Source organism: Aquarana catesbeiana, linkage group LG07 (assembly GCF_042186555.1).
Source record: "Aquarana catesbeiana isolate 2022-GZ linkage group LG07, ASM4218655v1, whole genome shotgun sequence".
Classification (NCBI taxonomy): Eukaryota; Metazoa; Chordata; class Amphibia; order Anura; family Ranidae; genus Aquarana; species Aquarana catesbeiana.
Genome location: NC_133330.1, coordinates 329,784,405 through 329,856,493, shown reverse-complemented (window position 1 = coordinate 329,856,493; position 72,089 = coordinate 329,784,405). Strand labels below are relative to the sequence as shown.

General features: G+C 43.4%; 1 protein-coding gene across 1 annotated transcript; it reads right to left on the bottom strand.

Annotated features, from left to right (window-relative positions):
- Positions 1–29,149: 29,149 nt before the first annotated feature.
- On the bottom strand, positions 29,150–60,600 carry TM2D1 (TM2 domain containing 1). Its single transcript, XM_073593835.1, has 7 exons — positions 60,411–60,600; positions 57,562–57,635; positions 55,383–55,491; positions 53,040–53,131; positions 48,491–48,564; positions 33,514–33,631; positions 29,150–29,983 (listed from the first exon to the last, which is right to left on the bottom strand). Exons 1-6 carry the CDS (start codon positions 60,530–60,532, stop codon positions 33,521–33,523), a joined length of 582 nt encoding a protein of 193 aa, XP_073449936.1. The 5' UTR covers positions 60,533–60,600; the 3' UTR covers positions 29,150–29,983; positions 33,514–33,520.
- Between the last annotated feature and the right edge of the window lie 11,489 nt (positions 60,601–72,089).

Sequence of the window (72,089 nt, the reverse complement as noted above, 5' to 3'; positions counted from 1 at the left end):
CACCTGCTGGCTGAAAATGAGAATGCAAAATATTACAAAAGATTATAACTTAAAGCATAACACTTAAGAAAAAAAAACATTCCCCTCTGGGTGATCTCTGTACATTGCAGGGATTTTAACAAACTTTGTTGCAGATTCCTACCTTTTGTTAGTATTAAAAAATCCCTGTGTGTTTGTCTGTATCCATGTGGGAAAGTGAATCTAATGGGAGTGGTTTCATATTTATCAACCAGCTGTGCATCTGCAGGGTTCTAATGAGGAAAGTGGCAATGTCTGCATCCTATTGTGAGTATCTCACCAAAAACTCACTATCTCACCAGTATCTCACCAAAAACAACATTTTTGCTGCAGGGGATGCCTGAAATCTGACTTGTATCTCAGTGCAGACTTCTGGGAAAATCGGCGAGCCAGTCACACAAGCAGGAAATTATGTTTCTGGAGGCGGTCCTGTGCACATTCATACAGAACACCTCCAGGTGGCCATATTGCATCGTATTTTCAGAAAATTACAGCGGCTGCAGATTGTAAAAGAAAGGTAAATTTAAATAACATTCAATCACAATATGACTTTTGTGTTGCATTTGTATACGCTATATTATTTTTTCTTTATTTGCTACTTTTTACGTGATTTCAGAGGGGGGCGGGGTCTCCCGTTTACGTCACCGGGTGGCCCCGCCCTTTGCTATATAACAGCTGTCACCGCAAAAGGATGCAGTCGGTGGGACTCCTCCCATGGAGGTGACGTTTTTTAGAGTTTTTTTTGGGGGGGGGACTTTCGGCGCCGTGATTGACGATGGATGTCATTTTTACTTGTACCCCATACCCATTCACATAGGGGGGGGGAAGGATCTGGGGGCCCCCTTGTTAAAGGGGGCTTCCAGATTTCGATAAGCCCCCCGCCTGCAGATCCCCACAACCACCGGGCAAGGGTTGTGGGGATGAGGCCCTTGTCCCCATCAACATGGTTGTAACATGACAAAATGTGGAAAATGTCAAGGGGTATGAATACTTTTTCAAGGCACTGTATAAACACAGATCTGAGTATCCAAATACGGGTATCTTGAATTTCCAACAGAAATTTCTGAACTGACACAGTGTAGGGTCTCTCCTTTCATCCAGCCCTCCCTTTACCAGACATATGGAAAATGACTAATTGCAAATTGGTAATTTTGTAGCAAAATCAGTTTTGACTGATATAAAAATGTGCTCATCCTTATTCACAACCCTTATAGCTAATGGATGCAACAGTCTCCAATGAAGACTAGACATGTACGGTATGTTTTGTTCTGAAACAAAATTTGGTTATTCGGAAATTCGGATGTATCTGAATTTCCGGATTACAATAGTAACGAATTTAAATTATTCCGAAATAACAAAATGAAAATTTCAGACAAAAGTTTTTGAATCAAATTTGAATAGTTTTCTAACTGAATTCGAATTTAGCAGCCAATCCCCAGATGACGTCCCATCATGACAAAACGCATAGGGTGGGGCCTGTGAAACTGACATCATCACGTTTTCCTTTTCGGAGGTTGATAGTTACAGCAAGCAGCGACCAGAGGAAGTTTGTGGAGACGCCGCTATTTGATCTACTGTGGTACACTGCGCATAAAGTTCTTTTATCCTGTAAGTGCAATCTGTTTAAGTATATTAAATTCATCTACTTAAATACCACACTATGGGAGCCTATTTCGTTTTTGTTTTTGAGTGACACAGATCTAGCAGCTCCAGACATCTATACAGGTTTTTGGGAGACCGAGTTCCCTGTGCTTGGTGAGACCGCCTTGGTGGTCAATTAAGTCGGTAAGGAGATTACATACTCACTTTGGTGTAAAGCAACCCGGAGAAGGGATCTCTCTTCACGACTTTTCCTTGACATCTTGTTTTTACACCTGTATGAAAATCTATCGGTTAACCCTTCATCACATGAATATTCATTTGGGACTGTGCTTCAGTTTCTCAATTTCCATTCTTGGGACTCTGCCTTAGTCTTTTTTTTATCAGACTTTTTTTTACCAATGTGTTTGAGAATTCTAATTTTTATATGGTGTTAAGATATTTTTAATGCACTCATGAATACTTTTTACAGGTTTTTCATTATTGATTGCATATTATAATTCTCACCGTTCTGATCACGTTATTAATTTACTACTTGTTATTTCATTAGAGCACGCTATTGGTTAACGCATTTGATATGTTTCCCATCTTATTTGGTTGTAGTTTCCCACTTCCACGTATTGGAATTCTACTTTAGTTTTTTATTTTTTCAGATTTTTTTCACCATTATCTAAATTTTATTTTTTTCCTTTTTCAAGGTATTGGGAATATATTTTGCACAAGCGTTGCACCCACATTTTTTCCAGAATAGAGCAAAACAGAACAGAAAATGAAATAAAAGAATAGGAAAAAATAGAATGAAAAATAAAGGGACTGAATAGATAATAAAGGAATAGAACAGAACAAAAAAATAATAGAATATAATAGAGTAAAACAGAACAGAAAACTAAATAAAAGAATAGGAAAAAACAGAATGGAAAAAGGGGGATTGAATAGATAATAAAGGAATAGAATAGAAAATAAAATAATAGAATAGAAAAGAGTAAAATAGAACAAAATTGAATTCAAAATAAAAACAAAATAAAACAGAATAGAAAATAAAGGAATAGGATTAAAAAAAATAATAGAATATAATAAAATAAAAAGACTATACCTATCTTATGAAATTCAAATTTCAAATAGAATAGAAAAGAACAGAATAGAAAAATAGGAAAAATAATATAAACTTCTTCCGAAAATTCAAATTTCGAATAGAATTAATTCAAATAGAGTAAAAAAGAATAGAATAGAAAATAAAAGAATAGAATTCAAAAAAACAATAGAATAGAAAGAATATAACCATTTCCCAAAATTTGAATAGAATACATTTAAATTAGAATAGAAAAGAAAAGATTATAATAGAATAGAAAATAAAAGAATAGAATTAAAACAAAACAATAGAAGAGAAAGAATATACACATTTCCCAAGATTTTAAGAGAATACATTCGAATTAGAATAGAATAGAAAATATTAGATTAGAATAGAATAGAAAATAAAAGAATAGAATAGAGTAGAATAGGAAAAAACTATAGAATAAAATAGAAAGATTATAACCATCTTCCTGAATTTGACTATCGAATAGAATAAATATGAATTTGAATAGAATAGAAAGAATATAATAGAAAATAATAGTAAAAAAAATAGAATCGAAAAAAGAATAGAATAGAAAAGAATAGAAATTAAAAAACAAAAGAAGAGAAAGAATATAACCATTTCCCAAAATGTTAACAGAATACATTTGAATTAGAATAGAATAGAAAATAAAAGAATAGAATAGGAAAAAACAATCGAATAGAATAAAACCATAACCATCTTCCTGAATTTGAATATTGAATTGAATAAATATGAATTTGAATATAATAGAAAGAATATAATAGGAAATAAAATAATAGAAAAAAAATAGAATAGAAAAAAGCATAGAAAAGAATAGAAAATAAAAGAATAGAATTTAAAAAACAATGGAAGAGAAAGAATAAAACCATTTCCCAAAATTTTAACAGAATACAGCCCAATTAGAATAGAATAGAAAATAAAAGAATAGAATAGAGTAGAATAGGAAAAAACAATAGAATAGAATAAAATAGACTATAACCATCTTCCTGAATTTGAATTTCGAATAGAAGAAATATGAATAGAATAGAAATAATATAATAGAAAATAAAATAGAAAAAAATAGAATAGAAAAAATAATAGAATAGAAAGAATATAACAATATAACCATGTTCTGAAATTCGAACTTCGAAAAAAATAATTTGGAATTCAAATAGAAAAGAAAAGAATATAATAGAAAAGAAAAGAATAGAATTGAAAATAAAAGAATAGAATACAAAAGAAGAGAATAGAATGAAATCGAATATAGCCATCTTCCGAAATTCGAATTTCGAACAGAATAAATTTGATTTCAAATGGAATTCAAATCGATTAGCATTGAACTCGGAAGATTCAAAACGATTCGAAAACTCGTAGTGCTTTCTGTCATCACTCTACATTAAATTGAAGAATACAGTTTCCTTTTCTTATAACAACTCTCTTTTTAACAGGAAATAAAGTGCACTAATAGTAATAAAAAAAAAAAAAAGATAAAAAAAAAAAAAAAAAGACATTCACTTCTGCAAGTCCATCACTCACTGTGCACCTCTTCTACATGGAACCACAAACAGAGCCATCCGCCGCCTCGGACGTACGGTAATGGCCATCGTCTCTCATGACAAACGATGTTTGCAATCATTACTCTAAGCCCTCGTAAGATGATTACAGTTTTCTAAATCCAGGGCTGTGAATAAATGTGAGGGACAATGATGTAAGTGTTCCCAGGGACCAATATTTATCCTTCATATCTCGAGGTGAGCCAAGATGCTCATAAGCTCCTTTAAACCTTTAACATAGGAAGCGATCTATCACAGCCGGGGCCCACATGCTACGTCCCATACTGAACCAATTAGGCCCGGCCGGTTTCGTCATCTTTCATAAAGGCAAGATACGTTTTCCAAGCGTGGTACAGTGCAGCGATTGAATTTTGATCAAACACACATGCTCCCATAACCTAGTATGGATATTTAAAAGCTGTGAAATGTTCTGAAAACTTCAGACTCGAGCAGCCGGCCAAGAGGACAGGATGTACTCCGAGGGAGCGGGGAAAAGAGGCGTCTTTTTTTGTAACTCCATACATCTGCAAAACAAATATTTTTGTACTTTTTTTTTTTTAAATTTGTTATTTTAACATCTTTGAAAACGGCAGTCAGTGGCCCAGATTTTTTAAATGATAATGTGCGGTAGCCTAATATTCTACATGTGGGCACAAGGCGGCAGTGACTTTAATATGGAGAGAAACAAAACAATTTTTGCAGCCATTCTTAACCCTACGTTCACACCTGTGCGTTTTTTAGTGTGATTTGCAGAAACCTCACGTACAAAATCCCAATGGACTGAGTTGGGTATAATCAGCCTGCCCATACGTGGATCGAATCTCGACCAGTCCCTGCTGAACTGGCCGAAATTTCCATCCATGTATGGCTGGCTTAAAGTACTGTATATACTCGAGTATAAGCTGACCCGAATATAAGCCGAGGCACCTAATTTTACCACAAAAAACTGGGAAAACATAGTGAATCAAGTATAAGCCTAGGATGGGAAATGCAGCAGCTACTGGGTAAACAATGCCTATTTGCAGCCTCACTGTGCCCAGCTCCAGCCTCACTGTGCCCACCTGTATCATCAGTGCCCATCTGCAACCTCACTGTGCCCACCTGTATCATCAGTGCCCATCTGCAACCTCACTGTGCCCATCTGCAGCCTCATTGTGCCCATCTGCAGCCTCACTGTGCCCATATGCAGCCTCACTGTGCCCATTTGCAGCATCACTGTGCCCATCTGCAGCCTGAATCTGCCCATTTGCAGCCTTATTGTGCCCATCTGCAGCCTCACTGTGCCCATCTGCAGCCTCACTGTGCCAACCTGTATCAGTGCCCATCTGCAGCCTCACTGTGCCCACCTGTATAATCAGTGCCCATCTGCAACCTCACCGTGCCCATCTGCAGCCTCACTGTGCCCATTTGCAGCTACTGGGTAAACAATGCCCATTTGCAGCCTCACTGTGCCCATCTGCAGCCTCACTGTGCCCACCTGTATCATCAGTTCCCATCTGCAGCCTCACTGTGCCCACCTGTATCATCAGTGCCCATCTGCAACCTCACTGTGCCCATCTGCAGCCTCATTGTGCCCCTCTGCAGCCTCACTGTGCCCATCTGCAGCCTCACTGTGCCCATTTGCAGCCTCACTGTGCCCATCTGCAGCCTGAATCTGCCCATTTGCAGCCTCATTGTGCCCATCTGCAGCCTCACTGCGCCAACCTGTATTAGTGCCCATCTGCAGCATCAGTGCCCATCTGCAACCTCACTGTGCTCATTTGCAGCCTCACTGTGCCCACCTGTACCCGTGATAACCAAAACAGCGGGTATCTCCTGATGTGTCATGCAGTCTTAACCGTTCAGCGCCCGTCCACTGTAACAAAGCCCCGCCTCCTTCTCGTCCGTGATAGACGGAACACCGATTCCGTTTCCCAGCATTGTATCAGTGTTCTGTCTATCACGGACAAGGAGGAGGCGGGGCTTTGTTACAGCGGACGGCCGCCAAACAGTTGAGACTGCATGACACAGCGGGAGACCCTCACTCGAGTATAAGCCGAGGGGGGCTTTTATAGCATAAAAAATGTGCTGAAAAAGTCGGCTTATAGTCGAGTATATACGGGTAAGTGTAAAGTCTTGTTTTTATTTTATAAAAAAATAACAAACATGTTATACTTACCTGCTCTGTATAATGGTTTTGCATGGAGCAGCCCAGATCCTCCTTCTTCTCGGGTGCCTCGCCGGCGCTCCTGGCCCCTCCCTCCTGGTGAGTGCCCCCCACAGCAAGCAGCTTGCTATGGGGGCACCTGAGCTGAGCCGCAGCTCCGTGTGTCCATTCAGACACGGAGTCGGGATTCGGCCTCTCTCCTGGACAGCCGAGTCTCTCCAGCAACATCGCTGGATAGAGAGGGGCTCAGGTAAGTATTAGGGGGGCTGAGGGGGGCTGCTGCACACAGAAGGTTTTTTTATCTTAAGGCATAGAATACGCTAAGATTAAAAAAAAAACCTTCTGACTCAGAAGAGACACAGAGACATGAGAGACATGAGTGGATGGGGGAGTTTACTTTGAATAGTAAAAGAGAGTTAAAAAGCGTTTTCAGTTTGTGGTGCTCGGATTCAGTTTAGTTCCGTTTTAAAGGGGCAGTATACCCGACGTTCGGTCACATCGATTGTGCTTTACGGTTAAAGCCTATGTCAGAAAGGAGCTCTTCTCATTGCCACACTGGCAGCTCGGGGCATCGCGGCCACTATGTGCAGTGGGGTTTTGAGGATTGGCCAGGATATTTGGAGTTTTCATTTTTCATGAAAAGGTGAACTTACCCTTTTAGGGACCCATATACCTTTCTGGGGTGCGTTAAAGAGTAACTCCACTTTTGTTTTGTCTGTGTCCATGTGCTCAGCTAGTCTGTATAGGAGTGGTTTTATAATTATCAATCAGCTGCTGGACTTGCAGGGTTCTAATGATGAAAGTTGCAGGGTCTGCCTTCCTTTTGGGGAGTATCTCACCAACAATTACATTTTTGTTGCAGGGGATGCCAAAAATCTGACTTAAAGTGTTACTAAACCCACAACAGTAAAATCGGTCTGTATTGCAGGGGTAGGCAACCTCGGGCCTCCAGCTGTTTTGAAACTACAAGTCCCATGAGACATTGCAAGACCCTGACAATCACAGGCGTGACTCCTAGGGGGAGAGGCATGATGGGATTTGTAGTTTCATCACAGGCGGCGGGCCGAGGTTGCCTACCCCTGCAGTAAAGCATGGGTGCTTGACCTATGGCCTTCCAGCTGTTGCAGAACTACAACTCCTATAAAGCATTGCACAGCTAAGTGGTACAAGCATGACTTGTAGTTTTGCAACAGCTGGAGGGCCACAGGTTGAGCACCCATGCAGTAAAGCAGGCTTGTTATACTAACTGTGTAACCTAAGAGGGTTAATCTTCCGCATTGTGTTTGATTCTGTCTTCTCTGATCCTCCCCTTCTTCCACTAATCCCAACCCATCTCCTGATAAGACAGAGCCTTTGGAGTCACTCTGCACATGCTCAGTTTGGTATGTTTTACTAGAGAGTTTTTTGTTTTGTTTTCTTGGGAGGGTACATGTGATCAGCACAGGGCCAACCAGCACTGTTCAGACAGAGGGTCAGGGGTCATGCAGCCTCATAGAACAGTTAGAGTAAAATCTGTGCACAAAATGCCTCCAGGTAGCCATATTGCATTTTACAAAAAAGATTGCAGATTGAAAAGGAAAGGTAATTTTTAATAGCATTCAATTACAATATGACTTGAATTTAAAGTGTATGTGCTATATATTTTTTTTAAAATTTGCTATTTTTTCCCCCCCATGAAAGTGGAGTTACCCTTTAAAGCATTTGTTACCCCCCCCCCCAACACTTCATATTCCCGATATGCACCTGCTGTACCATGTAATTGTCTGAGAAAGTCTCCCGTTCTCTTTGTATTGTTTACTTTGTGTGAAATCCCTGGTGTTCCTGCCAGCCCTTCTGCTTTCCCAATAAAAACTGACCACATTACGCAGGGGAGCACAGCATGGTCAGCTCTAGCTAGGCTGGGAACTCAGTGTGCTCTCCTCCAATGATCAGACTTGTCCTGACCCCCTCCCCCACTGCACAGCCATTCACTGGGAAGCTCAGTGTCCTGCTGTTTCTCTTCCCCACAGCTCTTATGCAGCTGAGAACAGAGGGAATGGGATCACTTAGGCTTCATTCTCACAAGGCGGATCCACTGCCACGGAGTCCGCCTCTGTCCGCCAGCTCAGTGGGAGATCTCTCTGTTGATCTCCGCTGAGCCGGCGGATGACAGGTCCCTCTCTGCTGAGCGGGGAGGGGCTTGTCGAGCGCCGCTGGTTACTATGGAGGGATCGGACGAAAACGGACAGCATGTCCGTTTTCATCAGATCTCAGCCGATCCGATCTGCCAGGGATGGATGCGAAGGTAGGGCCATCCGTCTGATTTTAGCGGATCGGGTCGGATGTCAGCGGACATGTAGACTAACATGGAGCGCCCGTTCAGGTCCGCCGACAAAACTGACAGGCGGACCTGAACGGTAGAAATGAAAAGCAAAACATTTTCGTTCCCTTTTTTTAAAATATATTTTAAACTGAATGGGTTATTTTACAAGGTGATGGCTTTACGATCACTTTAAAGTTGCGCGGTCATGTACGTTGCATTGAGGCAACCCATTGAAATCAACAGGCTGCCAAAAGAATACAAACATCCCGAAAACTGGACTTGCCACAAAATTTGTACTGCAATGCACTATATTTAGTGAATGTCATAATGCAGCTACGTGTGTTGCATTCATACAGGCATTATCACAATGCACTGGTCCAAATAAGTCCTAAGACAGTTCCTAGCAAAAGTCAGTCATGTATCATAACAAGTGGGGGATGAGAACTTAAAAAAAAATCAAAGAATAAATAAATAATATAATAATATATATAAAAAAAAAATCAGACTGTATATAATGACAGTCTATGTATAGAAGGATGCAGATGATGAACCCCAGCGCTCCCGGACTGAGCAGTCCTGTTGTATCATCGAGTCCTAGACAATTATTTCTACAGATCAAAGGGTGACCATCTGCATTACCCAACTTCAATTACAATGTATCCACTGTCACTGTGTAACCTTATTATCTGAAAGGATTACATGCGAGGTAGTTAGTGGATTCATTTATAGCTATTTGCGAGATATCTGAAAACGCAAGGACACCGCCTATCAGTACAAGTTAGAATGCAGAGCCAAGGACCAAAGAAGAGATGTCTCAGCTCAAAGAGACAGTAAAGAGGAGCAGATGTTGTGTGAAGGACAAAATTAACATCTGCACAAATTGAAAAAAAAAAAAAAAAAAGATAAAAAAAAAAAGAAAAAAAGAAATTTTATTTTGACGTTAAAGTGATATTAACCACTTGAGCTCTGGAATATTTACCCCCCTCCTCCCCCGCCCTTCATGACCAGGCCATTTCTTGCGATACGGCACTGCGTTATTTTAACTGACAATCGCGCGGTCGTGCAATGCTGTATACAAATACAATTTATGCCCCCCCCCCCCAACAAATAGAGCTTTCAGGTGGCAAAACACAAGTACAAGTGCAACTCGACAGCTTCTTCATTGGAGCACTTTTATTTAACCACTTAAGGACCGAGCCTCTTTTTGACACTTGTTTACAAGTTAAAATAATTATATATATATATATATATATATATATATATATATACATACATATATATATATACAGTGGGGACGGAAAGTATTCAGACCCCCTTACATTTTTCACTCCTTGTTATATTGCAGCCATTTGCTAAAATCATTTAAGTTCATTTTTTGTCCTCATGAATGTACACACAGCACCCCATATTGACAGAAAAACACAGAATTGCTGACATTTTTTGCAGATTTATTAAAAAAGAGAAACTGAAATATCACATGGTCCTAAGTATTCAGACCCTTTGCTGTGACACTCATATATTTAACTCAGGTGGTGTCCATTTCTTCTGATCATCCTTGAGATGGTTCTACGCCTTCATTTGAGTCCAGCTGTGTTTGATTATACTGATTGGACTTGCTTAGGAAAGCCACACACCTGTCTATATAAGACCTTACAGCTCACAGTGCATGTCAGAGCAAATGAGAATCATGAGGTCAAAGGAACTGCCTGAAGAGCTCAGAGACAGAATTGTGGCAAGGCACAGATTTTTTATTTTCTGCATAAAACATTTCCAGTAAAAAAAAAAAATGTCTTCATAAATTTAAGCCGATATGTATTCTGCTATATTTTTTGTTAGAAAAAATCCCAATAAGCGTATATTATTTGGATTGCGCAAAAGTTATAGCGTCTACAAACTATGGGATATATACTGGAATTTTTATTTATACTACTTTATACTAGTATTTATACTAGTAATGGCGGTGATCAGAGACTTATAGTGGGACTGCGATATTATGGCGGACAATCAAACGCTGACACTTTGCGGGAACCAGTGACACTAATACAGTGATCAGTGCTAAAAATATGCACGGTCGCTGCACTAATGACACTGGCTGAGAAGGGGTTAAACATCTAGGGCAAACAAAGGGTTAACTGTGTGCCTAACCAGTGTTTTTGTATACACAGTGTGCTGCTTTTAATAAGTGAAGTGACTGATTTTATTCCCTGTTTTGCAGGGACACAAAATCCAATCACTTTCGCCCTGTCCGAACCAAGCTCTGCCTTGTTTACATAGGCAGAGCTCCATCCTGTGTCTATTCCCAATGATCAGCAAGTGCCGGTGGACATCCATTGGCTGGCACCCACTGATGGCCTTCTGCTGTGAGTAATCACACATATATACGCGATTCTGCACAGAACAGCCGCCCTGTAGCAATATATTTGCTATGGGGCGGTTGGGAAGTGGTTAAAGGGTTCTTTTTTTTTTTTTTTTCTTCTACAAAATGAAAATAATAAACATGTTATACTTATCTGCTCTGTGTAATGGTTTTGCACAGAGCAGCCCTGATCCTCTTCTCGGATCCCCCGTCAGGGTGTTCCTGGCCCCCCCCCCCCCCACCAGTGCCCCATAGCATGGGGGCACTCGTATGTGCTCGCTCCTGTGTCTATAAGATATACAGAGTGGGGCTCGGCCCCTCCCCCCCTCCTCACTGGCTGTGATTGACAGCAGCAGGAGCCAATGGCCCTCACTGCTGTCTCATCAGTCAATGAGGAAGGAATAGAGTCTCTGCTCTTGTGCACATAACTGGATTGAGATCAGGCTCAGGTTAGTATTTAAAGTGGTTGTAAAGGCCGAATGTTTTTTTATCTTATTGCATTAAGATTAAAAAAAACCTTCTATGTGCAGCAGCCCCCCCCCCCAATACTTATCTGAGCTCCATCTCGATCCAGCGATGTGTACGAGTGCCTCGGCTGTCTGGGACTCACCCTCCTGATTGTCTAAAGACACAGCAGTGGCACCATTGGCTCCCGTTGCTGTCAAAGTCAGTTAGCCAATGAGGAGAAAGGGGGGGCGGGGCATAGATCAGAAGGTGGTCAACTGCAGCGGCCAATAACACTGAATGAATCAGAAGCAGCTCAAATTGACCTCAAAAGCATGTTGGCTTTGCCCATTGTCCACCACTGGCCCTTACTCCCCATCGCTCTGACCTTTGATCTAATGCCCCGTACACACGGTCGGACTTTGTTCGGACACTCCGACAACAAAATCCTAGGATTTTTTCCGACGGATGTTGGCTCAAACTTGTCTTGCATACACACGGTCACACAAAGTTGTCGGAAAATCCGATCGTTCTGAATGCGGTGACGTAAAAGACGTACGTCGGGACTATAAATGGGGCAGTGGGCAATAGCTTTCATCTCTTTATTTATTCTGAGCATGCGTGGCACTTTGTCCGTCGGATTTGTGTACACACGATCGGAAATTCCGACAACAGATTTTGTTGTCGGAAAATTTTATAGCCTGCTCTCAAACTTTGTGTGTCGGAAAATCCGATGGAAAATGTGTGATGGAGCCCACACACGGTCGGAATTTCCGACAACAAGGTCCTATCACACATTTTCCGTCAGAAAATCCGACCGCGTGTACGGGGCATTATACTTACCTGAGCCCCATCTCAATCCAGCGATGTGCACGAGTGCCTCGGCTGTCTGAGACTCACCCTCCTGATTGTCTAAAGACACAGCAGTGGCACCATTGGCTCCCGTTGCTGTCAAAGTCAGTTAGCCAATGAGGAGAAAGGGGGGGCGGGGCATAGATCAGAAGGTGGTCAACTGCAGCGGCCGGTAACACTGAATGAATCAGAAGCAGCTCAAATTGACCTCAAAAGCATGTTGGCTTTGGCCAATGTCCACCACTGGCCCTTACTCCCCATCACTCTGACCTTTGATCTACCTGTGTAATTTGCAGGGGAGGACTGGGAATATTTATCTCTAGAGGCAAACATATCTAAATGGCCTTTTTTATAGCAAGGAGTTTCCTGTGTACAACAGGTGGCCATGGTAAAAGACCATCACTGGTTTCCTGCCTAGGCAAATGATGTCATACATCCCACTAGTCTTCAGGAGGGGAGGAGGGTTTTTTTCAGCTAAGCACACTGTCCTGCATCCATACTTGAGCTAAGGGCAGGAAGTAAATGCTACATGAATCATTAAAAAAAAAAACAAAATGGGAAATTCCCCCAAGGGTTTTTTTTTTAGCAGCAAAATAATGAAATATTACTGGAATTTTAAAATCTTTTATTGTATCAAAAAGGTAAAAGGCAAATTCATTGAGTTTAAAAAAAAAATGAGCTCTGGTATATGACATATAAATAACATAATCCATCATTCTCCCACACCCCCCTTTTTTTTTTTCCTTGAGAGGTCCAGGAGCGTGGCTTCTTGTAAGTTCTCTGGAGGCGGGGCTCGCCTGAAGGGTGTAGAGACAACATAAGGAGACTTCAGAATCACTGAAATCAAAAAATGAGCTCTGGTATGCGACATATAAATAACATAATCCATCATCCTCCCCCCCCCCCCCCCCTTTTTTTTCCTTGAGAGGTCCAGGAGCGTGGCTTCTTGTAAGTTTTCTGGAGGTGGGGCTCGCCTGAAGGGTGTAGAGACAGCAAAAGGAGACTTCAGGATCACTAAAATAAAAAAATGAGCTCTGGTATATGACCTATAAATAAAATAATCCATCATTCCCCCCCCCCCTTTTTTTCCTTGAGAGGTCCAGGAGCGTGGCTTCTTGTAAGTTCTCTGGAGGCAGGGCTCGCCTGAAGGGTGTAGAGACAGCATAAGGAGACTTCAGGATCACTGAAATCAACTTTTTAAAGTATACTCTGGTTGTAGGACAGGCTCTTTTCTCTCTTCCATCATCCAAAAACAGGAAATGTATCATCACACTTTTGGAGAGATGTAATGCATAATACAAAATGTTGAAGAATTACGAAATGTATCTTTATTTCTCCTTGTTCCATATTCCGTTTAGAATATAAATCACCCCCCGAAGAAGACCACAACATTAGGGGTCGAAACGCTTTGGGGTAACCATGTGGATGTCCATGTTGTGATGTTTGTAAACAACGGGCTCCACATTGTGTGTTGGTGTAACAAATAATTCAGCGCTGCCCCTAAAGATAGCAGCTAACACAGCAAATTAGAGAAATAGCAAAACAAAGGGAAACAAATAGTGTATCGCTTAGAAAATAACGCGACACATAGGCCAAATAGGGGCAGTGAACCCAAATAACAAGGGAAATAAAATTGAACAAAAGATTATATATAAGTGATAAACAAAAACATATAGTGAATGTCCAAAAGAACACAAAGCTGACGATTTTCAGCAAATAGTTCATAAGCTTCCTGTGGAGAATTAAAACTTTCTTGTGACAAGCTTCATTATAGATATCCCAACAGTGAACCAGGATGTGTAGCTGAAGTGAAGGGAACCACCACTATAAATATAGGAGGCTTACCGGAACGTTTGAACACACAAGAACATATGTTCTGTGAGTCAAACAGGCTTGTGTTGTATAAACAACCAATGGAGATGGACACTGGAACCTTCAATTGCCTAGAATGGAAACTCCCGGCTCTCATCAAGATGAAGATGTCTGTATGGGTTTGTCTCATAAGGGACAGTAATCAGATGTCCATGGATGTGTAATAAGGATGATTTAAAGGAGGAAAAACAAAAAGGGCCACATAGCGTAACTCCGTAGAGTACAAAGAATAATGTTTAATGAAAGTAGGAAAACTCACATTTAGCAGATAAAATCAGCGCTTTTAAAATCGAATGGCGGCAGTGGAGAAGGTCTTTGGGTTCACTGCCCCTATTTGGCCTATGTGTCACGTTATTTTCTAAGCGACACACTATTTGTTTCCCTCTCCACGTTGTGTGTTGTTTATTACCAAGAATGATGGATTATGTTATCTATAGTAGCAAGTCCTAGTTGCAATCTCGGAACACCCAATAAGAGGATAATATGCGACCGGTCTAAACTACGTGGCATGTTCACCAGTGCCAGGAGCCTGGCGGACAAGACGGGTGAACTAGAGATACTGTTGTACGAGGAGGATTTGGACTTTGTGGGAATTTCAGAGACCTGGTTCAACAGCTCTCATGATTGGCTGGTAACCATTCAAGGGTATACCCTTTATCGCAAGGATAGAAAGGGTAAAAAAGGGGGAGGGGTATGCCTATATATCAAGAATAATGTACAAGTGAATGTGAGAGATGACATCACTAAGGGAGCTAGGGAGGAGGTGGAATCCTTATGGGCAGAGCTCCAAAGGGATGAAGCTAAGGGGAAAATAATACTGGGAGTATGCTATAGGCCACCTAACCTGAGGGAGGAAGGGGAGACCGATCTCCTATCACAATTTGGATTAGCAGCAAGGATGGGAAGTGTTATAATGGGGGCTTTTAATTATCCAGACATAGACTGGGTGGAAGGAACCACGCATTCGTCTAAGGCTTGCCGGTTCCTAAATGTCTTACAGGACAATTTTATGGGTCAGATGGTAGACGCATCAACTAGAAATAAAGCATCACTGGATCTACTGATTACCAACAATACAGACCTGATCACGGATGTGGAAATACGGGGCAATTTAGGTAACAGCGATCACAGGTCAATTGGCTTCAGTATAAACCACACAAATAGGAAACATAAGGGCAATACAAAGACACTGAATTTCAAAAGAGCCAACTTCCCTAAACTACGAACCTTGCTAGAAGGCATACATTGGGATATAATCTTAGGAACAAAGAACACAGAGGAGAGATGGGTTTGCTTTAAGAGCATATTATATAAGGGCATTAGCTAATGCATCCCATTGGGTAATAAATTTAAAAGAGCGAACAAAAGTCCTGGGTGGCTTAACGAAAGGAGAAGGCCTTCAAAAAATACAAGGTTGAGGGATCATCATCAGCATTCAGACTTTATAAAGTATGCAACAAGAAATGTAAGGGTGCAATAAGGACGACTAAGATAGAACATGAAAGACATAGCGGGAGGAGAGAAAAAAAAATCCCAAGAAATTCTTTAAGTATGTAAACAGTAAAAAAAGGGAGGACAGACCATAGTGGCCCCATAAAGAACGAGGAAGGACATCTGGTTACAAAGGATGGGGAGATGGCAAAGGTATTGAATTTATTCTTCTCCTCAGTCTTCACGAGTGAATCGGGGGGCTTCAGCAGCCAAAACTGCAGTGTTTATCCTCATGACACATCACAGGAAGCACCTCCATGGTTAACTGAGGACAGAATTAAAATTAGACTTGGGAAACTTAATATTAATAAATCACCGGGACTGGATGGCTTGCACCCGCGGGTACTTTGGGGACTCAGTCAAGTATTTGCCAGAAAATTGTTCATAATTTTTACTAACAGTCTACTGACTGGAATGGTACCAGCTGATTGAAGAAAAGCCAATGTAGCACCAATATTTAACCGGTTCAATACCGGGCAATTTCACCCCCTTCCTTCCCAGGCCAATTTTTAGTTTTCAGCACTGTCGCACTTCAAACGTCAATTGTGCGGTCGTGCGACGTTGTACCCAAAAGAAATTAACGTCCTTTTTTTCACCACAAATAGAGCTTTTTTTTGGTGGTATTTGATCGCCTCTGCGGTTTTTATTGTTTGCGCTATAAACAAAAGAAGAGCGATAATTTTGAAAAAAACACAATATTTTTTACTTTTTGCTATAATAAATATCCCAATTTTTTTTTTTCAAAACACATTTTTTCCTCAGTTTCGGCCGATATGTATTCTTCTACATATTTTTGGTAAAAAAAAAAAATCGCAATAACCGTATATTGATTGGTTTGCGCAAAAGTTATAGCGTCTACAAAATACGGGATAGATTTATGGCATTTTAAAAAAATATATATTTTTTTATTTTTTTTAGCGGCGATCGCAATTTTTTTTGGTGACTGCGACATTATGGCGGACACATCGGACACTTTTGACACATTTTTGGGACCAATCACATTTATACAGCGATCAATGCTATAAAATTACATTGATTACTGTGTAAATGTGACAGGCAGTGAAGGGGTTAACCACTAGGGGGTGGGGAGGGGTTAATATGTTTCCTAGGGAATGATTCTAACTGAAGGGGGAGGGGACGCACTAGGGGAGGAGACCGATCTGTGTTCCTCCGTTCTGGGAACACAGATCGCTCTCCTCAGTGCTGACAGGCTGTGGATCTGTGTGTTTACACACACAGATCCACATGCCGGCCCGGTTAACGGGCAATCGCGGGTGCCCGGCGGACATTGCGGCCGCCGGGCACACGCACCGGGTCCCGAGGAACGCGGCGGGTGCGCGCGCCCCCTAGACGGCCGGGAATCCCAGGACGTCATATGACGTCCACCCAGGATGGGAGATCTCATCTGTGGATGTCATATGACTATGGGCGGGTAGGGAAGTGGTTAAAAAGGGCCCAAAATACATCCTTGGGAATTACAGACCAGTTAGCCTAACATCAATAGTATGTAAACTCTTGGAGGGGATGATAAGGGACTATATACAAGATTTTAGTAATGAGAATGGTATCATTAGCAGTAATCAGCAAGGATTCATGAAGAGTTGTTCTTGCCAAACCAATCTATTAACCTTCTATGAGGAGGTGAGTTGCCATCTAGATAAAGGAAGGCCCGTAGACGTGGTGTATCTGGATTTTGCAATAGCATTTGACACAGTTCCCCATAAACGTTTACTGTACAAAATAAGGTCCGTTGGCATGGACCATAGGGTGAGTACATGGATTGAAAACTATGTAAAAAAGAGGGGAGGAGGGGAGAACCTCCAAAAGACAGTCCACTCAAGAACATACGGGTATTAACCTAAATATCTTTATTAATTATCCCAATTAAAACTGTATATCTATCCAAAACCATTAATTTAAAATTAAAACATAGGACAAGGGTCCTACACAGCACTGGTGGCCACCGATGTTATCCACATACATAAATCACTCATGCATCCATACACACGTCAATTTCTAGGGAAGACCCGGGTCTAATCTATATTCCGTCTACTTCCCAAATAAAGTTTATAAATAGATTAGTTATTGCCACTTCGGTCCTCACTAAGTGAAGTGCAGGTGCTGGTGATTGAAAAGATATCCGTCCGGATATTAATGATGAGGAACAACAAACTTCAATACATAGCAGGTTGATAAATAAAGTGTCCCCGTGTTACCGGCTGTATAGCAGCAGTTGAAGGGCAAGATTATATATTCGGTAAGGAAACAAACGGCAGATAGCAATAAATAGTGTGCCTTCGTGTATGTTGGAGCACTACATAGCTCACCGTTTGACGTCTTCAACCAGAAAGTTCCAGGGCCCATAGAGGACAGTAGTAGCCGCATTGACTTGGTGTGGGGGAGCAGACATGCGGTGTGCTCGCCTGTGCTGACAGGAGCTGTTGCTTCCGGGTCTTTCCGTGGGAAAGTACGGTGTGTCACAGGGTTCAAAAGTGTTCCGCGCTTGGTCTGTCAGTTTACCAGGGGAAGCGTTTAGTCCCAGTGTTCACCGCAGGGCTCAACCCGATGTCTTGAAAGTTTCTCAGATCGCTTCTGTATATTCAAAGTTGATTCCTCATCTGTGTGTGGAGATCCATGTCCCACCAATGCATAGGTTAGACGCTTACGCGTTTCACTTGTTGCCAAGCTTCTTCAGAGCATGTGCAGTGCCCACGGCTAGGTGCTTAAGTAGCCTGCCGATTAATGTTCAATATGCATTAATTATTGCCAACACCTGGGCACTGCAAACTAACCTAGATTTGCATTCACCACTAGTGCAATCACACACACACATACATACAGCTGTGTTTAGCGATTCAGATGGAACGTTAGTAGCTGTTGTCAATAGGTTCCTCCAAATACTACAACCTCAATCTAATTGGTTCATGTATGGCTCACAAATAAACATCAGATAAAGAAAGGAAACAAATTATTAACTCCTATTGTTTAGGGCTTGTATCAAAACACTGTTTCCATTGTGTAGAGCTAAGGGTGCTATTTTTTATAAAGTGCTATTGTTACATTGTCAGCAATACATTATCCGAGAGCACTGCAGCTACAATCTAATCGGCTCATATGTGGTGTCAGTTGGAAATTTGAAAAGTTGGACATACTATTAGTAAGTTGTCAGCATTTTATTATCCACATATGGTATCGATCTCAGTATATCTCAGCATAGGGGAGGATGTGGATTTTCAATGAAGGGTTATTTTGTTTTGTTTCAGAAATATAAACAGTCCAAGTTTTTTTATATATATATTTACAGCCAATTTATTGCTCCAAAAAAGGGGATAGATTGAATTCATTGTTCAATCCAAAGGGCTGCATGTTATTTAAATAGAAAATCCACATCTTCTCCTTTTGATACAATATCCTATCAAAGTCTCCACGTCTATGGGGCAGATTAAGTCTATAGATGCCTTTACACTTCAGGCCATCTGGTTTACCCCCATGTTTTTCAAGGAAATGTAAGGATAAGGGTCGATCGTCATCCTTATTGAGGATGCTCTGGATGTGTTCGCCAGCTCCGATTCTTAATTCTCTTTTGGTTTTACCGACATAGATGAGACCACACGGGCAAGTTATCATGTAGATTACCCGTGTGGTTGTACAGTTTATAAAACTGTTAATTCCAAACTGTCTTTTTGCGTCGGAGCTGGCGAACACATCCGTTCGATCCACATATCTACACACATGACACCTACCACAAGGGTACATGCCCTTGAGAGGTGGAAGATCGGTCAGCCAATTACGTTTTTTTGGGTCTATTGTACTCTGAATGCACCAAACGATCCCTCAGGTTGGTTGCTCTATGAGCAGTGAGCAGCGGCTTGTTACTTACAAAGTTGCCCAAAATAGGGGCCTCAGACAAGATGTGCCAGTGACGACCCAGCACTTCCTTAACCTGATCCCACTGTGCACCAAACTTGGTGATGATCCTTAAAAGGAGGGTGACTTGAGGTTTTTTCTTTTTCTTTTTTGGTATGTTTCGTCAGTAGGGAAGATCTATTTGTATGTAGGGCTCTTTTTTTGGCCCGTCTGATACAAATAAATAATAATAAAAAAAACTTGGACTGTTTATATTTATGAAACAAAACAAAATAACCCTTCATTGAAAATCCACATCCTCCCCTATGCTGAGATATACTGAGATCGATACCATATGTGGATAATAAAATGCTGACAACTTACTAATAGTATGTCCAACTTTTCAAATTTCCAACTGACACCACATATGAGCCGATTAGATTGTAGCTGCAGTGCTCTCGGATAATGTATTGCTGACAATGTAACAATAGCACTTTATAAAAAATAGCACCCTTAGCTCTACACAATGGAAACAGTGTTTTGATACAAGCCCTAAACAATAGGAGTTAATAATTTGTTTCCTTTCTTTATCTGATGTTTATTTGTGAGCCATACATGAACCAATTAGATTGAGGTTGTAGTATTTGGAGGAACCTATTGACAATAGCTACTAACGTTCCATCTGAATCGCTAAACACAGCTGTATGTATGTGTGTGATTGCACTAGTGGTGAATGCAAATCTAGGTTAGTTTGCAGTGCCCAGGTGTTGGCAATAATTAATGCATATTGAACATTAATCGGCAGGCTACTTAAGCACCTAGCCGTGGGCACTGCACATGCTCTGAAGAAGCTTGGCAACAAGTGAAACGCGTAAGCGTCTAACCTATGCATTGGTGGGACATGGATCTCCACACACAGATGAGGAATCAACTTTGAATATACAGAAGCGATCTGAGAAACTTTCAAGACATCGGGTTGAGCCCTGCGGTGAACACTGAGACTAAACGCTTCCCCTGGTAAACTGACAGACCAAGCGCGGAACACTTTTGAACCCTGTGACACACCGTACTTTCCCACGGAAAGACCCGGAAGCAACAGCTCCTGTCAGCACAGGCGAGCACACCGCATGTCTGCTCCCCCACACCAAGTCAATGCGGCTACTACTGTCCTCTATGGGCCCTGGAACTTTCTGGTTGAAGACGTCAAACGGTGAGCTATGTAGTGCTCCAACATACACAGAGGCACACTATTTATTGCCATCTGCCGTTTGTTTCCTTACCGAATATATAATCTTGCCCTTCAACTGCTGCTATACAGCCGGTAACACGGGGACACTTTATTTATCAACCTGCTATGTATTGAAGTTTGTTTTTCCTCATCATTAATATCCGGACGGATATCTTTTCAATCACCAGCACCTGCACTTCACTTAGTGAGGACCGAAGTGGCAATAACTAATCTATTTATAAACTTTATTTGGGAAGTAGACGGAATATAGATTAGACCCGGGTCTTCCCTAGAAATTGACGTGTGTATGGATGCATGAGTGATTTATGTATGTGGATAACATCGGTGGCCACCAGTGCTGTGTAGGACCCTTGTCCTAGGTTTTAATTTTAAATTAATGGTTTTGGATAGATATACTGTTTTAATTGGGATAATCAATAAAGATATTTAGGTTAATACCCGTATGTTCTTGAGTGGACTGTCTTTTGGAGGTTCTCCCCTCCTCCCCTCTTTTTTACATATGTTAATTTGGTCCTTAGAACAACCATTTTTGATTGTCGATCATTTACTGTCATTCCAATCAACAATGGATTAGTGGTATAAAGGGTACAATTTTTCAGGTAGGCAACTATAGGCCGGTTAAATTAATCCTGATTATACCCCAAACCTACCTTGGATGAATATAAGGTGTTCCACCCCTTTTTCTCTTTATATGGATTGAAAACTGGCTACAAGGGCGAATTCAGAGGGTGGTGATAAATGGGGAGTACTTAGAATGGTCAGGGGTGGGTAGTGGGGTTCCCCAGGGTTCTGTGCTGGGACCAATCCTATTTAATTTGTTCATAAACGACCTGGAGGATGGGATAAACAGTTCAATCTCCGTATTTGCGTACGATACTATAAGGGACTATATACAAGATTTTAGTAATAAGAATGATTTCATTAGCAGTAATCAGCATGGATTCATGAAGAATCGGTCTTGCCAAACCAATCTATTAACCTTCTATGAGGAGGTGAGTTGCCATCTAGATAAAGGAAGGCCCGTAGACGTGGTGTATCTGGATTTTGCAAAAGCATTTGACACAGTTCCCCATAAACGTTTACTGTACAAAATAAGGTGCGTTGGCATGGACCATAGGGTGAGTACATGGATTGAAAACTGGCTAAAAGGGCAAGTTCAGAGGGTGGTGATAAATGGGGAGTACTCAGAATGGTCAGGGGTGGGTAGTGGGGTTCCCCAGGGTTCTGTGCTGGGACAAATCCTATTTAATTTGTTCATAAACGACCTGGAGGATGGGGTAAACAGTACAATCTCCGTATTTGCGTACGATACTAAGCTAAGCAGGGCAATAACTTCTCTGCAGGATGTGGAAACCTTGCAAAAAGATCTGAACAAATTAATGGGGTGGGCAACTACATGGCAAATGAGGTTCAATGTAGAAAAATTTAAAAGAATACATTTGGGTGGCAAAAATATGAATGCAATCTATACACTGGGGGGAGAACCTCTGGGGGAATCTAGGATGGAAAAAGGACCTGGGGGTCCTAGTAGATGATAGGCTCAGCAATGGCATGCAATGCCAAGCTGCTGCTAAGAGCAAACAGAATATTGGCATTAAAAGGGGATCAACTCAAGAGATAAAACGATAATTCTCCCGCTCTACAAGACTCTGGTCCGGCCGCACCTGGAGCATGCTGTCCAGTTCTGGGCACCTGTCCTCGGGAAGGATGTACTGGAAATGGAGCGAGTACAAAGTAGGGCAACAAAGCTAATAAAGGGTCTGGAGGATATTAGTTATGAAGAAAGGTTGCGAGCTCTGAACTTATTTTCTCTGGAGAAGAGACGCTTGAGAGGGGATATGATTTTAATTTACAAATACCGTACTGGTGACCCCACAATAGGGATAAAACTTTTTTGCGGAAGGGAGTTTAATAAGACATGTGGCCACTCAATAAAATTAGAAAAAAAGAGGTTTAATCTTAAACTACGTAGAGGGTTTTTTACTGTAATAGCGGCTAGGATGTGGAATTCCCTTCCACAGGCGGTGGTCTCAGCGGGGAGCATCGATGGCTTCAAGAAACTATTAGATAAGCACCTGAACGACCGTAACATACAGGGATATACAATGTAATACTGACATATAATCACACACATAGGTTGGACTTGTGTCTTTTTTCGACCTCACCTACTATGTAGCTATGCTATTTATATGTACAAAAAAGGCCAAGGATAAATCCAAGGGAAAAACCAAACTTAACTTACCACCAGCTTGGAGACAACCAAATAACCTGTAACAGTATGTATTAAAAGCAGGTGTTTAGTCCGCATGCATTTGCAAACGCATGCGTAAGCCACAGAGCCTCGTCAAGGCACCCGGGTATCTGTGGTACCCAAAACTAATTTATAAGTGTCCCTACAGTGGAGGCACATGCATTTTGATGGATAGGTGAGAGCAGGTGGACTGAAGGGGAGCCACCTCTTCTTAAAAGGGTACAGGGGCACACTGAACACCCAGCATATAGCACAATGGCTGCAAAGGTGTTAGTGCATTGCCTGACCAAAAAAAACACGCCAGTGATACAAAAAAAAAAAAAAAAAGACACCACTTGCTCCCATCTATAGCTGGCTATCGCAGTAAGAAGCATTAGAAGGCTAAGAACAACAGGTACAAACAAGGCCAAGGATAAAGCCAAAGGAATAACCAAGCTTAACTTACCAACAGCCCGCCGACAACCAAATAACCTGTCTAACAGTATGCGTTAAAAGCAGGGGTTTAATCTGCACACATATGCAAATGCATGTTATTTATATGTCACATACCAGAGCTCATTTTTTAAAACTCAATGAATTTGCCTTTCACCTTTTGATATAATAAAAGATTTTAAAATTCCAATTATTATTTTATTATTTTGCTGCTAAAAAACCTCTTTGGGGGTATTTCCCATTTTGTATTCTATGCTACATGAATCAGTGATCTCTCACCAAAATAAATAATGGAGACACAGGTGAATGTGGGGGGGGGGGGGGGCTTTGCTTTGAATGGTAAAAATGAATTAAATAGCGATTTTGGTTCTCGAATGCAGTGAAGATTCGCTTTAACCGTTTGCCGACCCTATAAAACTTACATATATACGACGGCTCTAATGCGCAGGATCACGAATGTACCTAGTACATGATCCTGCACTTCTGGGTCTGGGGCGCGCACCCTCCGGCGATCCATTCCTGCTCTGATTATACAGTGGGAGCTGATTGGTGGGTACAGCTTGGTGGACCAAGGTGGGAGGTGTGGCTTCCTGCATGTCACTCCTAAGCAGCTCCACTGGGCAGGTTGGCATGTGAATCGAAGACAATGTCGCATGACAGGTAGAAAAAAAAAAAAATATATACAAAAATAAAATAAATGCACGAGGGAGTGAAGTTTCTCTTTAAATTCCCCCTTAAAAGGAAAATAGAAAAGCAAGACACTTTCAGACAGAATATATTTTATATTCCACTCAAATTTTTATTTTTTAGCTTCTTTTTGAATAAATAGTTCTTTATATACAAAATATGAACATGTAAAAAAAAAAAAAGAAAACTCACAGTAAAGATATTTACAGCATAACAAATCAGTGGATGCACCATAAAACAAAGTTAAGAGTTTAAGCTGAACTCCTTGCACATATATATTAAAGACATAATCATTGCTACATTGTGTTTTATTATTTTATTTATTTTTAAATGCAAGCGTTGCAAGAACCTACATTTCCTGAGCCCACGTACAGCAGAGTCCAGTCTGGGAAAAGGAGAACACAGCACAAGGAGCTTTGCTACAGTGCTTATGTGCTAAACAAGGCACATGGTGATAGGAGGAGAGAGCAGAGCGAGTTTGCAGTTTCTCCTTTCACTGTAGCAGGCTAGAGGGGGGGAGGGACAAAACCTGGGAGTGCTAGTTAACCACAGCCGAAAGAAAAATCAGGTCTCTTGCCCTACCAAACAAGGCTGTGCTGTGGGGGCAGAACTGTGTAATTGTCAGAACTGGATGGGCACAAATACAAATCCTTTGGCAGAGAAAAAAAAAAAAAAAACAGCTCCCATATATGTATTTCGCCATTTGCCCAGTCTTCAGCTTTAACCACTTCAGCCCCGGAAGTATTTACCCCCTTCCTGACCAGAGCAATTTTTGCGATACGGCACTGCGTCACTTTAACCGACAATTCGTGTGAGTTATACGTTGTTAACCCTTTCTCGGCCTCTAGAGGGGGGTAAAACCGCCCCGCTAGCGGCTGAATACCGACGGTAAAGTGCCGCTAACAATGGCGGCACTTTACCGCCGACGCGGCCCCCCTCCCCAGTGTGAAAGGGGCCTAAAAGAAATTCCAAAATCAAGGCCTGTTGGGGGTACTTCAGGGCAGGGTTGAGAACCACTGATCTACAGTATGGGTTGCTTGACACTTTAAAGCAGAGCTCCACCCAAAAGGGGAAGCTCTGCTTATATGCACCCCTCCACTGCCACATTTGGCACTTCTTTTTGGGGGGGTGGGGGGGTGGATACCTGGTTTTGACAGGTACCCGTTCCCACTTCCTGCTCAGATCGCCATGGCGATCTGACCTGAAAGCTCGGTCCCCCTTCTTCTTGGACGCATCACAGGTCCTAAAAAAACTTTGGAACCATTCACAAGGCGCAGCGCGGCTCGCATATGCGCACTAGGAAACAGTCTGTGAAGCCACAAGGCTTCCCTTCCGGTTTCCCTTACTTGCTATGCCGGGTTCTGCACTCGAAGCAGATTGAAGAACCTGTTTGGGGTGGGGACATCGCTGGATCCCTGGGACAGGTAAGTGTCCTTATATTAAAAGTCAGCAGCTACAGTATTTGTAGCCGCTGACTTAATTTTTTGGGGGGAGTCTCAAGCTCCTCTTTAAAGAGGAAGTAAACCCTAATGCGTTTACTTCCCCTTTGTTTCCCTGCAACGGTAAAGCATAATGGGCTACTACTAGTAGCCTATTATGTGTCACTTACCTGACAAGGGAGCCTGCCATGTCACCGCCCTCCCTTCTCCTACGAAGCGGCCATCTTCTTTACGGATATCGCGGCTCCGGCGCTGTGATTGGCCGTAGCCGCGATGATGTCACTCCCGCGATCATGCGCGCTGGTGCCGCCACTAACGGCATGATCGCCGTTCGAGACGGCACGCTCAGTGCGCCGTTGTCTACGGCGCATGCGCCTGTAGACATCGGTGCCTGTCTTTTGGAAATATCTCCATGTAGGTTTAGGAGATGTTTCTTGCACCTACAGGTAAGCCTTAATCTAGGCTTACCTGCAGGTAAAAGTGGTCTGTAAGGGTTTACAACCACTTTAAGTGGTCGTTTTACCGAGATTGGTTTGTCCTCAGCCATTTAGCAAAGACACGGACTGCTTGTTCAGAAATATGGATACCTCCAGAGAGGGAACCTTCATTTTTATAAAGGAATTATTGTGAAAATACGGCAAAGGCAACGATAAGTAAAAAAAAATTACATGAAAAAGTTACTTTTGTACCAACTTCTCATCGGCAACTCAAACACTCAGTGGATTCCCCCTTTTAAAGAGGAGAACGGACGGCAAAACAAAGAGTTACAGCCAAGTCCTTCCACATATCTCTGAGCTGCAAAAAAGATCCTCGCACATTCCGGATCAATACAATGTTCTCTAGAAACCTAATGGTGGAATATAATTTAGCCGCAGCAACACAAAGAGTACGAAACCTAATTCATCCCTTATGTTTCAAAGTTGCTGCTCTTGGCAGATGCTGATAACACTATGATAGATTAAAGGCAATGTACTGTTCTCAGCCGAGTAAGCACAGCAAACTGCATTTGCTACTCAGAGCACTGTGCAGCCCCCCCCCCAATTCAGAGACCGAAATGATCAGTCTGTTCCGATGAGGGAAACGCAGCGTGGAAGGGTGAGGTCAGACGGCTTATTATCCATGAATCTGATAAATTAAATAAAAGCGCTAAACTACTGATGGTTTAAAAAACAAAACAATGATTTAAAAGAAAAAAAAAAAAAAAAGACAAAAAACGCGTTTAGGGTTTTTAATTTTTTTTTGGGTTGACCTTCCTCAGGACTTATCCTGAGGGGGAATCTAGATGAAAGCTCGAAAACTTGAGGTTACATTTGATAGGTTGCTTAAAAGTGGTTGTAAATCCCCCTGATCTATTTTTACCTATAGGTAAGCCTATAATAAGGCTTACCTTATTATGGTCCAAAATAAGAAACATAATGAAAATGGAAAGGCTTTATTTAAAACATGTAATTAACATGTTGGGGAAGATGAGGAAGGACAAGGAAAGCAAAATATAGTTAGATTACACTTTGGTTTTAAAGTTATATTAAAGGCTATATTTTTTTTTTAAGAAGAAACTTGTCCTACTCACCTGCTCTGTGCAGTGGTTTTGCACAGAGTAGCCCCGATTCTCCTCTTCTCGGGTTCCCTGCCGATGCTCCTGGCCCCTCCTTCCTGCCGAGTGTCCCCAGAGCAAGCAGCTTGTTATGGGGGCACCCAAGCAGGCTTGTTCGCAAGTTGCGGCCCCGAGTGTTCATTCACATACAGAGCCACGTTTTGGCGCGCCCCCCCCCCCCCCCATTGGCTCACTGGCTATAATTAACAGCCATTGGCTCCCCAGCCGTCTCAGCCAATGAGGAGGGAGAGCCCCTGGAGAGCCAAGGCTCTCGTGCAGCTCGCTCAATTAAGATGGGGCTCAGGTAAGTATTGGGGGGGGGGGCTGCTGCACAGAGAAAGTTTTTTTACCTTTATGCAAAAAATGCACAAAGGTAAAAAAAAAACCTGGAGCCTTTAGAACCACTTTAAGTATGCAAATAAAATGTAACCTCTAAGCCCTAATGATTGGGGAAGGGGAACCATTAAAAACCCCTAAAATGCATAGGATGTTTTTTTTTTCATTTATTGTGGAAAATACATTTTTTCTGGACTCTCAACAACAGTTTGGTGCTCTTTTTTGTCAATCAAATCCAAGACCGTTACCCAGAAAGCAGTGTCAGGGCCCTCTGGGCACTAGAGAGCTGCACCCACATGGATGACCAAACTTGGTTGGAAAACTCGCCAAGACCAGGGTCCAGCGCTCCATAGCTTCATTCTTCTATTAAACCTTTATTATTCAGTCAGTGTGTCTGTCCTTGGACTTGGGGGTATTTTTAAAAAAAGAATGGCAAAATAATTGCCCTTTGCTTTCCTCGGTGCCAACTTCTCCCCATAAGGCCCCTTTCACACGGGTATCCCCGTTCAAGTCCGCCTGTCAGTTTTTCAGGCGGGTCTGATCGGAAAGGCCCATTCATCCCTATAGACAAGTGGATGTAAAACAGACTTACGTCTGCTTACATCCACCTACCTCTGGGTCCAATCAGGTCTGCTAAAGGGAACGGATCAAGACTCTGGAGGAGGTAGTTGGGTGTAAAAGGACAACAAAGTCCATTTACTGCTGGCCGCCCATAGAGCAGAGCGGGTCCTATCCGTGTCAGATCTGCAGTAACTTGGTAGACCCAGAAGTGTCAAACGCCCGCTTTACTCCGAGCTGATCGGAATGGAATTCGCCCTGTCTGAAAGGGGCCAAAACTTCAACATGGAAAGATGCAATATCAAAAGTTAAAAAAAAAAAAAAAAAAAAAAAATGTATAAAAAGCAGATAGAATGCTGAACCAAAGAAAAAAAAAAAGCCAATCCAGAGTGAAGCATGGAAGCTGCAAACCTTCAGCAAATGCTAGTTGCCTGGCTGTCTTGCCTAACCCTCTTGCGTCAATAATCTGAGTCAGTAACCAAAAACAAGAAAGAAGTTAAGAATTATAAGTTGCCCGATTGGCATTAAGACCGGAAGGGACAACACAGTGGGCCAATCAGGCTTTACTGCATGGCACATCTGACAAATTCAGTATGCCGATTGGAGGGTAGAGCATAAACGTACGACATATGCTTCATCAGTAAAGCTTCTGCTTCACTATCCAATCATATTCTTGACCAAGCTGTGTCGTTTTAACGGCAGCTATGAAAAGTAAATGGGCAAGACTGATCTCTGGTATCTGGATTAAAGAACTGGCTGAACAGAACTGGATGAGCATAAATATGTTTTTGGAAAGTAAGAGAGTTTAGGTATATATATTATTTATTATAATATATATAAAATATAATAATAATTATACACACACACATATATATACACATACATATATACACATACATATGTCTGCCGGTACTTAAATAGGACTCGGACATCCTGTGAACCCTAAAACTTGGGGTACTCCATCATGCAAATGTTATCAGAAGAGAAAGATGACACTGGGGCTGCTGCTCCTACCTTCCTATTGGTCAGTGAAGCGCCCCCCCCCCCCCCCCCCCATATCACATTGATGAGCCAAAAAGGAGGTGCAGAAGGGACTGGGCCAGAGCTAGATGACTGTATGCACCGAAGTTTGAGCAGACCAATATTTGGGGCTCCTGAGTGAGGCATAATTGGCATTATGGATTAATGTAAAGATCCTCATACTTCTGTTTTCAGATATCTGTCCTTATTAGGTTTAGTTCAGTAATTAGAAATCAAAAGGATAAATCCCATTTCAGGGTGGCAAAAGCTGTAAATGAAAAAAAACAGCATAAAGTCTTTATTAAACTGCAGATTTCTCTGTACTGAGCCATTTTTCCCATTAGTCAATGAGTGGAAAAAAAAAGTCCAAAGCAGCTTTATAATGATGAAAAAACTGAAAAAAAAAAAAAGATACTTCCTCGAAGATTCTGACTTTATGAATAGGTCATATCGTATGAGCCTGGTTTGCTTTTACTGGGGGGCAATTGGGTAATTGGAATTTCATCTTCCAGGTTAGCAACAAATAAGATATTTGCAAATTCCCCATTGATTCCAGAGACAGAGGGTTGCGTTTTCTAAATATGGTGGGGCATTCTGTTTGTGGGCGATTGTTGGTCATTTCAGGGGGGATTTTAGTTCGATAGAGACAGAAATCTTGACAGGGGGTAGAAATTCCATAGGCTGCACATTTCTGTCTGTAAAGGCTATGCCAATAAAACCTGCCAACACTGATTCTCCTCCTCCATTCACTGAAATCCCAGTTGTTTTGGCCTCCATTTCTTTCAAGCACTTGTTGGACATCAAAAAGGTGAAAATCCACAATGGGTGCCTGTGAATTGTCAGGGGTCGTCCAGACGCTCTCAGGCCTGTAAAACATTGAATTGTTTTTTTTATTGATGGAAACATTAAGAGGTTTAATTTTTCTTGGATTTAAAAGATGTAACAATTATAATGATACTCCAAGGCTCTATAGTGGTGGTCTCCAAACTGCGGACCAGGGGCCAGATGCTTGCCTTTATCAGGCCCTTGGGCACCAACAATAGGAAACCATTCCTTCCACTGACACCAATGATGGGGCATTATTCCTTCCCCTGATATCAACCATTTGCACTATTCCTCCTAACACAAGGGACTATTCCTCAGATTGACATCAATAAATGATTGGTCTCATCCATGTAGGCCAGTGGCCTCCAAACTGTGGCCCAGGTGCCAGATTTGGCCCTTTGGTTGCTTTTATCCGGCCTTTGGGCACCAACAATAGAGCACCATTCCTCCCTCTGACACCAATGATAGGGCACTAATCCTTTCCCCGATATCAACAACTTTCACTATTCCTCCAACTAATGCCAATGATGAAGCATTGTATACTCCCATTGACACCTAAGCATTTTCTACTCATACTGGCCACATTCCAGCCCCCAGAGAATCTGAAGTACAATAAACTGACCCTTTGTTTAGAAAGTTTGGAAACCCCTGTTCTATAGCAGTGTTAGTCAACTTTCTTGATATGGGGGCCTCAAGTGTGGCCCCCGACGATGCCAATGGACCACACATAATATTCAGTAAATACTCAGTGTCAGAGACAGCAGAGACACAATGGGATATAGTCAAAGTCTATGGGCATGATACAAGAGATAGCCAGCGACTAGGGTTGCACCGATACTAGTATCGGTGCCGATACCGAGTATTTGCACAAGTATCGGTACTCCTGCAAATGCACCGATACCTGAAACCGATACTTTCAGGCTCGGTTCTTTGAGCCGTCAGTGGGGATGAACAAATGTTCCTCTGTTTAACCCCTTATTAACCCTTAATTTACTCTAATTGACCTTAAACAACTCTATTCTACTCCATTTAATTATTATTTTCCTGCTTTTTTTTTTTTTACAACGATAAACAATTAAAACTTTTTTTTTTTGTTTGCTTTGTTAGTGAATATTTTCACACATATATATTAACATATATCTACACATTTCACATGAAAAAACAAAATTTATTTATTTCATTTGTAAATTACTTTTCAATGCTTTGTAGCATTGCTGACAGCTGAAGTGTAAACAAAACAGTTGTGGTAGGTATCGGTAATTGGTATCGGCGAGTACTAAAAAAAAAAAAAAAAAAAAAAAAAGTATCGGTACTCGTAAAAATAATGGTATCGGTGCATCCCTACCAGTGACTGTGGTCATTGTATACTTGATGGTCTGAGACTATGAGCCTTCTACAAGAGATGGTCAGAGAGCACAAAAATGCTTCAGGAGATGGTCAGAGACTACGAGCCTGGTATAAGAGATGGTCAGGGACTGTGGACATGCTAGAAGGAGACTGTCAGATTCCCAACAATTTATAGCAGTTGTTCCAGACTGGGAACATGCTTCAGGAAACACATTACATGAGACTGCTGGGGAACATCTATAGCAGGGCAATTCTGTGCATGGGTCGCACAAAAAGTGCCAAAGGGCTGCAAGTGGCTCCTGGGCCATAGGTTAGGCACCAGGGTTCTATAGTATTTAGCCTGTCACTCAGTCAGCAGCTGATTGAAGAACCTGAAGGCAAAAGTAGGCAATATACCCTGCAAAAAAAAAAAAAAAAAGGGAAGAAGAGAACTAAGATTCCCAGTAGGGAGCTTAGGTCCTTACTTGGCCCTTTTTGCTCGGCAAAAAACTGAGCTGCCTCTAGCAGATGGGGATTTGACCATCCTTCGGATGTGCTTTTGTTTTGCCAAATTCCCTACTTCTTCAGGTAGCACTACAACCTAACACCGTGGGTTACAGATCTTTCATATCTCCAGTGACCCTCCAAATATCCAGGAATCCTCAAGATAAAGCTTAAAAAGTTGTAACAATTGCAATCATTTAAAGTGGTTGCAAACCCTGTTGCAAACATGCCTATACTTACCTGCACTGTGCAAAACTATTACACAGAGCAGCCCTCCGATCCTCTTCCTCTGGGGTCCCGCGCCAGTGGTCCAGGCCCCTCCTCTTCATCGGGTGCCCACACGGAAAACTGCTTTCCCGGGGAGCACCAGTGCGGGCTCGATCCCGAGTCCCGCTGCTGCATCTGTTGACACAGACAGCGGGACTCGGCCCCTCCCCCCCACACTCCTGTGTCACAGGATTTGATTGACAAGAATGGGAGCCAATGCTGCGCTCCCGCACATTGCTGGATCGGATGGGTTCAGGTAAGAAAAAAAAAAAGGGGAGGGTAGGGGTTTGACTAGAAGGTTTTTCACCCTAATGCAAAGAATGCATTAGGATACTTTCACTCTGGGGCAACAGGTCAGTTAGCGGCGCTTTATCTTCGACAGTGGGGCGCTTTTAGAAGGGGTTAAAAGCGCTCGTGTTGCGGAGCTTCGGAAGCGCTGCCCATTCATTCCAATGGGCAGGGGTGGCTTGGGGGGCTGTATACAGCGCTCCTTCACTGCCCCAAAGATGCTGCTTGCAGGATTTTTTTTCCCCATCCCGCAAGCGCACAGCCCCTGTGTAAAAGCACTCGGGCTTTCACACTGGGGAGGCATGAGAGGCAGTTTTCGGGCGCTTTACAGGCTCTATTTCTAGCGCTAAAAACACCTGAAAACTGACTCAGTGTGAAAGGGATCTTAAAAGGTGAAAACCCTTAAGACCCCTTTCACACTGAAGGCGGTTTTCAGGGTTTTTAGCGCTAGAAATAGTGCCTGTAAACCGCCTCCCATGCCGCCCGAATGTGAAAGCATGAGTGCTTTCACAATGGGGCGGTGCGCTTGCGGGATGGGGAAAAAAAAAAGACCCGCAAGTAGCATCTTTAGGGCGGTGTAGGAGTGCTGTATACACCGCTCCTGCCCATTGGACTGAACGGGCAGCACTTCGAAAGCGCAGCAACACAGGTGGTTTTGACCCTTTCTTCGGAAACTAGCGGGGGTTAAAAGTGCCCGTCTAGCGGCTGAAAAGCACCGCTAAGACGACGGTAAAGCGCCACTAAAACGAGCGGTGCCTGGCAGAATAAACCAGAAAAAAAAAAAATGTAAAAAATCAGCAGTATTCAGGATTCAGTGACCAATACTAAAAGCGGCAGGGAGGAAGTTGGTGGGACCATAGCCTATGTAATCTCTTTTTCACACCTCCCTAAACAAAGTATTATATCCTGAGAAGCTGCCAGCCATGTATAATTTAAATTAAAAAATTTAAAAACAGTACCAACAACTGTGCTTGAGAAGTCTAACGTCATTACATGAGACAATAAAACAAAAAACACAAGTCTGATTGGCTTAGGGATACAGGCAACCAATCCGCAGTCAGCAAGCCGTTTTGTCTTTCAGTGTCTCATCTATACTGGCAACAAGATAAAAGATCCAATATACTAAAATCACTCATCAATACATAATAGAATAAATGTTTTTTTCCCATTACGACAAGCAACTTACACACAGCTCATGGATATAACTGGGTCTCTCTGAATGTTTCATTATTAATACTTAATCGGATGAGCCTGGCTCCGTAGTAGTCAATGATGTAGCTCGATCCATCAGACGGGCCAACAATCTGCAAAAAGGAAAAACTTCATGTTTTAAAATTGCTTAGGTTCATCTATAAAAAGCAATACGTTGTTTTGTTTTTTTGAAAAAGAGAAAAGGGGAATGAGAAAGAGGAAAGAGAAAGGAGAAAAAAAAAAAAAAGGAAAGAGAAAAAAAAAAAAAAAAGGAGGAAAGAGAAAAAAAAAAAAAAGGAAAGAAAAAAAAAAGAAGAGGAAAAAGAGGAAAAAAAAAAGAGAATGAAGTGGAAAGAGAAAGAAGAGGAAAGAGAAAAGAGAAAAAAAAGAAAAAAAGAGAAAAAAAAAAAAAAAAGGAAAAGAGAAGAAAAGAAAAGAAAAAGAAAAGAAAAGAGAAATAAAAAGAAAGAAAAAAAAAAGGAAAAAGGAAAGAGGAAAGAGAAAGAAGAGGAACGAGAAAGAAGAGGAAAGAGAAAAGAAAAAAAAGAGAGGGATAAAAGAGAAAGAGGAAAGAGAAACGATTCACAGAAATAAGAGATGGTGGAGAGAGGTATAGAGAGAGTAGTGGGGATGAAAGAAGGAGCGATGGAAGAAAGAAAAGAGGGGAGAGAGGATAGATATAGAAACCCCTCTACTAAACTGGTGTGTAGCAGAATCTGTAATATTGGTAGACTAGCAGGTATCTGCATGTCATGACATAATTAAATACAATAAAGCCATTTATGCATACAGCAGTTTCAGGCTTGATGGCCATCATCAGTGCTGTGTATGGATATCATGGCTTCTCTGGAGCAGTGTTCATTTTGTCAACGAAAACATTTGTCAAAAAATTTCGTCAGCAGCATTTAAACTAAACGAAAAAGTACACCACATTTTCGTCCACTGAGGAAAACCGATGAAAATCAAATCTGTTTTTGTTAAACTCTCTTTATCCTCGTGTACTTCCAGTTTCCACAGAGCTCCACTTCGAGCAAGCAACTTGAGCCCGTAGCGCGATTCGCTTAGCAGCAGTTAGCAGGCTGTGCAGCCAGCATTATAGGCCTCAGAGTCCCCAGATGACCGTCCAGAGCAGCATTGTGCATTCCAGGCCTCCCGACGAGAGTCCCGACGATTACCATCCAGGGTAGAGAGCACTGTGGGTGTGTACATTACAATCACAGGCCTCCCCTTTAGACTACCATCCGTCCAGAACACTGTGTGTGCGCGCATTACAGGCCGCCTCCTCAGACTATTGTCAAAAGCACTGTGCAGCATTACAGCCACCGCCCAGAGCACTGTGCAGCATTACAGGCCTCCTCAGACCACCAGGCGGCATTACAGCCACCATCCAGAGCATTGGGCGGCATTACAGGCCTCCTCAGACCACCGTCCAGAGCACTGTGCGCCATTACAGCCACCGTCCAGAGCACTGTGCGCCATTACAGCCACCGTCCAGAGCACTGTGCGCCATTACAGCCACCGTCCAGAGCATTGTGCGCCATTACAGCCACCGTCCAGAGCATTGTGCGCCATTACAGCCACCGTCGTCCCAGAGCACTGTGCGCCATTACAGCCACCGTCGTCCCAGAGCACTGTGCGCCATTACAGCCACCGTCGTCCCAGAGCACTGTGCGCCATTACAGCCACCGTCGTCCCAGAGCACTGTGCGCCATTACAGCCACCGTCGTCCCAGAGCACTGTGCGCCTTTACAACCACCGTCCCAGAGCACTGTGCGCCATTACAGCCACCGTCTCAGAGCACTGTGCGGCATTACAGCCACCGTCCAGAGCACTGTGCGGCATTACAGCCACCGTCCAGAGCACTGTGCGGCATTACAGCCACCGTCCAGAGCACTGTGCGGCATTACAGCCACCGTCCAGAGCACAGGGCGGCATTACAGGTCTCCTCAGACCACCATCCAGAGCACTGTGCAGCATTACAGGCCTCCTCAGACCATCCAGAGTGGCTAAATCTGTATCTGTGAGTTTGTTCAAAACTTAATACCATACATAACATGATTAGATTTTTTTTACTCCAGGAGTATATAATGAGTTTGGAAATTCTAGAAAAATTCTTAAATACTTCATTGCAATTTACTTAAACACATTTGATTTTAGTTGACTAAAATGATTTTATTCAACTAAAATGTACTGGGGATTTTAGTTGAATAAATGCAACTAAAACAATTGCAAATGACTAAAACTAAAATGGCATTTTAGTCAAAAGACTATAATTAAAACTAAATCAAAATTTGATGCCAAAATGAACACTGCTCTGGGGAGTAGGAGTTGGGGAGCAACCAGAAAAGTATATCCAGAAAGGTTATGGTGGGAAGGCGACTAAAAGGCTCAAAATATATTGCTTGCAGCTAAACTCCAGGCAGTTATAATAAAAAATGAATGCAGCTCTGTAATTAAGAGATCATCAATGCTAGCAAAGTACTAAATCTGACCTGGTATCAGTCCCTTTACAGCAGAGCTCAGCCTGGGTGACGGAGAAGCAGCACATGGAGCCAATCTCTTCTGCTAGGAGGAGACAGCAGAGAGTGACAGATGAGCTCACTAGTCTTTTCCTACCCAGTCACAGGCTGGGGGGGGGGCTGCAAGACCTGTAAGTGTTACTGAATGGCAAAAGAGCAAAATCGGGTTTGCAGCCCTCCTAGATAGGACTGTACTGTGTGGCAGGGCTGTGTAAATCCATGGAAAGGTTTTCACAGAGTTCAGCTTTAAAGAGCCTGCATTTTTTTTTTTTTTATATTAGGTAATTGCACATTTCTTCAGTAACAACTCCACCACTATTTATCCTGCTCCAGTTACTGATAAATGAACTCTGGTAAGCAAACCATAGGCGGCACCGACTAAGGCACCAGAGGAAGCGGAGGCCAGCCTAGAGCTGAATTCCAGGATCTGTGTGGCCGGGTCTATTTCCAGTGCAATGTACACACAGCCGGCTCTGTGCCGGCCTCCTGGACCCTCTACAGACAGCTTGGCTGCTGACCGCAGGAACACATTGAAATGCCGCTGTAATTTACACTAACCATCTTATTCGGCACACAATGACGGCGGAATCCTGAAACCTGCCATTATCTTCTTAGAGGAACGCGATCTCTGCTGCTGGGGCTTCCTTATGGCTTTTTCGTTAAAAAAAAAAAAAAAAAAAAGGAAAAGGAAAAAAAAAAAGGAAAAAAAAAAAAAAAGCTTTGTCTGTTTTGGACCGAATTCTGGGACCACAGCCCAGGAAGCAAATGTCAGAGGCAATATTTATGTTAATTCAAATTATAAGTATTAACATCTGATGGATTGTACTTAGCGTGTCTGATTTACAATCAGGCAATATTTCTTAAAAAGGAGAAGTTAACCTTTTAAAGAAAAAAAAAAAAAAATAACCGCAGAAGGTTAATGCCACCCTACTGAGAGAACAACAACTCTACACACAGAGAGGTACTCCTAATAAGTTCTGGGAACCTTGGATGGTGATGCCAGGTGTAGTAGCCCCCTTTTTCCTTGGTTTCCTTAAGAGTGCTAGTTATGTTCACTATTGAACATATTTTTCCCGGGGAACCTCTAAATTGGTTCTTTACTGTGTAAAACACCATGGCATGAGGAACGTAAAGAGTTTGTTAACCCACTTCCATGGAATGCAGTGGAACCTTGGATAACGACCATAATCCGTTCCAGGAGAATGCTTGTAATCCAAAGCACTCCCATATCAAAGCGATGTTTCCCCATAGAAGTCAATGGAAACGAAGATAATTCATTCCGCATTGACTTCTATTACATGCAATACCGCATGTGGCCAGAGGTGAGAGGGGGGGCACTGGAGAACCTTGGAAATACTCAGGGAAAGTTTGGCTGAACTCAGAAACACATTCGGGAATGGAATATTTCTGAGTGTTTGAGTATTTCCAAAAGGCTCCGAGTGTTCCCGGCGCCCCCGCACCTCTGGCCAAATGTGGTACTGCACCGCCCAATGGCTTGAATTCTGCTTGTTTTGCGAGACAACACTCGTAAACCGAGTCAGAATTTAAAAAAAAAAAAAAGTTGCTCGTCTTTCAAAACGCTCGTTAACAGCGTTACTCATAAACCAAGATTCCACTGTATACTTTTTCCCTCTGAGTGCTCAGCTGATTCCTCTCCTCTCCTCTCTTCGGTTCACAGCTGCATTGGGCGGGGCCAAGCCCTCCCGCTGTCATCAGCCGGGGAGGAGGGGGAGAGAGAGTGCCAACAATCAGCTCAGCGAAGGGAGCTGTGTTTATACAGGTACAGATCACCGAATTTTTTTACATTACACAGGCACACATGTTATAATGGTACAGAGGGGATAAGACTATTTAGTAGCACATATGAGAGCAGCTAGGGGCTGGTACGAGCAAGGAGGGGAGGGGGGAGGAGGACAGAGGAGAGAGACACAGGGAGAGCTGCAGATAGCAGGGCTGTGGCTGAAAGAATCACGAAAACAGACCACAGTATCAGGGCTCAGCCACCATGATTACCGTGGTCAGTTATTGCAAGGGGGGGGGGTATAGCCAGGCAGGATTAGCCAGGTTTTTTTTTAGGGTATACAGGGGGCCAAATGACACAGCACAAGCGTTGTGCTGTATAACATGCTTTAAGGGAACAGGATCTGTTTTTTTTTTTTGGGGGGGGGGTTAACAAACTCTTTAAAGAGGAACTGCAGTCTGCTCACATAATTTGTAATAAAAACATCTTTGCCATTCTGAAGCTTCCCTCCAACCACTTTGCATATTATTTTATATATACTGGGATTCTGTACTTGCCAAATATGTTGCAGAAATCTCCCTCCACTGAGTCTGGCTGCAGCCATTTTAACTGTGGGCAGCTGAAGCTGCTGCCTGTACACTGCCTGGATTTACACAGACACACCTCCAGCTCGGCAGCTCTCATTGGCCCTCTTATGACTCATCCCCCCTCCTATCCTGGAAAAACTCTCTCTCTCTCTCTCTCCCTAGGCTAATGACCAGACAAGAAACAGGAAGTGGGCTGTATAAGGGATTTACTGGCAGAAAAAAAATTTTACTATCCAAAGTTAAAACCACAACAAGGGCAGAAGATTTAATAGATGGAAAGATGAAAAAAATGACTGAAGGTTCCGCTTTAATGAGCGGTGCTCTACTTCATACCGATTTTGGTTATTTGGTGAGGAGAATGAGATGCAACACACTTTGTTACTCCTTTTCTTTAAGGTCTTTTATTTTTGCTGGGTTTGTAGTACTGGCATTATGATAATACGATTATTAGAAGTGGGTGGGCTCTGTTTAAAAAATCTTTTCCCCCTTTTGTTTTTTTTTGTATGAATAACCTGTCAATATTGTTGATGATGTCACAGTGCTTATTATGCGACTGTCATATGGATGAGCGTTTCATAAGTCTACTGATTAATGGTTGTGTGAGTGTACACTACAAACTTCAAAAGCACTTTTTGCGATTCGGCACTGCGTCGCTTTAACTGACAATTGCGTGGTCGTGCGACGTGGGTCCCAAACAAAATTGACATCCTTTTTTTCCCACAAATAGAGCTTTCTTTTGGTGCTACTTGATCACCTCTGCGGTTTTTATTTTTTGTGCTATAAACAAAAAAAAAAGCGACAATTTTGAAAAAAAAAAAAAAAAAAAAAAAAAAAAAAGCATTATTTTTTACTTTTTGCTGTAATAAATATCCCCCAAAAATATATAAAAAAATATTTTTTTTTCTTAGTTTAGGCCGATACGTATTCTTCTACATATTTTTGGTAAAAAAAAAAAAAATCGCAATAAGTGTTTATTGATTGGTTTGCGCAAAAGTTATAGCGTTTACAAAATATGGGATAGTTTTATGGCATTTTTATTAATATTTTTTTTTTTATTAGTAATGGCGGCTATCAGCGATTTTTATTGTGACGGCGACATTATGGCGGACAGATCAGACACTTTTGGCGCGATTTTGGGACCATTCACATTTATACAGCAATCAGTGCAATTAAAAATGCATTGATTACTGTGTAAATGTGACTGGCAGTGGGGTTAACCACTAGGTGGCGCTGTAGGGGCTAAGTGTGTCCTAGGGAGTGATTCTAACTGTAGGGGGGAGGGGCTATGTGTGACACAACACTGATCACCGCTCCCAATTACAGGGAGCTGTGATCAGTGTCACTAGGCAGACAGGGGAGATGCTTGTTTACATCAGCATCTCCCCGTTCTTCCTCTCTGTGAGACGATCGCGGATATCCCCGCGGACTCGATGTCTCACGAAGCTCGCGTGCGCCCGCAAGCCGCCTCCTAAAGGGCAACGTACAGGTACATGATTCTGCCTGTATGTGCCCTTCTGCCGCAGTATATCTGCGTGAGGTGGTCGGGAAGCGGTTATCTCTACCTAAAAAAAAAAATTATTTTATGTAGGTCTTGTTCAATTTTGAAAAATTTAAATAAAAAGTATTTGTAAAAAAAATATATATATATATAAATAACAATAATATTATATATATATATATATATATATATATATATATATATATATATATATATATATAAAAAATATATTTAATCTAGTGTGCCTATACTACCACAAATCTCCTCCAGGCACCCAAAGAAAAAATAAGAGGCGCTAAAAATCAATAAAAAATGTTAATGTGTTTGAAACCAGTGATGGTGTGACCCCCCAAAGGTGTCCTAATAGCTTAGTGTATACAAAGAAAAAAAATGAGCAAAAATATAAGATGCAACAAACGAAAAAAATTAATTTTTTCATTAAAACGTACTCAATGTGTTTCAAGTGTCGTATCAACACAGCGATGGTGTGACCCTCTCAATATGTGATACTCCCAATCAATGCATCTCCAGTGATAAAGGTGCAATATATTCATGCCAAGCATGCATTAACATAGATCAAATGTAATGACATCACTTTCAAAAAATCAGTCCAGAAAAAAGACATGACATCACACGTGAAAAAAAAAAAAAAAAAAATTGTCCTGGAAAAGTGATCAATCTTGATGCAACAAAGTGATAATGTGAATCTTCCACTTCTCCCTTGGTGCACGGTGCTTCCACTCCCTCAAGAATAACACTCACCGACTAATATTGCCAGCACTCTCATGCACGGCAAAAATCACTTATTTACCACACACGGGTAATAGGATCAATTGAAGTTCCCACGGTGATTGTTTAGGCAAGAGGTCCACATGAAAGAAATAAATGAGTGCTCCAATAGTGTAAACCAGTTTCACTCTTTTAATAAAGCCACTGCAATCTTCTAACATCACACTTACATTTAAAACGATAAAATCAAAGTAAAGTGCAGATCACATCAAACTGTAAATGGTGGAACCAGATGCAACAAATGGTCACGGCGGACCCGAGGTGTGTCGGCGCAAAGCTTTCAATCTCACCACCTCCCTGGATACTCCTCCGTGCTTCCGTGTAATAGCGACTCCTCTCCTTCAGTATGGATAGTAACGCTGTGTGTTAATTTTTTACACAATGTGAGTGGAACTTTTGGAGTGTGATTTGTAGTGTGTACTATTAAATTGTTACGTTATCACACTATTGGGAGTCTTCTTTAATTTGCATATGGAACGAATCTCCGGATGGAATATGTTTAACCCTTTCCAGTAGACCTAGACATCTATGCTTTAAAGCCTCATACAAGAGTGGAGGCATGAGGAGCTGGTGAGTGGCTTTCCACTGGGAGAGGGGTCACTGAACACGCAGGTGTGGTGGAAGGACTTGATAGAAGATAATTACACTCCTGGAATTAAAAAGGACTTGCTGTGGCACATTTGATGTCTTTTTGTTGATCACGATCACGGACACTTTGTACATGTGTGTGTGCTTTTCACAGTGTTTTTGTTATAGTCACATAGGAATTGTGTGATACATAAAGATTGTCATTAGTTTTGATGTTATACATTGTTTTTGTGTTGTCACTGCACAGGGATTGATGTATACAACTTTATGAGCAGTATTGGCACATAGTCACTTTATGTACTTTGTTTTTGGTGTTTTATTTTCATTTTGTTCACTAATACTATATTATTTTATTATTTTTTTAGGAAACACCTGTAAAGAGGTGCTCACTAGATTAGGGAATTCACTGTAAGAGGTGTGAGTAGTTTTGGAGGGAGCGCCACGGTTTAATTCTCCACGTGGGGTGCATTGCACTAGTAACACGTCACAGATTTAAATATTTATGTTTATCTTATATACATCAAGTGGCAGCTATAGTTAGGTTATACCAACCGGTGGTAGTCAATATCTAGGTTGACTCTCCGAGGCGCAGTGGTGGTGAACTAAGTATAGGGTGGGAATTTTACTTAGGAGAATCGTTTATTAATAAACAAAATTTACTATTTTTTGTTTTGGGAGCCTGTAAAGCATTGCAGATCACTGGTACCATGCAGAACTGCTGCAGACCTGTCAGTATATCTGTTTGCTCGTACCTCATATGGGCCTCACTCACAGGAAGAAAAAAAAAAAAAAAAGGACTGCCAGAGCGCTCAACAGCGCCGTGGTAGTTTATAGAGAACTACAGGCCGACAGCCGCAAAGGCTGTTGGGACTTGTAGTTTCCCATTCCCAGAGGACTATAAATGAATGAGCACATCCACGTCAGTTTCAAAGAGCAACAGAGGGCGCCTGGAGAAGATGCCCACCCGCGGTCACTGGGGAGGAGGAGAGGTGGGGAATGGCTGCAGCTGCTGGAACACGTTACATGTTTCACCCTAAACACGGGTGGAACATATCACATGTTCCAAAAGGTGAACTTATCCTTCAAAGAGACCCTGCCACCTTGACCATTCAGGGTCAAGTGACCGGGTCTCTTTAAAGCCCCCCCCCCCCCCCCCCCCCAGTTCTATTCATCTTTGAAAACGCTCCCCCGGACGTTGCTTTCTCTGTCGCAGCCAATGTAACACGCGGGGTGTCAGAACATACGGTAAGCGATGACATCACCCCCTCAGTCATGTGACCGTGTTTAGGCCTAGCAGTTGGACTAGCAAGGGGTCTCCAAACTACGGCCCTCCAGTTGCTCAGGAACTACAATTCCCATCATGCCTAGTCATGTCTTATGATGCCTCATGGGACATGTAGTCCTGCAACGGCTGGAGGGCCGTAGTTTGGGGATCCCTAGGCCCAAGTAATTCATCATGGGACAAAGTTTCCCATATCCAGAAACAGCAAATATTTGGGCATATATATATTAATAGAGATATATATATTATATATATATATATATATATATATATATATCTCTATCTATAGTGGCAAGGCGGCTCTCCTGCGCAGGATCAAGCACCTCGTACGTGATCCGGCACTTCCTGGGTGTCCCGCTGTGATTAGACACACTTTAACTGTGTGCCCAGCCTGTGCTTTCTCACTGTGGGGGAGGTGCTTGAATTTTGGGAAGGCACCGATCCATGTCCCTGCTTTGGAGAGACACAGGATCCATGCCTTACCTACTGACAGAATGGTAATCTGCCTTGTTTACATAGGCAGGTCGCCTTTCTGGCTCTGTAAACAGACATTACTTCTGCTTGATTGTAGTCGTAAAGGCTATAAAGGTTTCTTTTTACCATAACCATTGCAGCTCCGTAAGGTTTTACCCCCCTTCGTGACCAGGCCCATTTTTTGCCTTACTTTAACTGGTAATTGCACGGTCATGCGACGCTGTACCCAAACTAAAGTTTATATAAATTTTTTCACACAAACAGAGCTTTCTTTTGGTGGTATTCAATCAACACTGGGTTTTTTATTTTTGTGACAAGCAAAAAAAAAAAAAAAAAAAAAAAAAAAAAAAACCAACAACATTTTTTACTGCTATAAAACATAGCCAATAAAATTAGAGATTCATCAAAATTTCAGCAGTCGAAACATGTCAGCCGAAAATGGTGTTATCAGCATTTTGATAAGTGAAAAAGGTGACGAAAAAATGCACGGGATTTTGCCGCGATTTGATGCGTTTATGTTTATCATAGGCCATGTGACTCAAAAAACGACATCAAAACTGTAACATGGGTGCGTTCTTGCTGCGTTTTCGATTCATTTCAACGGGGAGGCGCGTTTTTGATTTTTTTTTTTTTTTTAAACTGACCAAAAATGTAGCAAGCAAGATTTTTAAACACAATAGAAGTGCAACGGACCAGTGTGAAGACAAACATAGAATTTAAAAGGGATACATTTTTATTGAGCTTTTCCTGCTTTAAAAGCTGCCAAAAATAGCGGACAATAAATTCATATTCATTTAAAATTGATGATATTAATTAAAAAGCTGAAAAAAAAAAAAAATTATATATATATATATATATATATTTTTTTTTTAAATCAGTTTTCGGCCAAATGCATCCTGCATTTTCGGTACCAAAATTTCCATTCGGTGCACCTCTAAATAAAATAATTTCAAAAAAATCTAATTACTTCAGAAATCTTGGCCAAATGATATTCTGCTACACGTTTTTGATGAAAAAAGAAATCCCAGTAAGTGTATATTTGATTGGTTTGCGCGAAAGATATAGCGTCCTACAAACTATTTTTATGTAGTATACACCAGGATCTAAAAAAAAAAAAAATGTTATACTACTAATGGCGGTGAGCAGGGACTTATAATGGGACTGCAATAGTGAGGCAGACAATCTGACACTAACTGACGCTGGGGGGGGGGGGGGGGGGGGGGGGGAGACGACTTACAGCCACTGACATCACCAGTGACACTAATACAGTAATCAGTGTGAATACTATACACCAGGGATATGCAATTAGCGGACCTCCAGCTGTTGCAAAACTACAAGTCCCATCATGCCTCTGCCTCCGGGTGTCATGCTTGTGGCTGTCTGAGTCTTTCTATGCCTCATGGGACTTGTAGTTCTGCAACAGCTGGAGGTCCGCTAATTGCATATCCCTGCTATACACTGTCAGTGTTCTAATGACACTGGCTGGGAAGGGGTTAACATCTAGGGGCAATCAAGGGGTTAAATATGTACCCAACTATGAGTAATGTGTGCTGCTTTTACTAGCCGATCCCTACGTTTATAATCCCTGCAGGGATAAGAAACAGAGATGGTTCCCTCTGTACGGAGCCCTGTGCTGAATGTCAACACAGAGCTCTGGGCTGTGATTGTACACAGCTGATCAGCAGGTCCCAGCCGTGTATCATTGGCTGGGACTTGCTGACAGGCTCCCGACCTAAACCGGGAAGTAGGCAGCAACGTACAGGTATGTCGCTTTGCCTTCAGAGGATGCTCGACCGCATAACAATTAAGTGGTTAATGCATTCTCTGCATTAGGATAAACTTTTTAGGTGCAGTTACACCCCCCTCCCCCCCCAAATACTTACCGGAGCCCGATCTATATCCAGCACTGTGCCTGAGAGCAGCAATGTCTCCGTGAGAGCAGCAGGAGCCATTGTGAATCAAATCCAGTGATGTGTGTGTGTGTGTGAGGAGGGGATACTCTGCAGCAGGAAGGAGTCAGGAGCGCTGGCGTGGGAGCCCAGAAGAGGAGGATCCAGGCTACTCTGTGTAGAATCACTGCGCAGAGCATGTTTGTTGATTAACCCCTTGATGTCCAGCACACGGCGATATACAATGGCACGGCTGCGCAAATGGGCGTACCAGTACGTCTCCTTTAGGATGCGGCACTGTGGGCCACGTACTCCGTACCCGCCGGTGTCCCGTGGACTCAATGTCCGCCGCTGTCCCGCAATCTTGTCACGGAGCGGCAGAACGGGGAGATGTAAACAAGGCATTTCCTGCCTTGCCTTGTGACATGACAGAGATCTACTGCTCCCTGTCATCAGGAGCAGTGATCTCTGTCATGTCAGTGGTAGCCCATCCCCCCCCCCCCCCCCCCCCACAGTTAGAATCACTCCCTAGGATACACTTAACCCCTTGATCGCCCCCTAGTGTTTAACCCCCTTCCCTGCCAGTGTTATTTTTACAGTAATCAGTGCATTTTTATAGCACTGATCGCTGTATAAATGACAATGGTCCCAAAATAGTGTCAAGTGTCCAATGTGTTCGCCATAATGCCGAAGTCACAATAAAAATCGCAGATCGCCACCATTACTAATAAAAAAAAAAAAAATTAATAAAAATGCCAAAAATCTACCCCCTATTTTGTAGACGCTATAACTTTTGCGCAAACCAATTAATATACGCTTATTGCGATTTTTTTTACCAAAAATAAGAATACATAATCGGCCTAAACTGAGAAATAATTTTTATATATATATTATAGCAAAAAGTAAAAAAAATTGCTTTTTTTTTTCCTTCAAAATTTTCGCTCTTTTTTTGTTTATAGCGCAAAAAATAAAAACCGCAGAGGCGATCAAATACCACCAAAAGAAAGCTCTATTTGTGGGAAAAAAAGGACATCAATTTTGTTTGGGTGCAACGTAGCATGACCGCGCAATTGTCAGTTAAAGCGTTGCAGTGCCGAATTGCAAAAAGTGCTCTGGTCAGGAATTCTTCCGGGGCTGAAGTGGTTAAAAAAAAAAAAAAAAAAAAAAAAAAAAATTATAAACAATTAAATGTTATGTTTAAACATTACCTTTCTTTTTTGAAACTGCATCACTGTCATTTTCCGTAAAATGTAATGCAATATGGCAACCTGGAGGCATTCTGTATACAGTTTGTGTACACAACGCACCCCCCAGGAATGTCATTTCCTGCTTGGGTGAAGAACTCTGCACTCAGATACAAGTTAGGCTTTAGGCATCTCCTGCAACAAAAATTACATTTTATTGTGTGATATTTCCTATGGGTTAATCACTTCTAAAAGGGATGCCGATACTGCAACTTTTTTCTCATCAGAACCATGAAAGTGCATTAGCTGGATTGAAATGAATGAGTGGTTCTCATTCAGAATCAGTATCCAAAGACACAAAGTGGAATAAACAGCTCTTTCTTCAGAGCAGAAACAGGTAGGAATCTGCAACAAAGTTTTTGAAAAGGGTAACTCCACTTCCGCAATCTGCAACAAAGTTTGTTATAATCCTTGCAATGCACAGAGATCACCCAGAGGGGACTTTAGGCTCCATTCACACTAGCGTGACTCCAAAGTCGCATGATTTCCAGCCCAACTTTAATCTGACTTCACACTTTCTGGATCAAAGTCGCATCAAAGTAGTGCAGGCACCTTTTGAACGGGTGCCATTGAAATGAAGGCGGACCTAAAGTCATTTTTTTCATCTTTCCATCTATTAAATCTTCTGCCCTTGTTGTTGTTTTAACTTTGGATAGTAAAACATTTTTTTTTATCTGCCAGTAAATCCCTTATACAGCCCACTTCCTGTTTCTTGTCTGGTAAAAAGCCTAGGATTATGACATCATGCACAGCTCGCTCTCTCACTCTCCTGAGAGTTTGCCAGGGAGGGGTGGATGAGTCAAAAGAGGGCCAATGAGAGCTGCAGAGCTGGAGGTGTGCCTCTGTGTGTCTGTGTAAAGCCAGGAAGTGAACAGGCAGCAGCTTCAGCTGCCCACAGTTAAAATGGCTGCAGCCAGACTCAGTTGAGGGAGATTTCTGCAGCATATTTGGCAAGTACAAAATCACAGTATATATAAAATAATATGCAAAGTGGTTGGAGGGAAGCTTCAGAATGGCAAAGATGTTTTTATTACAAATTGTGCGAGCAGACTGCAGTTCTCTTTAAGGCCGAACTCCGGGATAAGTAAAGTCTGGAATCTTGGTGAGCTTTGTGCATTTCTTCTAGATCTGTGCAGTAATCCAGTGTGAGACTTCCTGTAATAAAGACCGCTCACTGTTTCTCTCTCTCCTTGTGCAGGAGGACTGGTCTTGTCTCCGCCCCCTCCTGTCATTTTCTGTAGGCAACCTGTACAGGGAGGAGTCTGCTGGAACCCCTCCCATAGCTCTGCTCTCTCTCCTTGTGCAGGGGGACTGGTCTTGTCTCCGCCCCCCTCCTGTAGTTCTTTTTCTTTTAGGGCAGCCTTCCGGGCCCCTCCCACAGCTCTGCCCTCTGCACAGACTATGTACAGCACGGTGATGATGTGACTTATACTTTTACAAGGCAATATCTGTGTTTGCATAGACATCGGGTGCACACTAAGTGGATTTATATACTTTGTGGTTATTGGGGAATGTATTTAAAAGAACGTTCTTGTGTCTGGAGTTCAGCTTAAACAGACAGCTGCAGAATAGTTCTGTTACTTTGCAAAGATGCTTGCAAAGTATCGCGGTTTATGCTCAATACAAGGCAAAATCCCTTCTGTGATATATCGTAGAGCTGCACGATTAAACGTTAAGAATCATTATCACGATTTTTTTTTTCCCGTTGCGATCTTGAACAAAGTATTTCCCGATTCTTTCTATGCAGAGAATTCTCTCTGCTCTGCTAAAGCCCACAGCGTTCAAAAGAAAGGAAAAAAAAAAAACAACAGGGCAGTCTGCCAAGAATCACAACATTCTTTATCAACGGAACTTAAGTATAAACATTGTAACAATTTCTCCTTTACATCAAAGGAATACACTTTGGTGTGTAAATGAGGGAAGTTTAACCACTTAAACTTTTTCTGACGTTTGTTGCTTTCAAGTTAAAATCATTTTTTTTTTTTTTTGCTAGAAAATTACTTAGAACCCCCAAACATTATATATATATTTTTTTAGTAGACCCTAGAGAATAAATATGGTGGTTGTTGCTATATTTTATGTCGCACTGTATTTGCGCAGCAGTCGTTCAAATGCGAATTTTGGGGGAAAAAAATGACACTTTAATGAATTAAAAAAAACAAAAAAAAAAACAGTAAAGTTAGCCCATTATTTTTTTTTGTATAATGTGAAAGATTTTACGTCGCGAGAATCGTGATCTTTTTATTCGAAGCAAAAAAAAATCGTGATTCTCATTTTGGCCAGAATCGTACAGCTCTAATATATCGTGTTAGAGGAAAAAAAAAAAAAAAAAAAGTACTTCATGCTTTGTAACCAACTCACCTGCATGGCGATGAGGATAAAGTCAATTAGGCTGCCAATTCCGCAGAAACCGACTGTGCAAAACTTCAGCATTCCTGGATGAAAAGCAAAACAGAAACTGTGACATCCTCTCCTATTCATGTATCCAAAAAGCAGCCCAACCAGTGTACTATGGAGCCACCTATATGGTAGCTGCCACACTAGACGACTGGAGGCACCAAAATAAAAGATTTTCTTACACTGATGTGTGGAACAACAATTATATCATTCTGCTGTGCATTACAAAACACCGATCCTTACCAGATCAACTGAATTTGACATAAATAACCACTTGAAGACCAGGCTTTTTCTGGCACTTTGTTTACAAGTTTTTATGTTTGTTTATTTATTTATTTTTTTTAGACCCTAAGGAATAAAATGGCAATAAAAAAAAAAATAAAACAATATATACCCCAATTTTTTTGTATAATATGAAAGATGATGTTACGCTGAGTAAAATAGATACTTAACACGCTTTAAAATTGCGCACACTTGCGGAATGGCAACAAAAAAAATCTCCATAGGCAACATTTTAAATGCCTTTACGGGTTACACTGTTCTTTTATTTATTTATTTTTTTATCACTTTTATTCCTATTATAAGGAATGTTTAAAGCGGTATTAAACCCAACACCAAAAGTGTATATTATATTGTATTATATTGCAGCTTATCAATTCTTATATGTGATGGCTTATTTTCACCTGTTAATCATTTATATTATGTAAAACATTTATCCCAAAAGTAAAAAAAAAACCAAAAACCTTGTTTACTTCCACCCAGGACCAGAAGCAACGTCATGACGTTGCTCCGGTCCTCCAAGGCCATAGAGGCAAACCGAGTGATCTACTCTTTGATTGCCTCTGTGACCAGCCGGATCGTTTCTCAGGTGAGCCGGCAGAAATGGTAAGCCCGAGAAACACCGGTGAGTGGCGGGAGGGGATGTGCAGATCGCCTTTTTTCTGCTGAAAAAAATTAAAAATACTGGGGTTATGGCTGATAGCTTCAATCATAATCCCGGTAAACCACTTGCAAATCGCAAAATATATATATATATATACATACATACACACACACACACATACATAGAGAGAGATCGATAGAGATAGATAGATAGATAGATATATATATATATATATATATATATATATATATATATATATATATATATATATATATATATATATATATATTAATAGATAGATACAGCCCTGGTGCCCAACCTGTGCCCTGGGGACCGAATGCAGCCCTTTGGTATATGATGTGTAGCCCTCGGACCGTGGCAGTTTGTAGTGGGAAAATTGTTTAGGTTAATTGCATTGATCTCTGTACAAATGCGGGTGCTGCTCAGGCTCCTAGAGTATCCCAATCAATCGTCAACTGCTAGGAGTGTCGGCGGGGAACGGCGCTTGTCTCGGCTTCAACACATTTTGCTCGCCCCCCCCCCCCCCCCCCCCAGTACAAACAAATGGCCACTGTCCCCACCTATAACTGCCTTTCACAGCTAGGAGCACACGGAAGGCCGACGCATGTCAAACAAAACCAAAAAGGAAATTCCCAGCTCAACTTACCGACCAGCCTGCAACCAACCAAATTATCCTGTCTTAAGCCTCGTACACACCGTACGATTGTTGGTAGGGGATTGTCTGTTGACAGACTGTTATTCTAAAATCTTACTGTTAGTACGCTCCTTTTGACAATTGTTGTCCAATTTTCGGCCAACAAATGTTGGATGACAGGCTAGGAAATTTTCGGCGGACCACGGCTTGACGTATGATCAGTACAGAAATCAATCACACAAAAGTCGAAAGTACAAAACACGCGTGCTCGGAATCAATGCTCACCAAACACGAAATTAGCAGAAGGGGCCCAAAGGGTGGCGCTCAAGAGCTGAAATTCCTCGTAGTAGGTCACTACATTCGTGTTTGTGGCACGACAATTGTGTACCGTTAGTATGCAAGACAAGATCCCGGCACACGGCCTTTTGACAAAAATCAAAAGCTCGGTTGGCCAACAATCGTACCGTGTGTACGAGGCTTAACAGTATGCTTTAAAGACAGGGGTTTCCTTTGCACACATTTGCAAATACATGCATAAGCTGCAGAGCCAAGTCATGGCACCCCAGAATTATCTGCAGTCCTAACGCTATAAATTTATGAGAGCCTCCAAAGTAGAAGAAGATGCATTATAATGGATAGGCAGAGGGCAGGTGAGCCTGGAGGGGGCCCACCCCTCCTTAAAAGGCACAGGGGGTGCACTGGACACCCATCTCATAGCACAATGGCAGCAATGGTGTCCAGGTCATCCCCTTCTCCAGTATTCCAACATTACAAACAAATGACCACTGCCCCCACCTATAACTGACCTTTACAGCAAGGATCCTAATCATGGGGATGCACTGATCTCTACCAGCATGTATCCTGTCCTCACTCTCTGACCCTCAATTCTTTGATTAAGTCAGCAGTTTCTGTCAGCCCTCTCGAGTATTCCTGAGTTCCCATGCATGAGATTCACTGCTGGTATATATTGTGGACAAAAGCACAGCGAGTGATAAATGTTTAAATCGCTCTTCAGAAAGTATTTGACAGGCAGTGAGGGTTCTGGCAGGAGAAAAATGCGGTTTGTTTTTTTTGTTTTTTTAATTATCAAAATAGCTATAGCCATATAAATGGTATATTTAACCGCTTAGCGACCGCCCGCCCCACACAGATATACTTCAGCAGGGAGGCCGCTCTGTGCCAGATCAGGTATCTAGTACGTGATCTGACACTTCCGGGTCTGGGGCGTGCCAGTGATTGGACACAGCGGGAGCCAATCAGCGGGTACGGTGGACCCGATGTCTGCCAGGACCCACCGATTGTTCCGGAGATTAGCAGAATGGCGATCTGCCTATGTAAATAACAGATCTCTGTTCTTTGAGAAGGGAAGGTTGTGACCCTGTGTTTCTGTTAAGCAGGAACACGGACCTTTGTTTTCATACAGTAAATGCACCCCCACATACACACACAATCAATTAGAAAGCATTCCTTAGGCACACATTCACCAAAAAGTAAAAAAAGATTGTGTTTCTTTTTTCAAAATCGGTCTTTTTTTTGTTTATTAGCGCAAAAAATAAAATAATGGCGGAGGCGATCAAGTACCACCAAAAGCAAGCTCTATTTGTGGGGGGGGGACATACATTTTATTTAGGTACAGCATCGCACGACCACGCAATTATCAGTAAGTAAGGCAGTGCCGTATTGCAAAAAATGGCCTGGTCATGAAAGGGGTGGTTAACCTTCCGGAGCTGAAATGGTTGAAGCCTATTTGCAGCCAAAAGTAAAAACAGAAAAATCAGCACAAGGGAGACAAGCCAAAAGGAGCAAACAGAGGGCACTAGTACTGGCCCATAGATAGAACATTAAGAGGAACGTTCAAAGTAACAGATGTATCCAACATGCTCTAATGAGGAGGGTTTGCTTGCAGACACGGCACAAATGAGCCCACTCTATTAGGTGGTGTTAGTGCCCCCCGTTTTCTCCATTGGCTGTCCTGGGAGTGGATGCCACATGGGCTGCACACAGTGGTGACTGGCTGGCGACTACGCATTCCATACATACCGTATTTAATCGGCGTATAACACGCACCCTTTTCCCCTTTAAATCAGGGGAAATCGTAGGTGCGTGTTATACACCGATCCCTGCTGTCTCTGAGGAAAGAAGAGCAAGCGCCGCTGAATTACATAGAGCCGCGATCTCCTGTGTAACCGGCGCTCCGTTACTCACAGCCACGGAGGCGTGGCTGTGAGTGACGGAGAGCCGGGTACACGGGAGATCGTGGCTCTATGTAATTTAGCGGCGCTCGCTCCTCCTCTTTCCTAGGAGACAGCAGAGATAATCCAACACTGGCGAGGCTGCAATGATGGGAAAGGTGAGGCTGCAGATGGGCACTGAGCAGGGTGCATTGTTGGTCAATTTATAGGCTGCAGATGGGCACTGATCAGGGTGCATTTTTGAGCTGTGTGCCTAATTCTGCTTCAAAGTTCTTTATCTAAAATGTAATTTTTTTTCCTTAAACTTCCCTCCTAAAATTGGGGTGCGTGTTATATGCCTGTGTGTGTTATACGCCGATAAATACAGTATATCAGTTGCGAGTCTTCTATACTGCACTCCTGATGAAGCAGGGTTTACTAGTGAAACACGTTAGGTTGGCGCCACTCTACGGCACTGTAAACCCTCAAACTAAAAGTTTCTTGATTAATGGATCTCTGTCCATTGTGATTGAGTGAAGTTGTTTGGTAGGCGGCGATTAGGGGATGAGGCAGAATTGAATGTTAAAAAGTCTTAGGCAAAATTAATGTAAAGACTTTATGTTTTATGTATTTTATGGGATGAAAATCATTTTTTATAAGAACTGCAATAAAATATATGACTAGGAATGTATTAAACAAATTATAATCTCTCGTGTGGTGCCTTAAACATCTGTATCTGGTTGTTCTTCGTATATCGTCTATGGCTATGCCATTAAAAGTATGGAATCAAGTGCAGTGGCTTACCTAAAGCGGGGTAACCCAGGTAGAATCTGTCCGCTCCGAGCCATCCAAGAAACAAGGACAAGGCCACTGCTACTTTGTAGGAATAACCGTTTCTGCAATTAAAAAGGAAGAGCCATGAATATATACAGAGCACAAAAATCATTACACGCACCTTTAGTTCCTTACATTTCAAGTTGAAGTTTAACCACTTCAGCCCCGGAAGGTTTTAACCCCTTAATGACCAGGCCATGTTTTGCGATACGGCACTGCGTCGCTTTAACTGACAATTGCGCGGTCGTTCGACGCTGTACCCAAACAAAATTTATGTCCTTCTTTTCCCCACAAATAGAGCTTTCTTTTGGTGGTATTTGATCACCTCTGTGGTTTTTATTTTTAGCGCTATAAACAAAAAAAAAAGCAACAAATTTGAAAAAAAAAAAAAACACAATATTTTTTACTATAAAAAAAATATCCCCAAAAAATTTTAAAAAAACAACAACATTTTTTCATCAGTTTAGGCCAATATGTATTCTACATATTTTAGGTAAAAAAAAAAAAACGCAAAAAGCGTATATTGATTGGTTTGCGCAAAAATTACAGCGTCTACAAAATAGGGGGATATATTTATGGCATTTTTTTTTTTTTTTAAGTAGTAATGGCGGTGATCAGTGATTTTTAGCGGGACTGTGACATTGCTGCGGACAGATTGGACACTTTTTTGGGACCACTTCACATTTATACAGCGATCAGAGCTAAAAATAGCCACTGATTACTGTATAAATGTCACTGCCAGGGAAGGGGTTAACGCTAGAGGCGATCAAGGGGTTAAGTGTTCCCTAGGGAGAGGTTTCTAACTGGGGGGGGGCAGACAGGGAAGTAGAGAGAGATCGCTGTTCCTAAACACTAGGAACAGCAGATCTCTCTCTACTTCCCTGACAGAACGGGGATCTCTTTGTTTACATACACAGATCCCCATTCTTTCTTTCTAAGGAGTCATCATGGGGTGGCCGGCGGACATTGCGGATCAGCCAGCCACGTGCATCACGCGTTTGCTCCCTATACCTCTTAAAGCGGCCGACGTACACCTATGGCAGTTTGTGCAGCCGTGCCAACCTGCTGCCGTATATCGACGGCGGCTGGCCGGCTAGAGGTTAATCTGCTTTTATTTTACCTTCCCTGTTTAACCATTAGTTTGTAACCAATTTAGAACACACTAATGAAGGCTCACATCCAGTTTTCGTTGCGATTTCAAGGAGCAGTTGAACTGGGAGTTGATGCGGTTCAGTTGAGATTTTCCTAACAAAGACTGCTGACAGCAGAATGTAAACAAAAGAGCCGGCACTGTAAGAAAAAAACCACACAACAGCGTGGGGGTCCCCCGCCGATCTATACCAGGCCCTTCCTGTCTGATATGGGTTATAAGGAAGGCCCCACGCCAAAAAAACAAAACAAAAACCCTTCAGGTCCAGTATGGGTTTTAAGGGGAACTCCACACCAAAAAATATGGCAATCCCCCCCCCCCAAAATCCATACCAGACCTTTATCTGAGTATGAAGCCCGGCGGGCCAGGAAAGGGAGGGGACGAGTGAGCACCCTCCTCCTACCATGTCATATACTGTGCCTGGCAAAGCACTTTGTACCCATGTTGATGAGGGGGTCTGGCATCGAATTTGGGGGGGTGGGCCCGTTTTCAAAATCGCATTGCAGCTGCACTGCATATACTGTATGTGAATGGGCTCCACAGAAACGTAGGATATTTCATTTGTCGTGTGATTCTATGCATTCTGGAACACATCAGAAATTGCATCAGTGTGAACATGGGGCTAAATGTATCTGCCTTTATAACCCCGAAAACTTCCCCACTGATACATGGCTTGAGCAAATGTCATAATTATAAATGTATAAAACAAACTGTGTCAACCCCTAAGCTTCTCCCGTTCATTTTCTAACCTGCTCTTGAAATAAACACAGCTGGAATCTAATTGGTTTATAATGTAAAACACAATTCACCTTACGGCCGGTTCACACCAGGATCGCACAGGAATGCAGGCGTTCCCGTGCAATGTGTTTTGACAGCCCATTCATTTGAAATGGGCTGCAAAGAGACACTGGACCATGCAAAATGTAGTGCTTGCACTACTTTTAAAAACGCATGGTACTGCAAGTACCATTCTATTTGGTGCCCGCAAATGCACTGCGTTTGTGATCACCATTTGAGGTGCCATTAACAATACACTGGCACCCGCATACAGATTGAAAGCGAGTCTGAAAGTGTTGCGGTAGAACGTGCAAGCAAAGCGATCTTTCCCGGGCCGTGTTTTGGTGTGAACCGACCCTCAGTCATATGTACACAACTGTACTCACACATTGCGGCAGGGAAACGGCCGGAAGAAGCCAACTTCTTTACCAGAGAAGGTTGTGACATTCCCCTCATGATCTTTACAGGAAATATTCGGTGCCGGATAACATGGAGCTGCAGAAGATAAGAATATAGTGATGAATACCATTAAAGGATTTTTATAGGCATGACCAACATTTACTCCCAAACCCCAGACTTAAAGAGTAACTCCACTTTTGTTGGAAGAAAAAAAAAAAAAAATTCCCCTCTGGGGGAACTACGTACATTGCATTGAGTTTAAAGGAGTTGTAAAGGCAGAAGGTGCATTCTATGCATTAAGATAAAAAAGCCACCCCTGCACCCCCTAATACTTACCTGAGCCCCATCTCTTTCATGCGATGTCCACGAGTCCCTCGGCTGTCCGGGACTCTCCTCCTGATTGGCTGAGACACAGCAGCGGTGCCACTAGCTCCCACGGGAAAGAAAGAAAGAAAGAAAGAAAGAAAGAAAGAAAGAAAGAAAGAAAGAAAGAAAGAAAGAAAGAAAGAAAGAAAGAAAGAAAGAAAGAAAGAAAGAAAGAAAGAAAGAAAGAAAGAAAGAAAGAAAGAAAGAAAGAAAGAAAGAAAGAAAGAAAGAAAGACTCTGAATGGACACAGGGAGCTGCAGCTCGGGCGCCCTCATAGCAAGCTGCTTGTTGTGGGGGTACTTGACAGGAGGGAGGGGCCAGAAACACAGAAGAGGGACCCAAGAAGAGGAGGATTGGGGCCACTCTGTGCAAATCCATTACATATAGGAGGTAAGTATAACATGTTTTTTTTTGTTTTTTAAATGAGACTTTACAATCACTTTAACAAACTTTGTTGCAGATTCCTACCTTTTGTTATTCTGGAGAAATAGCTGTTTGTCTGTGTCCATGTGCACAGTGAGCCTAGGTTCATACTAGATGCGGTGCAAATTCGCAGCAAATTGCTATGGATTTGGCACCGCATCTAAAATCGAATTCTGTCCATACAAACCGATTATGGGGTGTATGTCTCAAACTGGCAGCCCTCCAGCTGTTGCAAAACTACAAGTCCCATCAGGCCTCTGCCTGTGGGAGTCATGCTTGTAACACTGTCAGCCTTGCAATGCCTCATGGGACTTGTAGTTTTGCAACAGCTGGAGGGCCAGTATGAGACTCCTGTAACTAGCATATAGCCAGTGAACAAGTCACCGAGGATGAGTCCTGGGCGGGTGTTATGTTTTGCCCAGATTTGGGTTGTGGTCCCTTTAAGGGGGGATGGTTTAGTTGCAGTTGGCGTAGTAAGGGGTTCTCACCCGTGCAGGATGAGGGGGTTCCGGGACAGTCCTATCATAGAAGAGAGAGGCAGGCCATAGATTACGCAATTCTTTCCCTCAACCATGGTTTGAAGGAAAAAATAAAAATAAAAAAATAAAATCACTTGATCCCTCCTGCAGTGCTATTGTATTCTGACAGCAGAAGATTACTGCTGGTGGCTTTAGCTCCTAGTGCAGGTGAGGAGTGGTAAGGAGTTTGGAGAAGAGACACGTCTGAAGTGCCGCCTGTCTGCTAGAAGATGCAAAAACGGCTCAGTCTGGACTTTTCCACCCGTGGGGTAAAATCCTTGTGTGCCTGAGATTAGTGGACTTCTGTTTTTTTATGCTTTGCTTGAGTTGGGCCCCTTTCACACCAAATGCCGCGATCGGGGTCCACGTGTCTGATTTTTTTTCAGGTGGACCCGATCAGAAACCTCTATTCCACTCTGTGGATCGGCGGGTGCCAAAAAAGGACATGTGTCCATTTACTCCCGCCTACATCCAATCCGGATCTGGATCGGAGGGCAGTCCTCATTGGGCGGTCCGTTTACATCCGACCGCCCAATGAGGAGAGCGGCTTTCACAGAGTGGATACGGACCCGTCATCCGCCCGCTGAGCGGGGGATCAGCGGACATTCCCGGCGGCTGAGCAAGCGGATCGCAGGCAGAGTCCACCGCGTATGAAAGGACTCTGAGGATCTCTTCATACCACAAACTAATGCGATTGTGAAACAAACAATTTATGTGTGATACAAAAAAAAACAAAAAAAAAAAAAAACACACAAATACAGATTACACGTTGGCAACTGGATATCCCAGATTTGTCCACAAAGAATCAGGACTACGAGATCATCAGCAGAGATATTACTTAGAAACGGAACAACTTACCAAAAGCCGTTAAGTTCGCACATTTAAACGGTTCCTGCGTTATCGGGTTGATTTTTGGGTCCAAGCACATATATGTTCAAGGATTAAGGAAAAATGAGCCATTCGGATTAAACATTCAGGAGAAAAATGTATACCCCGGAATGGAATGTATGAGGTACAAATACAAAATGAAAAGCAACAGAGATCTGTGATCTGTTCAACATGAACGACGTGGTCACACGGGGAATTTGTTTGTCACTTTTTTTTTTTAGGAAAAAAATAACACATTATATATACCGTATATACTCAAGTTTTTCAGCAAATTTTTTTGTGCTTAAAGTGCCCCCCTCGACTTATACTCGAGTCAAGCACTTTTCTGCAGCAAAAAATTTCATTTTCCAAACCGACTTTGGGGCCCCGTATCTCAGGGCCACTTGGTGCTAGGAACCCCAAATTTGGTGTGCAAACCCAGTGGAACTGGTTCCATAACATATCCAAAGAGAGAGTTCCTAGCACTAAGTGGCCCCGAGATATGGGGCCCCAAAATCGGTTTGGAAAATGTCATTCTCTGCTGCAGAAAAGTGCTTGACATTTTCTGAACCGAATTTGGGGCCCCGTATCTCAGGGCCACTTAGTGCTAGGAACCCCAAATTTGGTGTGCAAACCCAGGTGAACTGGTACCATCACATATCCAAAGATGGAGTTCCTAGCACCAAGTGGCCCCGAGATACGGGGCCCCAAAGCCGGTTCAGAAAATGTCATTCTCTGCTACAGAAAAGTGCTTGACATTTTCTGAACCGATTTTTGGGGCCCTGTATCTCGGGGCCACTTGGTGCTAAAAACCCCAGCTTTGGAAATGTTATGGTGCTAGTTCCACTGGGTTTGCACACCAAATTTGGGGTTCTTAGTACTAGGTGGCCCCAAGATACGGGGCCCCAAATTTGGTCAACTGTGTCCATCTGCAGCAGTCATTATGGGACCCTTTGGGTTCAGAGACCCCAAATTTTGACTGCAGCTAGGGGGCATCTAGGAACCCTTAACTACCGAGTTTGAAGTTCGGGGGACCTATGGCTGCAAATGGGCACAGTGAGGCTGCAAATGGGCATTGTTGACCCTCTTTTCCACTTACAGTAGCTGTGCATTTCTCACCCTAGGCTTATACTCGGGTCACTAAGTTTTTCCCATTTTTTTGTGGTAAATTAGGGCCTCGACTTATACTTGAGTATATACGGTAATTACAAAAATATATCATTAAAGCAGAACTTTGGATTTTTTGTTTAGAATAATAATGATAAAAAAAAAAATACACTTGTCGTGGGGCCTTCCTCGCCATGCAAGGGTTAAATGCTTGTTAAGTCCTGGGCAGGGGATCCCCAAACGTTTCAATACGAGCGCCACGTCATATATTTTACAATAATTCTAGGGCTGAAAATAAAAGTTTTAGAAATGAATGTAAAAAAGTAATAAATAAGTCCCCCAATACATTCCGGAATCGACCAGCAGAACCCCCCCCCCCCCCCCCCCGACATAAATTCACGATTGACCAGCAGACAACCCACCCCCTCCATTCAGGATTGGCCAGCAGACACCCCCTCCCCTCCATTCAGGATTGGCCAGCAGACACCCCCCCCCCCCCCCTTCCATTTAGGATTAGCCAGCAGACACCCCCCCTCTCCATTCAGGATTGGCCAGCAGACACCCCCCCCTCTCCATTCAGGATTGGCCAGCAGACACCCCCCCCTCCATTCAGGATTGGCCAGCAGACACCCCCCCCCTCCATTCAGGATTGGCCAGCAGACGCCCCCCCCCTCTCCATTCAGGATTGGCCAGCAGACGCCCCCCCCTCCATTCAGGATTGGCCAGCAGACGCCCCCCCCTCCATTCAGGATTGGCCAGCAGACACCCCCCCTTCCATTCAGGATTGGCCAGCAGACACCCCCCCCCTCCATTCAGGATTGGCCAGCAGACACCCCCTCCCTCCATTCAGGATTGGCCAGCAGACACCCCCCCTTCCATTCAGGATTGGCTAGCAGACACCCCCCCCCCCCCACATTCATTATTGGCCGGCAGACACCCCCCCATCAGGATTGGCCAACAGACACCCCCCCCCATTCAGGATCGGCCAGCAGACACCCCTCCCCCTCCATTCAGGATTGGCCAGCAAACAGCCCCCCCCCCCCCCCCCTTCCATTCAGGATTGGCCAGCAGACCCCCACCCCTCCATTCAGGATTGGCCAGCAGGACCTCCCCCCATATGCATCCTGGATTGGCCAGCAGACCCTCTCCTGCCCCCCCACCCATACATTCAGGATTGACCAGCAAACTCTCCATTATATTCCTGTGAGCCCAATGGAAATACATTAAAATAGGACCAGTATGGGAGGATTATAACCCCTGTCAGGATTTGTTTCCCTCCATCTGTGTCCCCATTGGGGAGATATCCCCTCACTTCCTGTCCCATAGGCCTAACAGGAAGTGAGGGGAAATCCCTGATTGTCCCCATTGGAAGATTTCCTCTCTATTACTGTTCTGGTGACAACTCAGAACTTGGGATTTTCTCGGTGATAACAGAATACAGAGGGTGAGTCTCCCTAACGGGGGGGGGGGGGGGGGGGGCACAGGCAGCAATAAATACTGACAGGGGTTCTAATCCAAATACTACAAATAAAGTGTGTCCTCCCATTCTACATCTAATGCTGGGTCTGGTGACAGGGCCTCTATAGAGGGCTCCAGCTGTCTGTAGGGTGGGTTGGTATTGCTGGTTCCTGTAGTTCCCCCCTAAGCCTCAGTCCTCTGGCTCCCCATTGCTGGGACATGTAGTGCCCCAAGTTCAGACTGACCCTCCCCCCCAAATCCTCCTCTCAGGATATTGTCCCAGCCGCAGCTCCTCACACTTGACGCTTCCATCCTCAGCAGACACACAGGCCAGATGCGACCACCACAACACCGAGAGCCCGGCGACCAGCAAAAGACAACCCCTGGGCGCCGCCATCTTGCCGGTGGCACAACAAGCGGGCAGGCTGCGTAACCAGTCACATGACGCGGCGCCACCTTGGGCGTGGCAACGGCAGGAGGCTCAGCAAAAACGTTGGCTCCGCCCCGCCGTCGTAGGTCGCTGGCGCCATCTTGGGAGGGGCACAATAGCTAGGGGAAAAAAAACGAACCGCCGTATGACGCGCCTATCGCTCGCCATCTTGTGTGTGGCAAGCTATGAGGGTGAATGTAATTTGGATTGTACCCCCTTTAACTCAAACTGACGATTGCGCGGTCGTGCGGCCATGTACCCAAACAACATTTTGCTACAAATAGCTAGCCCGGGATTACGAAGGGACGTACAGGTACGGCCTTTCGCGCGCCCGTGCCATTCTGCCGACGTACATCGGCGTGCGGCGGTCGGGAAGCCGTTAAATATGTATAAAATATATATGACAGAGTTTGTAAAAGGGTGTTACCCGTGAGGAAACCTTCCAGGAGGCTCCATTACTTGTTTGTTTTTTGTTTCATTAGAAAGTATGGCGGCGGAGTGTTTCTGAGGGTCAAATAGTGTCCGTGGTGATGAAAACGGGTCAGTTCCAGGAAAACTAAAACCAGAACTTCTTATTTTGGATAAAATAGGGGAGGGGTTGTGACCCCCTTGTCAGTTTTTCTTATTTCATCCCCCTTTTGGAGATTTTCCTTCACTTCCTGTCCCATAACCGCAACAGGAAGTGAGAGGAAATCCCTCCAATGAAATCTCCGCTTCGGCGTCGTTTACAAGTGCCGGTGATGGACGGTAACAAACGGGTGGCTGAGGCACATTTTTATTGTCCCCCTAAGCTGCAAAAAAAACAACCTGTGGCCATTTTAGGCCTGACGATTGCATAAACTCCCTCAAAAAACAAGATCTATTTTCTGAAAGCAGACACCCCGGAGCAGGGGGTCGGCAACCTACGGCCCGCGGGCCGTGAAATGTCCAGCTCGTCAGTGCATGTGATGAATTCACGTACACTGCAGACATTTTACATCACTTCCGGTTTACAGAAGACTTAAAGGTGCCAAATTTAAAAAAATGACAGTATTCAAAACAGCCAAAATTGGCAGTGTAAAAATAAAATAAATAAGATTTTTTTTTTTAATTGCCCCATCCCTTACACAGCTTGGGGGGGCTGTGTAATATGCAGGGGGGCTGTGTAATGTAAAAGGGTCCAGAGGTGCGAGGGCTGTGTAATGCACAGGAGTCCAGAGGTGCGGGGGCTGTGTAATGTAAAGGGGTCCAGAGGTACGGGGCTGTGTAATGTAAAAGGGTCCAGAGGTGCGAGGGCTGTGTAATGCACAGGAGTCCAGAGGTGCGGGGGCTGTGTAATGTAAAGGGGTCCAGAGGTACGGGGCTGTGTAATGTAAAAGGGTCCAGAGGTGCGAGGGCTGTGTAATGCACAGGAGTCCAGAGGTGCGGGGGCTGTGTAATGTAAAGGGGTCCAGAGGTACGGGGCTGTGTAATGTAAAGGGGTCCAGAGGTACGGGGGCTGTGTAATGTAAAGGGGTCCAGAGGTACGGGGCTGTGTAATGTAAAGGGGTCCAGAGGTACGGGGCTGTGTAATGTAAAGGGGTCTAGAGGTACAGGGGCTGTGTAATGTAAAGGGGTCTAGAGGTACAGGGGCTGTGATGAATTCACGTACACTGCAGACATTTTACATCACTTCCGGTTTACAGAAGACTTAAAGGCGCCAAATTTTTAAAAAATGACAGTATTCAAAACAGCCAAAATTGGCAGTGTAAAAATAAAATAAAATAAATAAGATTTTTTTTTTAAGTGCCCCATGTAAAGGGGTCCAGAGGTACGGGGCTGTGTAATGTAAAGGGGTCCAGAGGTACAAGGGCTGTGTAATGTAAAGGGGGCAAGAGGTGCAGGGGCTGTGTAATGTAAAGGGGTCCAGAGGTGTGGGGCTGTGTAATGTAAAGGGGTCCAGAGGTACGGGGGCTGTGTAATGTAAAGGGGTCCAGAGGTGTGGGGCTGTGTAATGTAAAGGGGTCCAGAGGTACGGGGGCTGTGTAATGTAAAGGGGTCCAGAGGTACGGGGCTGTGTAATGCAAAGGGGTCCAGAGGTACGGGGCTGTGTAATGTAAAGGGGGCGAGAGGTGTGGGGGCTGTGTAATGTAAAGGGGTCCAGAGGTGCAGGGGCTGTGTAATGTAAAGGAGGCCAGAGGTGCAGGGGCTGTGTAATGTAAAGGAGGCCAGAGGTGCAGGGGCTGTGTAATGTAAAGGAGGCCAGAGGTGCAGGGGCTGTGTAATGTAAAAGGGGCCAGAGGTTGTGTATTGTAAAGGGGTCCAGAGGTGCAGGGGTCAGTGCAATGTAAAGGGGTCCAGAGGTGCAGGGGCTGTGTAATGTAAAAGGGGCCAGAGGTTGTGTAATGTAAAGGGGTCCAGAGGTGCAGGGCTCAGTGTAATGTAAAGGGGGCCAGAGGTGTGGGCGCTGTGTAATGTTATCTTCATTTATTAGCAGGTGAATGCCTCCCTTCATGCATTCACATACATTGAATCCGGCCCTTAAGTGGAATAAGGTAGAGAATGAAATAGCGGTAGTTCCTATTTTTTATGTTATGCAATATTACCACAAAGGTCTAAGAAACGCAAATTAAAGTTTATTTTATGGCAATTTTTTTTGGTTAAATATAAAAGATGAGGTTGCACGGAGTAAATAGATACCCAACATGTCAAATCTTAAATTATTTTATGTGCTTAGGTGTGACTTTAAATTTTGTTATAATTAAAATAAAAACAGTGTCAGACATTCTAACCCTTCCCCCTCTACTAAAAAATGTGTTTGCCTCCCCTTTGGAGAGATTTGACATCACTTCCTGTCCAAACTGGAAGGGAGGAAGAATCTTAAGAATTTTCTGCACCTGGTACACTGTGCTGTACATTAAATACCCTTGCACTGTAAATGCTTTGTTGTACCCCTGACCCCTGCACTATACAGTATACTGTATACTATGTGAACATTACATACTCCTGACCCCACCTACCTGTAATGTTGTACATCACATATTCCAGACCCCTGCACTGTGTCCACCATGTTGTATATTACATATTCCTAGCCCCTGCACTGTATTCACTATGTTGTACATTACATATGTAATGCCCCTGCATTGTATCCGCTATGTTGTACATTACATACTCCTGGCCCCTGCACTGTATTCACTATGTTGTACATTACATACTCCTGGCCCCTGCACTGTATTCACTATGTTGTACGTTACATATGTAATGCCCCTGCATTGTATCCGCTATGTTGTACATTACATACTCCTGGCCCCTGCACTGTATTCACTATGTTGTACGTTACATATGTAATGCCCCTGCATTGTATCCGCTATGTTGTACATTACATATTCCTGGCCCCTGCACTGTATTCACTATGTTGTACGTTACATATGTAATGCCCCTGCATTGTATCCGCTATGTTGTACATTACATACTCCTGACCCCTGCACTGTATATGCTGTGCTGTACAATACATACTCCTCTGCACTGTATACGCTATGCTGTATATTACATACTCCTGACCTCTGCACTATGTATTCTGTATTATACCTTACATACTCCCTTTATTGTCTCAGCAGTTCCTGGTGGATGAGTAGACCTCGAACGTTTTAATGTCGTTCTTCTTGAAGGTAGGTACAAAGTGCGCAGTGAAGCGGATGTCTTGGTAATATTTATTTTTTAATGCTGCATCTGTTGAGGTTTTTGTTTGTGCCTGATAGGGCTCCTTCATATGTGCGGCCAGGGGGCAGTAAAAGCAGGTGGTTGAGGAGGTTTACTACTCCCCGAACACCAGCATACAGCCGCTCACAGCTGTACACAAGCTGCTGCTGGGATGCTGCGCTTCGCAACCACAGCAAAACCTAAACAGAATGTTGCCTTCAGCGGGCGGTGCCACCGCCGAATACGACTACTGCAGTCTTATGGGGCAAGCCCTGCAAGCGTGTGCAAAGCAGCGCAAGTAGTGTGACATTTAACCACTTCAATACCTTCCTGCCCAGGCCAATTTTCAGCCTTCAGCGCTGTCACACTTTGAATGACAATTGCGCGGTCACGCAGCACTGTACCCATGTGACATTTTTTATCATTTTTTTGGGACAGATGGAGCTTCCTTTTGGTGGTATTCATTCACCACTGGGGTTTATATTTTTTGCTAAACAAAAACAAACAAAAAAAATTGAAAAAATAACATATTTTCTTAGTTTCTGTTTTAAAATTTTGCAAATAAGTAATTTTTCTCCTTCACTGATGTGTGCTGATGAGGCGGCACTGATGGGCACAGGGGAGGAGGCACTGATGAGGCGGCACTGATAGGCACTAATGAGGCTGCACTTATATGCGGCACTTATGGGCACTGATAGGGGACACTGATGAGGAAGCACTGATGGGCACGGATGAGGCTGCATTGAAAGCTGGCACTGTTGAGCACTGATAGGCTGCACTGAAGGGCATAGGGGAGGAGGCACTGATGAGGCTGCACTGATGGGCACCAATGAGGCAACACTGGTGAGGGAGCACTGATGGGCACGGATAGGCTGTACTGATGTGCACTGATGAGGCTGCACTGATGGGCACTCTAAGGCGGTAATTATGAGGAGGCACTGACAGGCAAAACTGATAGGCAGCACTGATTGGCACTGTTGTAGCTGCACTGATGACCAGTGCCCTGATTATCAGTATAAATGTGCCCTGTCAGAATTGCGGTTACCGGCTCTCCTCTCGCGCTGTGACATTGGTGTCCCACTGACACCAATGATGGGGCACTATTCCTCCTACTGACACCAATGATGGGTCATTATTCCTCCCACTGATTCCAATGATGGGGCACTATTCCTCCCACTGACACCAATGATGGGGCACTATTCCTCCTACTGACACCAATGATGGGTCATTATTCCTCCCACTGATTCCAATGATGGGGCACTATTCCTCCCACTGACACCAATGATGGGGCACTATTCCTCCCACTGATTCCAATGATGGGGCACTATTCCTCCCACTGACACCAATGATGGGTCATTATTCCTCCTACTGACACCAATGATGGGTCATTATTCCTCCCACTGATTCCAATGATGGGGCACTATTCCTCCCACTGACACCAATGATGGGGCACTATTCCTCCTACTGACACCAATGATGGGTCATTATTCCTCCCACTGATTCCAATGATGGGGCACTATTCCTCCCACTGACACCAATGATGGGACACTATTCCTCCCAGTGATACCAATGATGGGGCACTATTCCTCCCACTGACACCAATGATGGGACACTATTCCTCCCACTGATACCAATGATGGGGCACTATTCCTCCCAGTGATACCAATGATGGGACACTATTCCTCCCACTGATACCAATGATGGGGCACTATTCCTCCCAGTGATACCAATGATGGGGCACTATTCCTCCCACTGACACCAATGATGGGACACTATTCCTCCCACTGATACCAATGATGGGGCACAATTCCTCCCACTGATAACAATGATGGGGCACTATTTCTCCCACTGGCACCAATAATGGGGCACTATTCCTCCCACTGACACCAATGATGGTGCACTATTCCTCCCACTGATACCAATGATGGGGCACTATTCTTCCCACTGGCACCAGTGATGGGGCACTATTCTTCCCACTGGCACCAATGATGGGGCACTATTCCTCCCACTGGCACCAATGACGTGGCACTATTGCTCCCACTGGCACCGATGATGGGGCACTATTCCTCCCATGATACCAATGATGGGACAGTAATGTGTACATCTCTATACAGAATGTACTATTTTGGTACCAGAGGTTTTATGCTGTACTAACATTTTTATCCAACCTCTTTTTATTTTGAAATGACAATATAAAGGAAAAATGGAGGTTAGAAAAAAAAGCACTTTTGTGGTCCAGTCAATCGTTTTCTGCTTATTATATGTCCTTTGCCTACATACTGTGTGCTAATAGGTGTCCATTTGTATAATTTCAGAAAGTTGGGGGGTATAGGAATGCACTGCTTTGGGCTTTGAGATAGCACAACGGAGTACGGAAATTTGGGTTTGTTATAAAGTGGGGTACAGTGGTGTGTTTTTTCAGCACCACAGGTTCATTTTACTTCATTGTAACTCATTTAGATTCAATTCATGCCTTATCTGCATTTAATCAACCATAACTAAGTGTCAGTAATTGATATCGAACTCCAGGCAGATATAAAAGACAAATGAATGCAGCATTGAATTAATTCATAAATTATTTATTTATTTTTATGCAACTAGTGATGTATAAATCCCGGAGTTTGACTTGATATCAGCAATCTTGCATTCCACTTTACAGCAGCACTCAGTATGAAAGAGGGGTGAGGGCAAGACTGGGGGGGTCACTGAGGTTTGATGCATGCAAACATGTTGGGCCCCTTGCACACAGGCGTCATCATTTACTGATGTTTTCTCAGGAACTTGTGACGCCCGCGTGCAAGGGGCCAGAAAAGACCTGCGTGTAAAGACCTGAGTAATGTTGAGTATAGGCGAGTAAAGGTGTGCGAGCGTATACATGAGTATAGACGAGTAAAATTCTTCTTCATGGCCAGTATTGTAATATACTCACGTAAACATTAAACAAGTAAACACGCAAGTAAATAACTGCACTCAAATGTAAAATTTTTTTTTTTTTTTTACTGCTCTGTACTCAACGCTGTATTACTGATCTTTAATCAGCCGTGTGCAATGTCCCATAGGCAACAATGCATCTCATTTCAGATCTGTGAAAAGGGAAAATTGTATCAAATACTTACCGTAATTTTCCTTTCCTGACGCCAAACCATGGCAGCATACTAGTGATAGAGCTCCGCCCATGGGCGTAGCATCAGGGGCTGCAGGGGTTGCAATTGTGACCCCACTCCTAGCTCTAGGGGTCCCACAGCTCTGTTCCCTGCTGTCATATTACCTTTGATTTCCTACACAAAATCCCAGAGCGCTCCGATCCGCCTTGTGTCCCCCCAGGGCCCAAGCCAAGTTCTATAATCCAGTAATCAGCTTCCAGTTGTTTGCCTTCTCCCAGTCCACACCCTTCCTCTGCTCTCATTGGCTGGGGTCATTTCATTACTAGTATGGGGGGGTGGGGATGAGGTCATGTCATTACTAGGATGGGGGAGGGAGGTGAGGTCATGTGATTAATAGGATAGAGGGGGAGGAAGGGACAATGTCATGTCATTACTAGGATGGGGGGGGCGAGGTCATGTCATTACCAGGATGGGGGCGAGGTCATGTCATTACTAGGATGGGGGGGCGAGGTCATGTCATTACCAGGATGGGGGAAGGGGGCGAGGTCATGTCATTACTAGGATGGGGGGGGGCGAGGTCATGTCATTACCAGGTTGGGGGAAGGGGGCGAGGTCATGTCATTACTAGGATGGGGGGCGAGGTCATGTCATTACCAGGTTGGGGGAAGGGGGCGAGGTCATGTCATTACTAGGATGGGGGGCGAGGTCATGTCATTACTAGGATGGGGAGCGAGGTCATGTCATTACCAGGATGGGGGAAGGGGGCAAGGTCATGTCATTACTAGGATGGGGGAAAGGGGGCAAGGTCATGTGATTACTAGGATGGGGGAAAAGGGGCAAGGTCATGTGATTACTAGGATGGTTTCTACAAAATATTTTGAATTACCCTCTCAATATGTACATAAATTTCTGAAATAACTCTTTAGCCACTTGGAGTATCTTGGTGCACAATGGGAGTATCTTGGTGCGCAGTGGAAGGGGAAGGTAGTAGTGAGGGGCCCCAGGACAACTTTTGCATCGGGGCCCACAAACTTCAAGCTACGCCTCTGGCTCCGCCTCTTGACCACTCCCTCAGGACCAGTGAAGAGCATAAATAAAGGCATAGTTAGCCGCCACCCCATTCTTTGTAACAAGCTGCTTCCCGAAGCGTACTGTACAAGGGTATATGCTGCCATGGTTTGGTGTCAGGAAAGGAAAATTACGGTAAGTATTTGATGCAATTTTCAGTTTTCCTGACGCCAACATGGCAGCATACTAGCAATAAATAACTAGCTGACAGGGTGGGTACTGCTTAAACAATTTTAGTTTTATTTACAATGTAAGAGAATTTTGGATTGTTCTTCTCCCAAAGTCTACAGATAATAAGGTACCCGGATCTACCCAATACTGCTTTAGGAAGGTATTTTGAGAGGACCATGAAGCTGCTCTGCAGATGATCTCCATCAACACATTTAAAAGGGCCGCCCACAAGGTTGCTACCACCCTGGTAGAGTGTGCAGGCACCGTTGAAGAGAGTTCACACCCTCTTGCCCTGTACGCTCTGTGAATAGGCTTGACGATCCAGCTCACCAAGGTTGTAAGAGTCCAGGGCTTACTACGCATGCACCAATGGCGCGTTGCCGCAACAGGAAATCTGTGCCAACTGAGCATGCGCCAAAGACGCCTCACTGCGCCAACCCGCACCTGCGCAGAAGGCCTGATGGAAAAAGGCAGGAAAATGCCCAGGAGGCGCATAGGAAGTGACCTCAAACTAATGGAAAAAGGCGGGAAAATGCCCAGGAGGCGCACAGGAAGTGACCTCAACATGATGGAATAAGACGGGCTCAGCCCAGACACTGCCAAATTGCTGGATTATCTTCCGTCCCCCCCTTGTTCCTATGCTAGTGTGTGATCTGTCTGAACTTGTTGTGACCTGGAAACCTATTTGACTACTCTTTTTTGCTGCTTGCCATTGACGCCGGATTTGTACCTTGACCATTCCACTTCTTTGCCCCTTTTGTACTCAGCTGCCAGATTGGAACCGACCCCGGCTTGGATCTCGACCATTCTTCTTCTGATTAACCCTTTTATACTTCGTTGCCAAACTGGACTAGACCTCGGCTTGGGTCTTAGACTAAGGCTTGCATGGTGCTCCGCACCCCTGGCACCCGTGCCACTTGGTGTCCACCAAGTCTCTGTCAAGGACCCGAGGCTTCAAGGACCCGAGGTGCAAGGGAGGTCTCCCCACTACTTCGGTCTCACCTCAGGTACGTGGCCCTCGTGACAAAGGTTCTTGAGATAGCCTCCTTTACTTTGTGTTTTACCACTGGGATTATGAGGGAGCTTATCCGAGCACCTGAAGGAAGCAGTGGCCGACAGGTATTTCCTTAAGGTTCTTAAAACATCCATCTCATGTAGTCTGCCTGAATCTTCTTCCGGGAAGTTAGTAAAGCCCAGACAAGGTTTAGGAGTGTGTCTATGGAAATGTTTGACCGTTCTTCCAGAAGAGCATTTGTGAGGTCAGGCACTGATGTGGACAAGAAGGCCTGGATCGCAGTCTCCACTCTAATTCATCCCAAGACACCAACTGGGGCACCATTCCTTCCACAGACACCAATGATGGGGCAAAATTCCTTCCACAGACACCAATAATAGGGCACTATTCCTCCTCTAAATACCAACAATGGGGCACCATTCCTCCCACTGATACCACCAATGGGGCAAAATATCTCCCACTAAAGCCAATGATGGAGCATTGTTTACTCCCACTGACGCCAGGGCATTTTCTAATACCACTGGCCCCAGGCCAAAGCCTGAAGAACAGTTAACTGGACCTTTGCTTAGAAAGTTTGGAGACCCCTGCTGTAGGTCATAGATGCACATGGTCATAATTGCTTACAGAGTCGTGCAGATGTCTCCCTAAGAATAACATATGGGCATCTGTAGACTCCCGGCCGCTGCCCTTGTAGCTTCAGGAGGGAGCTGTTCGGGGGGGGGCACAGCTCACTCATTGGTGTCTGGAATGTTTTTACAGATTGAACCCCCAAATGTAAACGAGCTCTAAGAGTTACAAAAAAAAGAATAATATACAGAAATGACCACAATTATAAGAGGAAAGGTCTAACCAATAAAACAATCTCAGGCAGGTAAACTAAGAACCGCAAATGACATCACAACTTAATTTCAGTGACCGTTAAATAATAAAGGGCTTCCAGGAAGATCTTAACTGGACGAAATGATAAAACATAAAATTAGTTATGGGGTAAGCAGTTTTATTCCGGACAGCAGTTAAACGATAATGCGTCAGCTATTCAATCAAAATTAAACACGACATAATGTTTGCTGGGAGATTAGTGATGAAAATTAAAAGACGTACGCACACATATATAGGAATGCTTAAAAAAAAAAAGATCTTTTATCGCCATCATCCACCATTATAGCTTTTCAAGCTCTGCTCTTTACATTTTTTATAATCTTTGTTATTTAAGAAAAAGTGCAAGATAATATAATCATGCATAGCCATTTAGGGTGTCAGGTGTTATGTGTTTTTTTATTGTTAATTATGTTTGTGATTGCAGAGCAGTGTATAGAGGAAGGAATAGGGAACCAAAATGTTTTCCTTGATAAAGCCAAGGTTTCAAGTAAAACAGCAAGACAGCATCCTGGGGGGAATATATAATGTATAAAGCAGCTCATACATGGGGCGAATTTCGCTCGATTCCCTCATCGACACAGTGTTGACGGGGGAATCCCTCCTGCCATGCCATTGCATTCTCCTGGGGTGGGGGGCCAGGGAAGCCATGCCAGCCGGTAGAAGACAGCGATTATTGCTAGCGGCTATAGCAGCCACTAGTGATAATCGCTTGCAAAATCGAGGCAGCTTGTTGTAGTGACATTGACACACATACACCTACACAGGTTGAACTGGATGGACTATTGTCTTTGTTCAACCTTACCTACTATGAAACTACTAAGGCCGTGTACACACGGGCGGACTTTTCGACCGGACTGGTCCGACAGACTTTCCAGCGGACTTTTGACGGACTTCTGAAGGACTTTTTAACGAACGGACTTGCCTACACACGATCACACAAAAGTCCGACGGATTCGTACGTGATGACGTACACCGGACTAAAATAAGGAAGTTGATAGCCAGTAGCCAATAGCTGCCCTAGCGTCGATTTTTGTCCGTCGGACTAGCACACAGATGAGCGGATTTCTGGGTCCGGCGGTGTTATGACGTAAAGATTTGAAGCATGTTCCAAATCTAAAGTCCGTCAGATTTGCGACTGGAAAAGTCCGCTGAAGGTCCAGTGAAGCCCCACACGATTGTCCGCCAGATTTGGTCCGTCGGCGTCCGTTGGATGAGTCCGGTCGAAAAGTCCGATCGTGTGTACGCTGCATTAGACCCCTTTTACACTGGGGCGGGGGACATCAGCGGTAAAGTGCTGCTAGACGTAGATGCGCTTTACAGCTGTTATAGTGGCGCTATTCGGCAGCTAGCAGGGCGCTTTTAACCCTCACTAGCGGCCAAGGAAAGGGTTAAGAGCGCCCAAAAAGCGCCGCTGCCGAAGTGATTTGCACCACTGCTGAAGCGTTTTGCAGGCGCTTCAGCAGCACTGCCCATTCATTTCAATGGGCAGGGGTGGTTGAGGAGTGGTGTATAAACTGCTCCCGTACCGCCCCAAAGGCTGCTTGCAGGACTTTTTTTTTTCCTGTCCTGCAAGCGCACCGCCCCGGTGTGAAAGCACTCGGGCTTTCACACTGAGGCTGCAAAAGAGGCA

Excerpts from the sequence above, each read along its gene's own strand:
- TM2D1 (XM_073593835.1), bottom strand. The coding sequence starts at position 60,532 with ATGGCGGCGCCCAGGGGTTGTCTTTTGCTGGTCGCCGGGCTCTCGGTG. Across the intron at positions 53,132-55,382 it reads CCGTTTCCCTGCCGCAATGT|AAACGGTTATTCCTACAAAG; the intron begins GTGAGTACAGTT and ends TTTTAATTGCAG. Across the intron at positions 33,632-48,490 it reads TTATCCTCATCGCCATGCAG|ATTGTTGGCCCGTCTGATGG; the intron begins GTGAGTTGGTTA and ends TCCTTTTTGCAG.